The sequence below is a fragment of the Phocoena phocoena genome, chromosome 4 (assembly GCF_963924675.1).
Source record: "Phocoena phocoena chromosome 4, mPhoPho1.1, whole genome shotgun sequence".
Taxonomy (NCBI): domain Eukaryota; kingdom Metazoa; phylum Chordata; class Mammalia; order Artiodactyla; family Phocoenidae; genus Phocoena; species Phocoena phocoena.
In genome coordinates, this window is record NC_089222.1 from 32,846,964 (window position 1) to 32,919,052 (window position 72,089).

The window sequence follows — 72,089 nt, forward strand, 5'->3', positions numbered from 1 at the left end:
TTCTTCTTTTCCGATTTGGATTCCTTTTATTTCCTTTTCTTCTCTGATTGCTGTGGCTAAAACTTCCACAATTATGTTGAATAAGACTGGTGAGAGTGGGCAACCTTGTCTTGTTCCTGATCTTAGTGGAAATGCTTTCAGTTTTTTACCATTGAGGACGATGTTGGCTGTGGGTTTGTCATATATGGCCTTTATTATGTTGAGGAGACTTCCCTCTATGCCTACTTTCTGCAGAGTTTTTATCATAAATGGGTGTTGAATTTTGTCGAAAGCTTTCTCTGCATCTATTGAGATGATCATATGGTTTTTCTCCTTCAGTTTGTTAATATGGTTTATCACATTGATTGATTTGCATATATTGAAGAATCCTTGCATTCCTGGAATAAACCCCACTTGATCACGGTGTATGATCCTTTTAATGTGCTGTTGGATTCTGTCTGCTAGTATTTTGTTGAGGATTTTTGCATCTATGTTCATCAGTGATATTGGCCTGTAGTTTTCTTTCTTTGTGACATCCTTGTCTGGTTTTGGTATCAGGGTGATGGTGGCCTCATAGAATGAGTTTGGGAGTGTTCCTCCCTCTTCTATATTTTGGAAGAGTTTGAGAAGGATAGGTGTTAGCTCTTCTCTAAATGTTTGATAGAATTCGCCTGTGAAGCCATCTGGTCCTGGGCTTTTGTTTGTTGGAAAACTTTTAATCACAGTTTCAATTTCAGTGCTTGTGATTGGTCTGTTCATATTTTCTATTTCTTCCTGATTCAGTCTTGGCAGCTTGTGCATTTCTAGGAATTTGTCCATTTCTTCCAGGTTCTCCATTTTATTGGCATAGAGTTGCTCGTAGTAATCTGTCATGATCCTTTGTATTTCTGCAGTGTCAGTTGTTACTTTTCCTTTTTCATTTCTAATTCTATTAATTTGAGTCTTCTCCCTTTTTGTCTTTATGAGTCTGGCTAATGGTTTATCAATTTTGTTTATCTTCTCAAAGAACCACCTTTTAGTTTTATTGATCTTTGCTATCATTTCCTTCATTTCTTTTTCATTTATTTCTGATCTGATTTTTATGGTTTCTTTCCTTCTGCTAACTTGGGGTTTTTTTGTTCTTCTTTCTCTAATTGCTTTAGGTGCAAAGTTAGGTTGTTTATTCGAGATGTTTCCTGTTTCTTAAGGTAGGATTGTATTAGAGCAATATATTATAATCTAGGCAGCAGCTATTTGTACAAAGGCAGGCATGTTGTGTCATAAGTCTTAAGATGGGCGAATTTATCGCTTAGAGTAATAGATTTCAGGTAATTTCAGAATTAGAAGTTATAGGGATTGTCAGTGATCTTGGATTTTTGTATTATCATAATTCTTCTTTTTTGTGCATACTTTTATTACAGCATACTTATTTATATATCCTTTTAGTCCACATGTTTGTAATTTTGAACAGCTGTGAAGTCAGTCCATTGTCTTTTGCTCTGCTATTACTTGTTCAACCACACCACCTACTGTTGAACATTTAGATTGTTTCCAGTTGCAAAAGTAGTGCTGCTGGGGATATTTTGATATGTATTCTGTTGCTCTTTTTTTTTCTGTCTTCTCACAATAAAAGAAAATAGAAGTATAAGAAAAATGTTCTAATTGTATATCTTCAGAAGAGCAATACCAGAGAGCCTCAGCAATATTAACAAAAATATTATATTTCTTTTTATCATTAGGTACTGTTCCTTTTCTTATTAGTTCTAAGATTTATTATAGATGTTATAAATATATTTATTATAAACATCTCCAGCAGATCCAGTTTTTGTTACTGGCCAGTGTTCTTCCTCCTCTGTTTGTTTCTTTGCTGGAGACTGGAGTGGTGAGCCAGCTGTTGAAGAGACGCCAGCTCTGATTCATTCACAGCTGCCCTTCATGAAGTCTCAAGGGAGGAGGGATGGTGCTAACACAGCCACCATCTTCCTCATGACTTGCCCTCCTGCTATCTGGCGACAGCCACAAGTTGACAAGTGCTTACTCAGTATGTACAGTGGAGGCTGGCCCTCTGCCCAAGGTCATGGAGCACAGCGATGACATGCCAGGCTTGCTTCCTGCCACCAGATGGCTTAGAATCATCGGAAGCTGTCAAATGGAAAGTAGTAGAAGCATTAGTGAGGTTGTATTTTGTTTGCCAGGGCTGCCGTAACGAGGTCCCACCAAGTGTATGGCTTAAACAATCGGAAATGTATGGTCTCACAGTTCTGGAGGCTGGAAGTCCGAGATCTGGGTGTCGGCAGAGCTGCTTTCTTCTGAGAGCCCTGAGCCATACCTCTCCCGTAGCTTCTGGTGGTTTACTGGCAATCTATGGCAGTCCTCAGCTCGTAGACACACCACCGGATCTTTCCTATCATCCTCTCCTGACATTCTCCCTGTATATGTGTTTGTGTCCAAATTTCCCTTTTTTTATGAGCACACCGGTCATCAGGTCTCGCCCTAGTGACCTCGCTTTAAGTTGACTATCTCTGTAAAGACTATCTCCAAATAAAGTCACTTTCTGAGGTACTGACGGTTAGGACACCAACATATCTTTTTTTTTTTTTTTGAGGGGGGGACATAATTTAACGCGAAACAGAGGTCAAGAGGAATATGAGAAGTTTGGGAAGCTTTGGAGGAGGAGGTTGAATGCAGGGGACCTCGAAAGCCATTTGCAGTTGATTCACTGCTTTTTGACTAGTTCCTTGTCAGTCTGTTTCCTTGTTGACAACAGCAGCTGGGCCTTGTGGGACAGTGGTCATCAACACCCCTATAGGCAGGTTGGTCACTGCTATGAGAAGTGTGAACCTAAGTGACAAAACTAACTTAGAACAGAAGCTAGTGCTTTTTCAGAAAGGGTCATCAAGAAAACAGAGAGAACTTTTCTGTGAAGAAAAAGGAAGTGTAAGAAAAGCCCGTGCTTCCAAATTAAATCTGGAGTTGTCATTTGCTTACTTAAGTCACTTATCTTCTGTGAAGGAAGAGCATCTGGAAAGAGAATGGGTGCCCTTGCTGGAGAATTATATTTGACATCTCTAGCTTTAGCTTTGGTCTAAATTATGGTTCTTGACTTGAAAAATACTTTTAAAGCTCATGAGTAGTTGTTATGATTAAATTGACTCAACTATGTTAGCAGGCCACGATTTTTTCTTTAAAACTGCTTCCAGCTTTTAAGAAAATAATGTTTACACCATCCTGCTCTGTCATATCTTTTCATCGTAAACTTAGGGTGCCCTAGTTGGGTGACCTGGAAAACATGCTAACAGAAAGCTTTAGAAAGTTGGCTTTTTAAATTGACTGATCCTTGTGTCAGTATCATATTATATTGAACATATACTTTAAAAACTTTGCATAATTAGCAGCAGTAGTTACTTAAATAATTGCATTAACTTTTAGTCAAAGGTGGGGTAGAATTGCCATATAATCTTCCTCAAGGAATTCATATGTTGCAGTCAGAGAAATTGAGAAATTTTTCAGGATGCCTCTGGAATTCAGAATTAGCCAGAAAATTTTATTCTCCTTTTCAAATGGAAGAAATTCGGTCCATAGAACTTTATCGAGCCAGGTTGCCTTCCTTTGCATGAATTTGGATTTTTTTTTTTTTTTTTCTTTTTTGAAGAGAAAAGAGAAGTAGTATTTATGGAAGGAGGTTGGGGAAGACGTTCTTGGGAGATTTGTGGTAACAGGCCAGATACTTTTAATTTTTTTTTTTTTTTCCCTCCACTAAATACCATGTGCAGATCAAAAAAGAAAAGAAAGGCTCGGTTGAAGTTGCTAGTTAACTTGCAAATGAATGCATACTAAATACTCTGAAATCCACCAGCTGCTGGTCCCCTCTGAGTGTGCCCTCCGGAGCACGAGTCCTTCTGTCCAGGCCCCCAGTGGAGGGCCCTGGGCGGTGCTACAGTCTATTGTGCTAAAGCCGATACGGGTGAAGATTTGTGTTCTGTCCATCAGAGGAAGGCGGATCTGTCTGTGGATCCTGTCAATCGGCAGTGTGGGTTTAAACTAAATGTTGCCTTGGTACTTTGTTCCTTTGCTTACTGATGGTGCAGTCACAGGTGTCAGGACACAGCGGCAGGAGGCAAGGACTGTGTTTACTCACTTTGGTGTCCCTGGAATCCGGAAAAGTACCTGGATTTGGATAACTCATTTGTTGGATGTCACGGCAGTGAAGGAAAAAACCCCACCCATTATCCATATGCAAAGGAAAACACAGTTCAGAAGGTGAGATGTCTACAGGAGCTCTGAGGCAGCTAAAGGTCCATCACTAACTGAATCAGCCCTGCTGCTGCTGGTCATGGTTAGTCAGTGTCTGCTTCTGCTGCTGAAAAGGATGAGCCACCGTAAGTCAGCTATTCGGAGACAAAAAAGATTCAGTGACATTTATTTAAATAGAAATGATTCATTAGTGATGCATTTTTACCTTAGTAATGATTGAGTAGAAAAGTTAAGTGTTCTTGAATTAATGTGTTGTCACAACAGGGACTGGTCAAAATACATCAAATACATTTTTTTTTTTTTTTTTTTTTTTTTTTGTGGTACACGAGCCTCTCACTGTTGTGGCCTCTCCCGTTGCGGAGCACAGGCTCTGGATGCGCAGGCTCAGCGGCCATGGCTCACGGGCCCAGCCGCTCTGCGGCACGTGGGATCTTCCCAGACCGGGGCACGAACCAGTGTCCCCTACATCGGCAGGCGGACTCTCAACCACTGCACCACCAGGGAAGCCCCCATCAAATACATTTTTAAATTACTTTTTCAGTTCAGCAGAGAATGGTTTGCTGGAGAGTGACTGTGCCACCTTGGCTGGTGTGTGACTGACGTTACCGAGCTCTGTGTTTTGTGCTTGCAGCTGAAGCCTGGGACAGCTCATGCCTCCGAGAAGCTCAAAACACAGAACCCTAGAGAGAGAGAGGCAATTGTCCTGTTATGCCATATTTCATAATAAAGGCATCTACACAGTGCTGAGGGTGCAGTGATTCACTCTTCAGATGCCTGAGGGAGTCACTGAGTGCTTGAGCTGATCTTTGAAGGAGGAGTAAGATTTTTAGGAGTGGGTAGGGTAGGATTAAGGGGAAGGAAGGGTGTTCTAGGAGGAGGGATTAACATCTGCAAAGGTACAGGGGTAAGAGAAACTGGGACCATCTCCTGTATGGAGAGAGTCCAGAAAACTCGTTCCCTCTTCACTTATCACACTTACGCGGCGAAGGTTCAGTATACACAGATTGTGTTTTTTCGGGCCTCTAGTAAACCTCAATTGACCTATTTATTGACCTGTTTTGGTAAATTAAAAGTTTCAACTGCAACAACAGGGATGATTCCAGAATCTAGCCAAGCATCAGACCCGTGGGGGGGAACCATTTAAAAATACAGGTTCCCAGCACATTTGCCCCAGAAATTCTAATTCAGGGACAAATGTGCTGGAGCAGCCTAGGAGGACCCTAGGAGGATGACTGTTCACATTTCCCCTGGTGGCTTTATGATTCCTTAGCCACTCATTACATATTAACAGAAATAAAATTTTTATGAAAAGTAGGCCTATTTATCAAAATGAAAACTTAGAAGAATGACATTGTTTTACATTTTCGAAGCTTTCTTTGACGTCTGAGTTAACAGAAGACATTCAGTTTGTTGCGACGTCACACACTGTGTAGCAGCTGGAAAACTGCATTGTATACAACCGAGAGAATGAAAGTGAAAAAAGTAAATACTGCCTTAATATTACTGTGAAAATGGTTTTGACCTTGCAGATACCCCAGTAGACTCTTGGGGTCCCCCAGGCATACTGTGTCTTAAGGCCATCCAGCAGACCACCCATCACTCCCCTCGCCACCCCCCATCACACACACACACAAACAAGCTTCCCTGGGCACCTAGTTACCACCTTGACTCCTCAAAATAAGGAATCTGACAGATCACTACGGTGTTCTGTTCTATAAATTACTCTGTTTGAAGCAGACTTTAAATGAACATAAAGAAGGCAGCTAAGTATTTGTTGAATAAATGAATGTTAAATATTTATGCACTGTGTACCTTTAATCAGCTGATAAATTAAGATTAGATGCCTTTGCAGCCATTTAGAAAATCTGATTCTTTTCAAATAAATTAATATTTGGAAACTAAAAGGTCTAACTAAGGATAGCACTGGATCATGGTTATTGAGCTCTGAATCCAGAAACCTGTCTGAATTCCAGCCCCAGTACTTAAAACAGGGATCATGGGCAAATGACAGAAGCCCTCAGAGCCTCAGTTTCTTCATCTGAAAGTGAGAATAACAGCAGTAAAGGTTCATGATCCCTTATATTTATTTCCAAAATTCAGACACCTCTAAAAATGGAAATTTTCTTTGAAATTTCACCGAACAGGCAAACCTGACCTGAATTCCTTTGGTAGGAAAAACTCACCTGAATGGACTTGAAGCTCTTTTCATTTATTTTACCTGATCGGACTATTTATTTTCCTGCAGAAATTAGTATGTTTGATTATGGAGTACTTCGTAGACCTTGATTAGTCTGTGTATTATGAATGTTTCATAGTTAAGTCAGATAGGCATTGAATTCCGAAACACATCTGCCCCAAGGACTTCAGATGAGAGACTTAGGATAGGTCTTTCCACGTCAGGATTAAATGGGCTAATGTATACCTATAATGTCTAGAACATCGCCTAGTACCTAGCACCATATTAGGTTTCGTTAAATAAGTAGGGTGATATTTCCATACAGATTGCCAACAAACCCATGAAAGAATGCTCGACATCACTAATTATTAGAGAAATGCAGATCAAAACTATAATGAGCTATCACCTCACACCAGTCAGAATGGCCATCATCAAAAAATCTAGAAACAGCAAATGCTGGAGAGTGTGTGGAGAAAAGGGAACACTCTTGCACTGCTGTTGGGAATGTGAATTGGTTCAGCCACTATGGAGAACAGTATGGAGGTTCCTTAAAAAACGAAAAATAGAACTACCATACGACCCAGCAATCCCAGTACTGGGCATATACCCTGAGAGAACCATAATTCAAAAAGAGACATGTACCACGATGTTCGTTGCAGCTCTATTTACAATAGCCAGGACATGGAAGCAACCTAAGTGTCCATCAACAGATGAATGGATAAAGAAGATGTGGCACATATATACAATGGAATATTACTCGTCCATGAAAAGAAACGAAATTGAGTTATTTGTAGTGAGGTGGATGGACCCAGAGTCTGTCATACAGAGTGAAGTAAGTCAGAAAGAGAAAAACAAATACTGTATGCTAACACACATATATATGGACTCTAAAAAAAAGATTTAAAAAAAATGGGTATGAAGAATCTAGGGGCAGGACAGGAATAAAGAGACAGACGTAGAGAATGGACTTGAGGACGTGGGGAGGGGGAAGGGTAAGCTCAGACGAAGTCAGAGAGTGGCATGGACTTATATATTCACTACCAAATGTTAAATAGATATAGCTAGTGGGAAGCAGCCGCATAGCACAGGGAGATCAGCTCCGTGCTTTGTGACCGCCTAGAGGGGTGGGAGGGAGATGCAAGAGGGAGGAGATATGGGGATATATGTATATGTATAGCTGATTAACTTTTTTATAAAGCAGAGACTAACACACCATTGTAAAGCAATTATACTGCAATAAAGATGTTAAAAATAAAAAATAGGGTGATATTTCCAAATAAGTGTGGAAACCCCTGAATAGGAAAGAAAGCTCTTCTTATTTTACTAACATTTCCACATCAATGAAAGATGAGTTTTTGTTTTCTTTTCTCCTCTTGAGTTGGGCAATAGGAAAAAAAAAAAAAAAAAAAGGAAAAGTGCTATTTTCCTGCTTTGTATCAGCAAAAATAGTAACTTTGGTGGAAGTGTACCTTCCTTGTTATTTGGAAATTGAAGGCACTTTAGAATTTGTGATTCTGTTCGTTTTTATTGAGCACCTACTATGTGCCTGGCAAGCTGGATACTAGGGCTACATAAGGGAATAAGCCCAAGTCTGTCCGCAGTCACCCATAGTCTAATGGGAGAGAAATAGTTGAGAGCCAGTGGTCATGCCAAATACTCGGTTTTAAAAGAATTAACCCGGCAATGCCTTCTAATTTAGGATTGCCAAATAAAATACAGGACTCACAATTAGTTTGAGGTGCAGGTGAACAATGATTAACTCTTTAGTAGAATTATGTACCAAATATTGCATGGGACATACTTATACTAAATGCAGTATTTGTCCTACGCAATATTTGGGACATACTTAGAACCAAAAAATTATTTATCGTTTATCTGAAATTCACATTTAAGGACACTCTGTATTTTCATTTGCTAAATCTGGCAACCCTAACTACGGTCCTGGGCTGTTTTCAACCATATTGGCAAGCTCTGAGTAGGAAATAGATATTGCACTCATATTGGGTAATTGAGTTTTTAAAAGAAGACTATTTATAGAGGTATGGGCAGGGTTAAAGGACACTAAGGAGGACGAAACAGCCGGGGCTGGAAGCAGTTACTACCCCCAGGTCCCAGAGGGGCAAGAAGGAAAGAAACAGAGAGGGCCGCTGACAGGCGCCATGGCCATCCCAGGGTGAGATGCGTTCCACCAGCACAGACCCAGTAGGAAGGAAATTGGCAAAAAAAAAACAAAAACCAAACCCAATACTTTATTCTGCTCCCTCCCGACTTCACTCTGCTCCTGTCCTGCAATCTTGGGAGTGCCCCTGCCCTCACTAGAGGCCGGGAGGCCAGGGGGCCGGCACTCCATAGCCAGGTGGGTAGGGGATGGGCCTATGGAGGTAAGTTAATTCATTCCGATGTGTATCTGATTAAGATATCCTTGCATCAGAACACATCCTTTGCTACAACAGTGATAAGCCAGGGGGAAAGAAGGTGGGGAGGGACAGAAAGGAAAAACGAAAAGGAAGAACAGAGTGACAGTCTGCAATTTGAAGGTCAAGGAAAAGGTGAATCAGCACCATGAATGATTTTAATCAAAGGTAATTTTGTTTCCGCCAAATAGGTTCTTTTTCCCCTCTTTGGAGTAACCACCTCGATTTCCTGTATCAACTTAATGGCTAGAACCAGGGCACTTGGGCCCTCATATTATGCCGGCACGTGTACGACCCTGGAAGGCAGCACCGCCTTAACGTGTGGTCCTTGGTGCCTCCCTGGACTCGCCCCCTCCCGACCTTCATCCTCCATCAGGCAGCAGTCCCAGATGAGTCCAGGCCCCTGCGCTGCTCACCACGCTCTTGTCTCCATTCGCCCAGGGCCAGGCCTGTGGTGCTTGACCCAATCCTCCCACCAGACAGCTTTCAGTTTGCTGATGCAAATGGTTTGTAACATGGTGATACTAACTAGCCAGCTGGTGAAGGCTGAGGTAACAAGAATGTGTGAACCACTGGGCACGGCTGGGCTCCTTCCTCAGGGCTCTCCCAGCAAAGGCTAGGTCACCCCCCGGAGACGGGTTTTGGAATGGATGGGGCACTTTCAGGTTACGCCCAGGTGTCGACCAGGGTTGGCTGAAGATCAGTGTCGGCGCACTGGGTGTGGTCCTGCGCAGGGCTTCAAAGTGCGCTGCAGACCTTCTGCTCTCGTCTGTGCTGAGCGCTGAGTTCCCTCCTTTCTCTGGATTACAGTTTCCCAGGCAAGGCTTGCAGCAGACCCAGCAACAGCAGCAGACAGCCGCTCTGGTGCGGCAGCTCCAGAAGCAGCTTTCCAGTAAGTACCCTCCGTCAGGAACAGATGGCTCCCAGGACGTGAAAAACAAGCCAGTGAGCAAAACACAGGTGGCAGCTCCTCAAAAACTGTCTTCCTTGGTGCCGTTTTCATGTTCGTTTTAAGTCCAGGCCGTTCTCATTTTGTTGGTGTTGGTTTGAATGCTTCTTTTCCGGGAAAGGCCCAGTCTTTTCCTTGAGTTCAGCGAGGATGTTTTCCTGTTGCTTCTCTTTGAATCTGGGAATGTTTCTTTCCAGCTGGGGGCCCTGTGGAACGGCAGGTGCTTTTCTGATAAAGCTAGATGTCCCAGAGAGCAACTTGGCTGATACCCTCCAGTGTACGATGGAACAGGATAGGTGCCCCCCCTGCCCCCAAGACTTGGATATGGAGAGGCCAGCACCAGACCTATCCCCTGGTCACTAGGGCCATGGCTGCTCTTACCACGGCACCACCCTGCCCTTCCTGATAGCGACTAAGAGAAATCCAGACCTGTAACGTGGCAGGTGGCATCGCAGGACAGTGTTTCTCCCCAGTTAATCTTGCTGCCGTGCTGGCGTGCTACCTTTCTAGGGCGCATGCCGACAACCCATTTCATCGGACCTCATCCCAGTGCCAGCATCCAGTCGCCCTGTGCTGGAGTCACGGGATGGGCAAACTCTTTTAGAAGTGGGAGCGAGGCCCCTGTGATGCAAAGAATATTGGCCTGGAAGTCAGGAGACCTAAATTCTGCTGCCAACTCTGTCACCATTATCTGGGTCATGCAGTTTTTCATCCATACAGCAAGCAGGGAGACTAGCAATTTCTCGATTCTGTGCTCCTGAGGTACAGAGCGATGAGCAGCGAGTTCTGAAGGCAGTGGTGTGGCTCTGGTGGAAGATTGTAGGGAAAAGGGTCAGTTTATGACTGAGAGAGAGGGGCAGCTTGGCTCTAGTCTTAATTTCCTGCCTGCTGCTGTCCGTGTGTTTTCCTGGGCAGAGGGAACACCTCTCTTATGCCCTGTGTCTCTCCGAGGGCATAACCAAGGTCTGTTGTTGTTGTTCTTGTTGTTGTTTTCCTTTAAAAATACTTCCCTCAGTTAAGTCATGTCAGTCTTTTCCAAGCACTGTTCAATCGGTGTGGTTTAAATTTCACTGTGTTTCATCAGCTCCAGAGTTCACATTTTTAATTTTTTTATATTTGGCTGCACTGGGTCTTCACTGCTGCAGGCGGGGTTTCTCTAGCTGCGGCGAGCGGGGGCTACTCTTCGTTGTGGTGCACGGGCTCTAGGCGCGCAGGCTTCAGTAGTTGTGGCGCACGGGCTTAGTTGCTCCGCGGCATGTGGGATCTTCCCGGACCGGGGCTCAAACCCGTGTTCCCTGCACTGGCAGGCGGATTCTTAACCACTGTGCCACCAGGGAAGTCCCAAGAGTTCATATTTTTGCATGGCTAAAGAGAATATAATTTTAAGGTAGAGACAACATGTTATATTTTAATTTTTTTTTCTAGTGATTGGAGGTATGTACCTACGATTTTTATGGAGTAGCACCTATCTGGGGAGCATACTCTTGGTTCCTATTTCCAAGGGCTCACAGAATGCAGGTTTTTTTGTTGTTTTTTTTTTGCGGGGGGCGGGTTGCCATCATTTCTGGAGCACTTTCTTGGACCAGTGAATTTTTTGCCATCATTTCTGGAGCACTTTCTTGGACCATGGGTCCAGTCATGGACCCATGACTTTACATTTATTAATTCACTTGATTTCCTAAACCACCTCATGCGCCGAGGTGTTATTGCTATTCCCGTATTACAGATGAGGAAACAACTAAAGAACAGGGACATTTTCCCGTTTGCCCAAGGTTACTCGGCTAGCAGCTGGGACTAAAACTCAGACTGTCTCCTTCCAGAGCCCACCTCTTGACCACAACATATAGTCTGATGCCTGACATGAGCAGTGATGCCGGCCTCCTTTGTTGAATAAGGGCAACTAAGCTGAGCTGCCCACTGCACAGCTCCAGCCGGCTGCATTTCTGCCATAATCCGTGTGAATGGGGCCTTTGGATTTGAATAGTCCCACCAGAGTTGTGCAAGCAGTAGCTATTTCTAAGCCTGTGTCATTGTTTTGAACCTACTCACTGTTCTTTATTTGTCCAGGTGTGCACATAGACACACGTGCACAGGCAGACACTCGCGTCACACACACAGCCTCTCTCTCCCACGCATACACTCTTGCACGGTTCTCTCTGATGTATCTATCCATGGCCATTTGCAGAAAATTGCCCCTTTCAAGCTACTTCTCTCACCTACTATAACGTCAGTGTCAAAGTAGAATCTCTGATGTGCTTTTATGAAGTTTCCAGAACTTTTCATGTTTTATGATACTTACAGTCCTTTTTTATGTTAGTATTGAGACGTTTGTTAGCTCAGGGATACAGACTTTTGATGGGCCAATGACCTTCATCCCAAGGCCTCTTGCTGGCCGTTGTGGGACTCTGATGTAGAGGTGGCCCCTCTGCAGAATGAATCGAGCAAGTGGTATTAAGACCTTGGCCGCACAGGTGTCTGGGCTAGTGTTATACTTCCTGACCAGTCAGTCTGCTTTCAGTACCAGCCTCAGGAATAGAGGAACAGTGACAAGAGCGTGCCACCGATCTGTGGCATAATTTTGCGTCTGCAATTTTATTGGATTTTCTTTTTCTCATTAGGTAACCAGCCACAGCAAGGAGTGACGCCCTACGGGCATCCTTCACACTTCTGAGTCTGGAAGAGGACAAAGACATGAAGTTTTTTGTTTGCACTGAAAAATAGAAAATCACATTTAATGCATTAGTCACCTTTAGAAACGTCCCTTTGTTCTTTCATTTCTTTGGCGTTTTCCTATATTTTACGCTACATTTCATACAAAGGCGTTTAAACAAAATGTAAAGGAAAAGGTGTGGTTTGGTTTTGTTTCATTCAATTTGAAAGTAGGTTTAAAAATGTGGATCATGTGGGCCTACGCCAGGAAGAGTTTGGTAGCAGACCTTTTGAAATTGGTGCTTTTATTGAATCTCGTAGTTATAGAAAGAATGGATTATGGTGGATTTAAAATATTTATGGATTCATTAATGATGAAGTTCGGTTTTGGGGGTTTTTTTTTTGCACACTGTGCCGGACCAAACTACTGATTTGAAAGGCATGTCAGATCTTGACAGGAAAGCGACCCATTTATTCTGCGTTCACCTTTGGTGGCAAAGTGGACATTTATTTGCATCGCTCTAATTTGAAACGTTTGTAATTTCTTAAGCACTTTATGAACTTTGTTCTTATTTATGTAGGATTTTTCTTTGCTTTTGTTGTGGTCAAAAGGTGCTGAAACAGATTGTTGCTTAGTACTTAAACTTCTTAGACCAAGAACTTAAACCAAGGCTTCTGTGAGAGCCACCCTAAGGTACGTGGAAGCCTGTTAGAAGTAGCTGTACTACTAAATTTGTTTTCAGTGGCGAGATCATTGACCAGAGTCTTTGTGAAGGTACAACATGTAAATTCTAAAGGCCGGAACGAACCACAGTGGAATTGTTCCAATTATTTGCCAGATTTGGCAAAAATGACTCTGTCCAGTTTTGGTTCTCCTGAACCTTATGCCAACTTGAGAAAAAAAATCTCGCAGCTGGCCTGAGATTCCACAGTGCTCAAACTTGACATGGTTTCCAGAGAATCTGGCCCCCAAGTCCAGGGGGGCTCCGGTTTTCATAAGAGATGTATTTGCTGTTTATTTTGTATGGTAAGTATTTGCTATTTTGAATTTAACTATTAATGTTGGTGTCTGTCTTGGTTGTGTATTGCATATACTGTATTTATAAATTGGTGCAAAAAGCACAAGTAAAGTAAATTATACATCAAATTTATTATAAAGAAATAGTAACTATTTTAACTTTGTTCAAGTATGTGGTAATTTGCTCCTATTAGAGTGAAAAATACAGTAAATTATTATCAGTTTGTGTAACTTAAGAGTATTCCATATAATATTTTTTTAGATTTAGATGCATAAAATTTTGAATGTGAAAATTGCAGGGCATTTTAAAACATGTGGGGGATATTTTCCCATGTTCTGTGTTATTTTCTTTTGCCATATGAATTTACATGTAACGTAGTCGAGCATACTGTGAATAGATTTGTCTATAATGAGCAAACCATGTAGAACTACTTTTTTTAAATGTAGCTGGTACAACTTTAGTAGATCATTTCCTTTGCAAATCATTATATAAATAATTTATATCTTCCCAGGTGAGTTACTCATTGCAAAATTTGACTCATGCAAATGACCTCAAATACATGTCCGCTTACTTTGCTGTGGCAGCATCCATGTGAACTGCTTTGTACACTGTGAAACGATTTCGCTCCAGCCCGCTCATTTCATGTTTACTCTGGGTTGGAAAAGACTTTGCCAAAACATTAAAGACCATTCTTTTCACTAAATTAACATGTTCTATCTGCTTTCAGAAGATGAATCTTGACATTTCAGCTGGTTTTGTATATCAGGGTTTTTTTTTTGGTTTTTGGTTTTTTCCCTCTTGAGAGTCATACTTAGAGTTCATGAAGTTATTTTTTCTTCAGAGTAATCTGTCATATAATGACTGCCTTGGCAAAACAACTGAAATGTGAATGTCGTGCCTAGTGAGTACCAGTCATGTTCTGTCCTGATTGTTGTTTTACTTCTTCTCAAGAATTACTGGTGTTTAAAATGCCACCTTTCAGTTTGAACCATATATATTTGTAGCTCAATATTGCAAACAGAAGTAAGACTGTTTCAAGAATGAGTGTTATAATTGCATAGCATTTGTATGCACTTTATATTTTGCAGAAGTTAGTGAAATTAATTTATTAATCATTTTGCACTTGAAAGCTGTGGGACATAGCTTTTTGTTGCTGTCGGCTCCTTTTTTTTTCAGGTGGGAAAGCTAAGATATGGTAAGGCCCTATAATTCGACGATTCTACAGAGAGTTGAGGAAAAACCTAGAACTGGTTTTCCCCTGTGTCCTATACAGAGAGAAACTGGAATTTTCAATCTATTCTTATCATATTTCCTCCCATTTAATCCTCTCTCCTGAGAGTTTTCTTTTTCTTTTTTAGAATATGCATTGATTTGTCTTGAAATGCTCACAAAGGAAAGCCCTGTCCTTCGGCAGAACCTGGTAATTTGCTTGGTGAGACAAAGAGGAAATTATCTTAGGATAAGATGGAGACCCCAGTTCCCCTTAAAGACTTTGAAATAGAATGGAGTTGGACATAAGAAGCCCTTAGATATACCTGTTTACATAGTAGGCTTCTTCCTAATAGGGTTACATTTGTCCTCTGTTTTTTATTCCTCTTGGTCCGGAAGTAGAATGAGATCACTGTTAGAATGAGTAGCCCTTGACCGCTTATGGCCACAGGATACCAACATCAAAGAAAGAACGTAGGAATCGGGTCACCTCTTTAGGTGGGGCAAGCTGAAAGTTGGTGTGATGAAAACAAAATGAAGTGAGTCCCCCCCACCCTCTGTCTCAACTGATTGACAGGGAAAAATGTAGTTCTCGGTTTTGTGTGCTGAGCTATCTATCTGAGCAAGACCTATGGCATTTTCTTCTTTTTCATTTATTAAGTCTCCTATAAGTCTTCTTAAATAATAGGCAAATATTTGAATAGATGCTGGAGAAATTACACTGGAAAATCCTAGCCTCTAGAGTTAGAAAAGCTGAATCATATTGTCCCTTAAATTAATTCAGGTTGAATTAAGCATGTAATATAAATAAATTCAGTGAATTACAAAAAGCAACATTTTGTATAGGGTTGATCAAATTTTAACTACAGTGAAACTCCATTGTATGTATTCGGTCTAGATTTTCCCAAACATTTCCCTGTCACACAGGATTATCACCTTATAGAATAGACGCTCATAGAGCAATGATTCCTCCTAAGAAAATTTTTCCTTATAAACAAACAGTTCCAAACCAGGGGTGCCTGAGCTAGATTTTGAAGTTATAAAGAAGTTTGTGTATTTGAAAAGCTTTTTAATGGCTTTATTTGGGATAGATGTAATCAACCCCCTTTTCACATTTTATGATGTGCCGGTGTTGTTGCTTTCTTACAAGTGGAAATTCAGCCTGTGTTTATTTTTAAATGCAGTTATTAAAACATTTTTTTCTATTCCCCATCAATGAAAATTTTCAGTGTGCACAAAATGGTGAATCATAAAACAGTTCAGCGCTTATTTTCTGTGGGTTTTAGTAAAATATTTATAAACTGACCACAGTATTTATACATCAGGATGACAAATTTACATCGACCGCAAATTTAATCATCTTTTCCATTGTGTCTGTCCTCAGCGCCATGCTTGTAACATTGATTAATAGAAGGTGGACACTAGGCAAATGGTAATGAAAGAAAAAAAGTCCATTCTTTAATGAAGAATTCAGGTACATTATCCACTTATTTTATGGTCGATCGTTTTCTCTTAATGTTCATTGTTATTTGTTGGCAAAATAAAAGTGCCTTAAGTTAAAAGTTTGTTTTGAGATCCATTATAAAAAAAAATCAGTATCAGTTCATAATGCATTTATTTACAAGTCCTTTTTTTTGCATGTCTATTATAATATTGTAAGTGTATTCAAATTCATTTACATGCCTATGGCTGCCTTTGATTAAACTTCTTCCAAAAAGTAAATTCTGTCCAGATGTTGACTTTGTTCAGGTAGTTTTATTTTCTGTCAGATTACTTGGATGTAAGTTGTTGCGTAATCACTTCCAAGTGGATTCTTTGCTGTGCATCTGTATATCCCAGAATCTGAGGTTTGAGGATTCTGAATGACTAGGGTACCTTGTGGGTGAAAACGTTGAATTCCATGTGTCCTCCCTTCGTGTGCCCCTGAGAACAGGGAGTGGTCAGGCATCTCCCATGTGATTTCTGGCTTGGGGACTCCCAGGGCCACACAGCGGAGCTGAACGGCCACGCCTGTCCTCGTGAGGACGTTCCTGGGTAGGCGATTTGTAATTCGGGGAGGGTAGGCCACAACCATTACTGGAAGAGTAATCAGTGCATGGCCAATACTGTTTTGAGCCTTACAAACGTAGCTTCCTCTGTCATAAGCTGTTGCCTCTTTGATGACCAAGGTGCCATTTTCATGTAGTATGTATTTTCCACTGATCTGAGGCGTGTCTATTACGTAACCACTTGGCACAGTCCATTTGATACGTGGCTTAGGGCTTCCATCAGAGACACAGTGCAACGATAGAGTGTCTCCACTGATACTGTAAACTGTTCCTCGTGCATAAGTGACAATCACTGGCTTTTGGCCAATTTCTAATACAATTAATTTCTCAATATAGCCAACTTTATTTCTTGCTGTACACCGATATTTTCCTGTATCGTCCCGAGTCATTTTAGAAATGATAAAAGAGCCGTTACTTGCTATTAGATACTGAGAATTGTTTTGTCCATTGGGAAATTGTGTGCCATTTGGTAAAATCCAGATTATTTCAGGTGGTGGGTTTCCATCAACAGAGCAATTCAATGCTGTGGACTTTCCAAGCTGGGCAACGATTTTTTCATTATGTGGATTTCTGAACGTCGGTCTTCTCAGCATTTCCAGTACTTCTAACTGTACCACCAGCACACTCTCTCCTCCTTCATTCCGAGCCACACAGGTAAAATTGGCTGCATCTGAAAGCCTCACATTCCTAATTTCCAGCGTTCCATTTTTATGGACTGTGATTCTGCTTCCATAGTACGGAACTGTGAGGAAAATATTGTCTGGCATGATCCACATGATTTGAGGAGATGGTGTCCCTTCGGCTCTGCAGTCAAAGTGTTTTTTGGAATGCCTCACCGCCATGGCTTTAATGGTGGTTTTATCTGTGTACAGACCATTGATTAATGGAGGTTTGGAGACAACGTCCAGTTTGTACATTTTGGTGTCATCCCCACTGGGATTTCGTGCCACACATACGTACTCTCCGGAATCGAGCAGTTTCACTCTGTTGATAGACAAAGACCCATTGGCATGAAATGCGTACCTGTCCTTAGAGAATGAAATCATGTCATTGGAAGGCAGCAACCAAAATACTTTTGGCTTGGGTTCCCCAGTGACCTCACAGTCAAGGACGGCTGTGTCTCCAGCCTTGACTCTCGTGTTGGTCTTGTAACCCTGCCGGATCCGTGGGGCGGCTGTTATGACTGTTACGTGGACTTTCATTTCATCCTTCCCTAGAGTGTTCTGGGCATGGCAAGTGTAATCTCCTTCCTCTGCCATCCCAACTCTGTTGAAGTATAAGGTTCCATTGTCGAAGAGGGTGAACCTCCTGGTGCTGTGGCCACTGTCGTCGGCCTGCATGGCGTTATTTATCATTGTCCCATCAGGCAGACTCCAGGATATCTCGGGCACTGGTGAGCCGGAAGCCATGCAATCGACTTGGAAGTCTTTCCCGTGAAAAACTTGCTTTTTAAAATGTTGCTTGTGGTCAATTTTGGCAGGTTTCCGTCTTAGGCTGACGTGCATCAGGGTCAGATCGTCCCCCATCTTGTTTCTCGCCACACACAAGTAGTCTCCGCCGTCTTTTTCTGTTACTGATCCAATAAACAGGGATCCATTTGGGTAGACTTGGATGCGGCTGCCCATTCTGAGGAAAGGAGACGGATTGAGTATGCAGGTATTAACAAGGGGTGGGAGACTTATTTACACAGGATTAGCTTTATGGACATTTTCTTAAACTGTTGGAATGGAATTAAAATCACTGTCTTTTAAACTATTCTGAAAGATGAAATTAGCTGAACAGATACGGTTTAGTGCAGACAAGCACTATGTCTTAGATGGACTTCAAACGAATCTCCTCTGCATTTCAATTAAAAAGAATTTTCATGGTGACGAGAATATTAGAAATACCAGTTTCCTAGACCCATGACCGTCTTGACCACTTTACACATCAAATGATCATTTTGTGATATACATCAGTAAAGGACAACTTTCATACAAATTTACTTGCTCAGAAAAGATACCAGGTTTTCCTTTTTAAAGAGATATTAGTAATCAGTTATTTGGTTAGAAAATGAGTTTTACTTTTTTTTATAAAGAGAGGAAATGCCAAGGTAAGACCCATTAGAAGCTTACTAAAGCATCTGTCTCTGCAGGCAGCTGTACCGTGACTCTGGTCTCTGCATTACATTGAACTCCGTGAAGACCATTTTTCTCTCTGAAGCCACTACACAGCCTGCTATTACCACATTGAACCATCAGGTGGCAGATCTTTCCTGGTAAAACCAAATCTAGTTTTTCAAAAAGACCAGTGGAAACTAACTGCTAAAAACGCAATCAAAAACACCCATAGGTGGAAATCTCCGTACATGTTTTTCTTCCTAGTTCTTTGGCAACATGAGCTAAGCAGGTGGGTGAAATGAGAGAGAAAAGTGTGGACGACCTTTCATAGCATAACTGCTAAGCAAGTCAAACAGCCTCAAGTCATTTTTCACCTTCAAGAAAACATACCACAAGTAGGAAGAGTATTTGTTGTAGGACAACTTACAAGTGCTGATATTCTTTTTTTTTTTTTTCCCTCAAGCCTGGAGAGAACTTGTCTTGCATATAAACCAAAGGAAGGTCATCATAATGGATGCACTTAAAAAAAGGAATGGAAACTACAAGGGTCTTTGCATTCATTTTTTAATCTTTAGGTAGTTCCCCACTATACAGCCAAAAAAAAAAAAAAATACTTAGATAGACATAGTAACTTGCCCTTTTCACCATGCTACACTGCCACCTGCTATCATTCTTTCCTAATGCTTTCTAAGAGCTGTTTCTCAAACTCGGGTGCACATTAAAATCATTTGTATAAAATAGTGCTGTTGCCTGGGTCCCACCTCCAGAATTTCTGACTTAATTGGTGTGGAATGTGACCTTGGCCTCAGGACTCAGTTTTCCAAATGACTCTCATGGGCAGCAGAGTCTAAGAACCACTGCTCTAAATCTTGGTATTTAATGCAGTTCCCTCATTACCTGCATCAGAATTACATGGGGTCTAATTTAAGATGCATATTTCCTGGTTTCACTGTTCAGAGATTCTGATCCAATAGATCTAGCCAGGGATCCGGGAACCCACTCTTTGACAAACTTCCCGGGTGACTTTATGAACATTGAAGTTTGCGAAAGAGTCTCAAATTTGAGTGTGTGCTGTAATCATCTGGACAGCTTTTAAGAACACAGATTGCGTGTCAAAACACAGAATCGGAATCAAGTTCTCAGGCGATGCTAATGCTCTTGGTAGGAGGACAACCCTCTGAAAACCAATGACTCAAAATGACCTTTCCTCACCCCCAAATCTGATGCATCTGGAAGTTGTAATATATAAAAAGAGAACTGTAACTGTTTCCTTTTATAAACTGATATTTTTAAGGGAAAATTTACTTTTGAAAGTGGAAGTTTTCCCTGAGTAAAAGAAAGGGAATTCTTTAGGAAAATTAATGCACAGGCAAGCATGTGCAGTCTTTTAGAGCAGTGTTTCTTGGACCTTATTGCTCATGTGATTCACCTGGGGATCTTTTTAAAATGCAGATTCTGGTTCTGCCCATCTGGGATGGGGCCTGAGTTTCTGTTCTTGTAACAAGCCCCCAGGTCATGAGAAGCAAGGTTCCAAAGAAGAGGAAACACAATTCCGTCCTGAAACATAGGTCACGTAAGTCATATTTAAAGTCATGGAGGTAGACCAGTAGTGCTGTTAAGTCTGAGATGGTTAAAAAGAAATTCAGAAAAGGCAACGTTCACCTGACAACTAGGCTTTAAAAAAGTAAAATGTTTTGCTTATTTTGTTGATGGTGGAATAGACTTGGATGAGCATAGTTATGATGAAAATTTTAATTTTTAGAATCTAAAATAAATTCAGACTTACAAAGCCAAGAAGTGGCAACAGGAAGGACTTTTTTTTTTTTTTCAGCAGAAGTGCCCTTTTAATTTCTCTTGACATCTAAAGCATCTAAGTAAAGCGTATTCTTGCCTTTCTGAGTGGGTTAGTTGCAGAATAATCACTGAAGTGTTCAGTTAGCAAACAAGTTGTAGTTCATCATAAAAGAAAAGAATGACAGTACCTCTAGTGGACCTGTGATAGCATCTGTGATCTTACACACTCTGTTGCCTCTTCCAAAATATGAACAATCTTTCTGTGTTCTGTAAGTGCTTTCCCAAAACAAAATATAAACAGCCTACCTAATATCTTTGCTATCAAACTCTGAAAGATTTGTTGGACTACCTAGGGCGAGATTTTTGGTCGAGATTTATTCTAAGATGCTTAATGTGTTTTAGACATTCCTTTGGATTAACTTTTTAAGACATTCCCTTACATTTTTTCACACCTCTTCCATTCTTAAAAATTGACCTAATGCCCAGTAAACATTTTAGACATTGTTTTTACAACCTAAAATTAGAAATTTATCTGTTATTCCCATCACAAGTGTCATGCCTTCTACACTTCTTGCATTGGTTTCTGCATGGGTAGTAAAATTGTATTCAGAATTACACAGAATCATGAGCAGTCTCTGGGTAAATGAGAATCACCCCCATGTGCTGCAGGGTGATTAAACAGACATACCAATATTATTATATACAAAAACTGGTACACTACTGAAAATATTTGATGCTACAAATGGGTATACATATAGTAGATAACAAGCATAAACATGTGAGTTGTGAAGTTTACATTTCGTAACCCAGCATTCTTAAATTTTAAATCTAAATTTCAATTTAAAATTTAGGTAATCTTCATGACTTATTTGAAAATTAACATTTACTTTGGAGTTAAAGATCACAAATTAACTTCCTTAACTATATCCGTTACCAACTTATAGTTTGACACTAGAAAAAAATCTATTCTTTTAAGCATAAACTCATGTGTAATTTCTCTTGCATGGATATTTTCTATTAATAAAAATGGAGGCAGAGTCAAGATGGCCGCATGGGAAGATGCAGAGTTAGTGTTTCCCCACAACTATGGTACCAACTGGCCACTGGTAGGGGACTCTGACACCCAAGGAGACGGGAGGAACCCCAAAGTGAACCGGTAGGACATAGGGGGACTGAGAGGGGGAGGTGAAGTGGAGGCCAGACAGGATCAGTGACCCTGAGGCCGGGGAGATCAGGAGAGGCAGGCGGGAGGGCCCCTCTGGGCGGAGTGGGAGAGGAGCAGAGGGCGTTTGAGCCCAGAAAGCCTGCTGGGCTCCCAGGTGAGGTCCCCTGCCCTCTGAGAGCAGGGGTGTGGGGCATGCCTGGGCCCCTTCTGTTCCTTGAGCCTAAGTCCCACCCCCCCCAAGAGCCCCCAAGGCCTTTTCCAGCCCTGTCAGTGGTCCTGACCATTGGCCCCACCCACCACCCAAACCTCACCCTTGCTTAGACCCTGCCCTCCACAGCCAAGGCCTATTTCCAGCCTTTTTTTTTTTTTCCCCTCCTCTTTTTCACTATTGTGGTACTATTGTGCCTTCTGGTTGTTGATTCATCTATATTTTTATTTTTATATTCCTAACATACCTGTTAGTTTCCTAGTCTCATTTTTTACTTTGTTATTGTGGGGTTTTTTCTTTTTTTTTGCCACCCCAGGTGGCTTACAGGATCTTGGTTCATGAGCCTATGAGAGGGCCAAAGCTCCTGCAGTGGGAGCTGTGAGTTCGAACCACTGGACTAACAGAGAACCTCAGACCCCAGGGAATATTCATTGGAGTGAGTTCCTACAGAGTTCTTCATCTTAGCACCAAGACCCAGCTCTACACAGTAGCCTACAAAGCCCAGTGTTGGAAGCCTCAGGCCAAACAACCAGTAAGAGAGGAATACAATCCCACTCATAAAAAAAAAAACGAGATGGCAAAAAAAATATGTCACGGATGAAGGAGCAAGGCAAAAGCCTACAAGACCAAATAAATGAAGAGGAAATAGGCAATCTACCTGAAAAAGAATTCAGAGTAATGATAGTAAAGATGATCCAGAATCTTGGAAATAGAATGGAAGCACAGATTGAGAAAATACAAGAAATGTTGAACAAAGATCTAGAAGAACTAAAGAACAAATAAACAGAGATGAACAATGTAATAACTGAAATGAAAAATACACTAGAAGGAATCAATAACAGAATAACTGAGGCAGAAGAACGAATAAGTGAGCTGGAAAACAAAATAGTGGAAATAATGGCTGAGGAGCAGAATAAAGAAAAAAAGAATGAAAAGAATTGAAGACAATCTCAGAGACTTCTGGGACAACACAAAATGCACCAACATTCTCATTATAGGGGGTCCCAGAAGAGGAAAAGAAAGAGTCTGAGAAAACACTTGAAGAGATTATAGTTGAAAACTTCCCTAACATGGGAAAGGAGATAGTCACCCAAGTCCAGGAAGCACAGAGAATCCCATACAGGATAAACCCTAGGAAAAACACACCAAGACACATATTAATCAAACTAACAAAAATTAAAAGAAAAAATATTAAAAACAGCAAGGGAAAAACCAAACATAACATACAAAGGAATCCCTATAAGGTTATCAGCTGATTTTTCAGTGGAAACTCTGCAGGCCAGAAGGGAGTAGCAGGATGTACTTAAAAGTGATGAAAGAGAAAAACCTACAACCAAGATTACTCTACCCAGCAAGGATCTCTTTCAGATTCGATGGAGAAGTCAAAAGCTTTTCAGACAAACAACAGCTAAGAGAATTCAGCACCACCAAACCAGCTTTACAACAAATGCTATAGAAACTTCTTTAAGCAGGAGACACAAGACAAGAAAAAGACCCACAAAAACAAACCCAAAACAATTAAGCAAATGGTAATAGGAACATATATATCAATAATAACCTTGAATGTAAATGGACTAAATGCCCCAACCAAAAGACACAAACTGGCTGAATGGATACAAAAACAAGACCCACCTATATGCTGTCTACAAGAGACCCACGTCAGACCACTTCAGGGACACGTACAGACTGAAAGTGAAGGGATGGAATAAGATATTACATGCAAATGGAAATCAAAAGAAAGCTGGAGCAGCAATACTTGTATCAGATAAAATAGACTTTAAAATAAAGACTGTTACAAGAGATAAGGAGGGACACTACATAATGATCAAAGGATCACTCCAAGAAGAAGATATAACAATTATAAATGTTTATGCACCCAACATAGGAGCACCTCAATACATAAGGAAAATGCTAACAGCCATAAAAGGGGAAGTCGACAGTAACACAATAATAGTAGGGGACTTTAACACCCCATTTACACCAATGGACAGATCATCCAGACAGAAAATAAATAAGGAAACACAAGCTTTAAATGACACAAGAGGGCTCCCCTGGTGGTGCAGTGGTTGAGAGTCTGCCTGCCAATGCAGCGGACACGGGTTCGTGCCCTGGTCCAGGAGGATCCCGCATGCTGCAGAGCAGCTGGGCCCATGGGCTGTGGCCTGTGCTCCGCAGCGGAAGAGGCCACAGCGGTGAGAGGCCCACGTACTGGAAAGAAAAAAAAAATGACACAAGAGACCAGATAGGTCTAATTGATATTTATAGAACATTCCACCCAAAAATGGCAGAATACACTTTCTTCTCAAGTGCACATGGAACATTCTCCAGGACAGATCACATCTTGGGTCACAAATCAAGCCTTGGAAAATTTAAGAAAATTGAAATTGTATCAAGCATCTTTTCTGACCACAATGCTATGAGATTGGAAATCAATTACAGGAATAAAACATAAAAAACACAAACACATGGAGGCTAAACAATACATTACTAAGTAACCAAGAGGTCACTGAAGAAATCAAAGAGGAAATTAAAAAATACCTAGAGACAAGTGACAAGGAAAACACGATGATCCAAAACCTATGGGGTGCAGCAAAAGCAGTTTTAAGAGGGAAGTTTATAGCTATACAAGCCTACCTCAAGAAACAAGAAAAATCTCAACTAAATCTAACCTTATGCCTAAAGGAACTACAGAAAGAAGAACAAACAAAACCCAAAGTTAGCAGAAGGAAAGAAATCAAAGATCAGAGCAGAAATAAGGAAATAGAAACAAAGGGAACAATAGCAAAGATCAATAAAACTAAAATCTGGTTCTTTGAGAATATAAACAAAACTGATAAACCTTTAGCCAGACTCATCAAGAAAAAAAGGGAGAAAACTCAAATCAATAGAATTAGAAATGAAAAAGGAGAAATCACAACTGACACTGCAGAAATACAAAGCATTATAAGAGACCGCTACAAACAACGATATGCCAGTAAAATGGACAACCACAAAGAAATGGACAAATTCTTGGAAAGGTACAATTTTCCAAGACTGAACCAGGAAGGATTAGAAACTATAAACAGACCTATCACAAGTAATGAAATTGAAACTGTCATTTCAAATCTTCCAACAAACAAAAGTCCAGGACCAGTTGGCTTCACAGGCCAATTCTATCAAGCATTTAGAGAAGAGCTAACACTGATCCTTCACAAACTCTTCCAAAAAATTGCAGAGGGAGAAACACTCCCAAATTCATTCTACAAAGCCACCATCACCCTGACACCAAAATCAGAAAAAGATATCACAAAAAAAGACTGCAGGCCAATATCACTGATGAACATAAGTGCAAAAATCCTGAACAAAATGCTAGCAAACAGAATCCAACAGCACATTAAAAGGATCATACCCCATGATCAAGTGGGATTTATCCCAGGGATGCAAGCATTCTTCAATATATGCAAATTAATCAATGTGATACACCACATTAACCAATTAAGGGATAAAAACCATATGATCATCTTAATAGATGCAGAAAAAGCTTTTGACAAAATTCAACACCCATTTATCATAAAAACTCTCCGGAAAATGGGCATAGAGGGAAACTACCTCAACATAATGAAGACCATTTATGACAAACGCACAGCAAGCATCATACTCAACGGTGAAAAACTGAAAGCATTTCCACTAGGATCAGGAACAAAACAAGGATGTCCACTCTTGCCACTCTTATTCAACATAGTTTTGGAAGTCCTGGCCGCAGCAATCAGAGAAGAAAAAGAAATAAAAGGAATCCAAATCGGAAAAGAAGTAAATCTGTCACTGTTTTCTGATGACATGATACTATACATAGAAAATCCTAAAGATGCCACCAGAAAACTACCAGAGCTAATCAATGAATTTGGTAAAAGTAACAGGGTACAAAATTAATACACAGAAATCTCTGGCATTCCTATACAACAACAACGAAAAATCAGAAAGAGAAATTCAGCGAACACTCCCATTTACCATTGCAACAAAAAGGATAAAATACCTAGGAATAAACCTGCCTAAGGAGTACAAAAGACTTGTACTCAGAAAACTGTAAAACACTGATGAAAGAAATCAAAGATGATATAAACAGATGGAGAAATATACCACATTCTTGGATTGGGAGAATCAATATTGTGAAAATGAGTAAACTACCCAAAGCAATCTACAGATTCAGTGCAACCCCTATCAAACTACCAATGGCATTCTTCACAGAACGAAAAAATTTACAATTCGTATGGAAATACAAAAGACCCCGAATAGCCAAAGCAATCTTTAGAAAGAAAAACAGAGTGGGAGGAATCAGGCTCCCTGACTTCAAACTATACCAAAAAGCTACAGTAATCAAGACAGTATGGTGCTAGCACAAAAACATAAACGTAGGTCAATGGAACAGGATAGAAAGTCCAGAGATAAACCCACGCACCTATGGACCCCTAATCTATGACAAAGGAGGCAAGAATATACAATAGAGAAAAGAGAGCCTCTTCAATAAGTGGTGCTGGGAAAAGTGGACAGCTACATGTAAAAGAATGAAATTAGAATACTACCTAACACCATACACAAAAATAAACCCCAAATGGATTAAAGACTTAAATGTAAGACCAGACACTATAAAACTCTTAGAGAAAAACAGGAAAAACACTCTTTGACATAAACCATGGCAAGATCTTTTTTGACCCACCTGCTAGAGTAACAGAAATAACAAAAATAAACAAATGGGACTTAATTAAACTTAAAAGCTTTTGCACAGCAAAGGAAACCATAAACAAGACAAAAAGACAACCCTGAGAATGGGAGAAAATATTTGCAAATGAAACAATAAACAAAGGCTTAATCTTCAAAATACACAAACAGCTCATGGAGTTCAATATCAAAAAAACAATCCAGTTAAAAAATGGGCAGAAGACCTAAATAGACATTTCACCAAGGAAGACATACAGATGGCCAAGAGGCACGTGAAAAGATGCTCAACATCACTAATTATTAGAGAAATGCAAATCAAAACTACAAGGAGGTATCACCTCACACCAGTCAGAATGGCCATCATCAAAAAAATGTACAAACAAGAAATGCTGGAAAGGGTGTGGTGAAAAGGGGACCCTCCTGTACTGTTAGTGGGAATATAAATTGATAAAACCACTATGGAAAACAGTATGGAGGTTCCTTAAAAAACTAAAAATAGAACTACCATATGACCCAGCAATCCCACTACTGGGCATATACCCTGTGAAAACCATAATTCAAAAAGAGACAGGTACCACAATGTTCATTGCAACACTATTTACAATAGCCAGGACATGGAACCAACCTCGATGTCTATCGACAGATGAATGGATAAAGATGTGATAAATACATACAATGGAATATTACTCAGCCATAAAAAGAAACAAAACTGAGTTATTTGGAGTGAGGTGGATGGACCTAGAGTCTGTCATACAGAGTGAAGTAAGTCAGGAGGAGAAAAACAAATACCATATGCTAACACATATATATGGAATAAAAAAAAATGGTACTGATGAACCTAGTTGCAGGGCAAGAATAAAGAGACAGACATAGAAAATGGACTTGAGGACATGGGGTGGGAGCGTGAAGCTGGGGCGAAGTGAGAGCAACATTAACATATATTCACTACCGAACCTAAAATAGTTGGCTGGTGGGAAGCAGCAGCATAGCACAGGGCGATCGGCTTGGTGCTTTGTGATGCCTAGAGGGGTGGGATAGGGAGGGTGGGAGGGAGGCTTATGAAGGAGGGGATATGTGTATGCATGTGGCTCATTCGCTTTGTTGTGCAACAGAAACTAACACAGTAACGTGAAGCAGTTATACTCCAATAAGGATCTATTAAAAATAAACAAACATATAAAATGGAAATGTTCATCCCCATCTTTTCTGTCATATTATGAAACATCATTGTATGAAGTCATGTAAATGTCAAAAATTAATACTCAAACTTATTCTTCAAAGAGATTTAATCTGTATAGAAAACAGTTAAAAATCACTATTAATATGCCTGTAACAGGAGATATTAGAGAAAGTGTGTATGTGTATATATGTGTCCGACACCGTCAGAGTGATTGGAGGTCCTGAATACATTTCACTTTGTGAAGGCCTTAATGTTGTGACTTTGATAAAGTGCTTTGCAGTTTTAGGGTAGAATAAATTAAGTATAGGTTGCACTAAAATTGAAAATCCTTTACTAGGAGACTCTGAAGAGTGAAATAATGAAGTGCATCTCTCCAGAACTTGATTGCTTTACAACATTCCCTCTTATTTTTGGATAGAAAAATTATAAATACATTTACACAGGTATCATTTTAAAACTGTCACAAGTATGGAAGCAAATGAGATTTTTTAACTATATAAACTCAGGAAGAAGCTGGCCCTTAGAGTATGGCATGTAAGAAACTTGGTTTTTATATAATTTGTATTATTTTGTATCAGTCTCAAAATGATTAGGTTTTCTTTAGAGCGAGTTACTTTTCTGTGTAGAGTCTGTGTGCTCTCTAACACTGCTGCTACTCTCACTCTACCCCTTTTACCACTTCAGAAGTTGTACGGCTAAATAAGATAATCTCAACAGAAAGGTATGGTTTACCTGTGCCACTGGTCGACGACAGCCTTGGATGGTAGCCTCCAGATTATTTTCGGTTTCGGTTCCCCAGTGGCTGAGCAGTTCAGTAGTAATTTGTCCCCCAGATTCACCTCCATCCATTTCTGGGATGCAAATTCTATACTGGGGATAGTCTCTCGTTCTTCCACTGTAAGAATTACCACCCTTCTCTCTGAGCCCGTGGAGCTGGTAGCAATGCATTCATAAGTGCCCCGGTCTGAAGAGGCTATGTTTCTTATAAGCAGAGTTCCATTTGAAAATAAGAACTTGGAATTGATGAACTGTAATGGTTTCACTTCGGTGCCATCAGAGAGGACCCAGTGAACACCGGGCTGAGGAGTTCCTTTTGCAGTACAGGGCAGTTTCAAACTTTCACCCCAAGTCCCTGCAATAACTTGCCTCTTTTGTTCTAGAATAACAGGTGGGGCCGCAATAACTTGTATTTTAACCAGCAGTGCATCCTGGCCCACTGGGTTGCTGGCCACACATTTGTAAAAGCCCCTGTCATAAATGCTGAGATTGTGGATGACCAGCGTCCCGTCAGATGTCACCAGGGCCTGCCTGTTCCCCTCGGATGATTCAGAGACCACTGTTTTGTTTGCAAGAATCCAGGAAATTGTAGGGCTGGGCCTGCCTTCAGCTCTGCACTTCAGTTCCACTGTGCTTCCGGAATGGACTGTGATCTCCTTAGTATGTCTCTCCAGGATCCTGGGGGGATAGGAAACCACGGACAAGGTGACATGAAGGCGGTCTGTGCCAAATGGATTGGATGCTGAGCACAGGTACTGTCCACGGTCCTGAATGTCCACCCTCTGTATGGACAGGGTGCCATTGGGGAGCACCTGGAACCTGCTATTCTGTTTCCTTTTAGACAAATCAAGTCCTGATAAGAAGAAAGAAATTTATAGCCATAGGTCATCAAAGTTTAGATAGTAAACATAAATTGCTCACATGGAAGTCTCAAGAGGAACGCTATCTTTTTGTTAGGCTACTGGGAAAAAATATATTTAAAATTAAGACACCTAGTCTTCAGATTAGTAAAGTTATTTCTGGATTTTTTTTTAACTAATTTTAATGTAAAAGCCAGATGCTTCAACACAATGACCATTCACAATTTCTTTGGATCTGCTTTCAAAGCATTTCAAAAAAATGGTCTTAACATACGTTTTAAAACCTTCTAATGAGCAAAAAGCCATGCATATGTCAAATAAGGATATTGTTTGAGTCTTGGAGAAATCTGAGGTTGATGTTGATTATTTGGCTACATAACCCCAAAACATAACACAGTGTTTTCCTTGTTTTGTAACTAAAGAAGATGAAGCGCAAAGAAACAGTTTCAAATACCTGATGAGACTCTGGTCCAGTGGATAGTGGGCATGGGATTCCCAACAGCTTCACAAGGAAGAAAGGCATCTGAGTTAGCTGGAACAGTAAAACTTGCCGCTCTTCCTCCAACTATTCTGGGCCTTTCAAATATATTCCTAGATAAAGAATCAAAGGGAAGGAATTTGGAAGTTGTTATTTTTTGAATTGGTGTCTTATTGAAGCTACTTTTCTTTGCATTCTTCTGTATACCCCAATTTGAAGCATGAGTGGTGCCCTCAGGCAGATCTGGAGTGGGCAGTATGCTCACTACTGGCTTTTTGACCTTTTCAGCCATTTCTGGGTGTGACTTGTGCCAAAAATGGTTTTCTGACCAGGGAGAGGGAGTCAACTTAGAATTCTGTGATTTAGCTGTTATTATTGCTGGCATAGAAGTAGAACGTAACAGATTGGAGTAGATAAAGTGGGTGATTCCAATTGTGAACTTGGCATTTGGGTGAGTTTGGGGAGATGTTACTGCTAATTGCCGTGGATGAGCATTGTGCTTTGAGGATTCATGTGACTTGACCATTGTACTTGTCATCATCCTGAAAATGGGAGTTGCCATATTGTCAGCAACTGCACTTCGGTTACTCAAGGGAGGGGAGGTGGGAATTGGCATTGGAGTGGCACTGGCGCTCAGGAAGGGTGGCACAGTTGAGCGTCTAAGGATTGTGTTCCTAGTGGTGGTACTCTGGTGTCGTTTGCTGGACAAAGTGGTTTCAGAAGCAGCTGTGCTCTTCAAAGTCTGACTACTCTTCTGGGGTGGTTCTTCAAGCACATCTGTCAGATGAAATGTTCTTGGATGAAGACCAATTGTGCTTGGAATTTCTTTTATGTTTTCTAGAAGAGAATGAGTGAGAGCAGACACACTGGGTTTGGTTGAAGTTTCAGCTGCTGTTAGAACAGGAAGTGTCACAGTGGTGGGTGTAATGAAGCCAGAAATCTGGCTGGGAGAGTTATTTGGGTCATTCCTATTCTTTTGAGGCTCCTTTATTCTTTGTACTTTTCGTGCCCTGGGTCTGGCTATTTGGGCTTTGTTGATAATGATAGATGCAGGGGCAGTAGTAGTTGTCAGCATGGCTGTTTGCAGTGATATGAAATCTGTACTTGATTCTTTGCTTGAGCTACTAGGAGGTGTAGGGTAAACAGGTGGGAAGGGCAGCTCCTTCATTGTTGGGAGACTTATACGACTGTGTGTTCTAGTGGTACTGTGGTGAGTTGTAGCTGATGTTACGGATGGAATTTGCATCACACTTGCTGAGAGTGTTGTGAAGTGGAAGGGAGAAACTTTATCTGTGGGTAAAGCAGGAGATATTTTAGGAAGAACCAAGTCTGTGCTTTTTTGTGAACCAAATTTTTGCTGATTCTTTAGCTTTTCTTTTTGGATATGGTTATTTACAAAGATATGATGCCAGGGAATTTTCCTTCTTGAAAGTCTTGTAATGGCTATAGTAGTAGGCATAGGTGGCTTGATGGTGGGACCTGGAAGTGGTGATACAATCACTGAATCTCTTTTAGCTTCACTGGCTTTAGACATGCTTGGGTAACTAATATTTGTTGCATGAGTCATAACTGCACAAGTTGGAGTCACTTGGGTACTTTCAGCACTGAAATATTTTATTTTCGGTGTTGTTTTCTCAACATCTACATTTGGTTTTTTCTCAAATAGTAATGATGGATTGTGGACTAGAGTTGTAGATTCTTCTGCTATGACTCTGGCAATTTTAGCTTCAGGAAGGGTGATGGGGGAAGACCTTGGAAAAGGCAATGCTGCTGCAGCAGTGGTGAGTCTTTCTCTGGGAGAACAGGATGGGCATTCCACATTGCGCTCTGTGGCTAAAAATGCAGTGGTTCTTTCTACAGAAGAACCTCTGAGTGTTGGCCTCACAAAGTTGTATCCATGCTGTCGGAAAATTGGAGTTCGCCCCCTGCTCCAGATTTTCCTCCGTCTTCCAAAGTGTCTGGACAGTGGAGTGTTAATTGTACTATTTCTAGGAATGTGTAACTGAGAATTAGCACCAGTGTATGGGTCTGAAGGGAGCTTAGAGGTGTTAGGTTTTTGAGTAACGTGAGAATGGGAATGATGGCTCCAGGGTTCGCTGACTCCTATTACAGACGTCTGATGACTCTTCGTGGCATTTACTGATCCTAAAAATACATCAGCTTTACTGTTAGCACTGCCCAGAATTTTGATATGGACATCTTTGACTGTAGTAGCCCCCACTGTTACTGGGGGTGCACTTTGCAAATGCTCTCTTTTTCTCTCCATGTCGTCAGTATCCTGAAATTGACTTGCTTCAGGTAGTAGAGGAAAGATAGTAGATAAATTTCGGTTGGTTGTGTCTTGCATTTTGCTTGATGTGGTTGTGTTCATATTCTTTGACATGGCTTTAGTTTTAATAGTAGTAGATGGTTTGAAACCTCTTGGTTTTTCAGGCAGTAGTATCTGTGGACTCACAATTGGGGAGACTTGGGTGCCAGCAGTTATATTTGTCATAGGGCTATCAGATGATTTTCTGGAATCAGCAGTCACTGTCCTTGCCAGAACACTGGGAGCTTTAGTCGCCAGGACCATAAATTCCTCATCTGGAGGGAGCATGCCTGATGAGTCTACTTCCTCACCAGGTATTTCCAGGAGTTGGGTGACCAGTGGAGGTGGCTTTGTTATGGTATTTTCTCGCTTCTCAGGCATAATATTCTTTTTAGCTTTCTCCAGTAGTGCTGCCCAGTGTTGTGGGTCAATTCTCCGGGCAGAGGGAGGGAACTGCCTCCTGTGCTCTCCGAAACGTCGGTTGGTTGCATCTCCACGCCGCTGGGCTATTAACACCCCATGCTTAGGATTCTTACTTGTGATTGAGACTTGTTTTCCAGCCTCCGCCCTCACTGGAGCAGATGTGGAGAGTTGTGCAGCTGGTGGGTCCTTAAGCTGAGCAATGGCATTGGGCTCATCAAACCCAGATCCATCTGTTTCTACATTATGCTCCACTGGCTGTTGCCCTTTTATTTTGACTGAAACTTTGTTAATTAAAAAATCGATCCCTGATGGGTTGGCTGCTACACAACGATAATGACCCTGGTCTTTTTGAGTCGCCTGTAATATTCTTAATGTGCCATTGTTGAGAATTTGCTTATCTCTTGAGGACTGATGGAGCACAGTGTTTCCTGGAAGAACCCAGCTGACAGAGGCATCTGGGATACCCGTAGAATGGCATGGAAGGTCAAGTGTTTCACCAATGGAAACTATATGACGAGCTCCATTTTCCTGATAAGCTTCTATGTAGGGCTCTACCACCGTAATCCTATAGGTGAGAATATCTGCATCATCGTAATTGGTGCTTATGCAGTGGTATATGCCTGTGTCAAAACTATCAGCCATCTGGAGTTCTAGTTTTCCACTTTTGTCTATCAGGATTCGCCCATCCTCACTAACGTAAGGGGCTCTCACTTTACTTCCATCAGCTAGAAGCCACTCCAGTTGTGGGGGAGGGTCTCCTTGGCTGGGGCAATCTAGGTCAATGGTCCCACCGACCAAAACAGTGCGTTCCCGCTTAGTATTGTTATCCCTGGAAATCATGGTCCATTTGTGTTTCTCTGGCTTCTTCTCTGCCCTTGGTAAAGTGACTTGGGCATTGCTGGAGTACTGGATCTGCAGTGTACTGAGTGTGGTGGCAGTTCTGTTTAGCTGCAAGGAAATTTGGTCTTGCATTAACCAAGAGGGATCTGCTCTGAGATCAGCCTCGATGTTGGTAAAGATGTCTTCAGGCTTCAGTACCACCTGTTTATATTTGTAGCAGAGTTGTGGTGTTTCAGTGAGCAAGCGGCTCCTTTCTAGGATCAGAGGAGAGTCACTGTACAAAGCCAGCACTTTCCACACTGGCTGAATGTGACTGTAATCTATGTTACACACCAGAAATGTTGAAAATGATGCGTTTAGCATGATATAGTCATTTTCTGCAGTGAATGCAGTGGATGATGTTGTTGAGGGCTTTTGGATACTGCAGATCATGTTAGCTTCATTTCCAGACTGGTCTGTCATATTCAAAGTCAGGGAGCCGAAGGGTGCCATGAAATCTTGGGGAGAGATGGACACAGAAACACTATCTTCCAGAATAGTCAGGCTCTTCAATTTCAGGGAGGGGTCAATGGTTGGCTTGGCACACAGGAAAGCTGCAGCTGGGACCACAACTAAGGGCCTGCCTTTAGAGGTCCTGGGGTTCATGCAACGTGGACATTGCTGAGGACTGGAGGGACTTCTGTCTCTTTTGCATTTTATTATATCTAGAAAAAATGACAATTGAATTACTGCCAGTTGTGGCTTCTTTATGAATTAACATTTAAACATTTTGAATAAGTAGCTTTTGCTAGAATTTAAAACAACAATTTAGAAATTTTAGTGTTTCGTCCTTTTTTTTTTTTTTTTTGTCTTTGGATTGATTTCTGAAAACAAATTGTCTGTATACCCTGCTACAATATCATATCCATAGGCACAAGGATTTGTCTGTCTTGTTCACTGCTATATTTCCCATGCCTATAAAGTACCTGATATATATATTTGGTACTCAGTAAATATTAGTTGAATAAATAGTTTCCTTATCTAGGGAAACAAAATGCTATGCTTGTTTGTCGCTTTTTATTAACTTATTTATTATTTAGTTCTGTTTCCCCATTTTAATGTTTTAAGACTCAGAGACCTTCACTGTCCTTTAAATGATAACCTGTTTGATAAATTACCATTTATAAGCCCTTGGATATCATTAAGAACCCAAGCTTCTGTCCATTACCAAAAAGAACAATGAGTGAATTACAAGGTATCTTGGTGTGGTCTAGCTTGGCCGCAGTAGGAATGGAGACAACAAGATGGTTGCAGGAGATAATGAAGTTGGTAGAACCAATCAATAAGAGGTGAGGATGTGGTTGAACAGAGAGGGTGATTAAGAAGAAGAGTGAAGGAAGACACAGTATGACTTTGGTAACTGAGGTAGACTCAATGGAGGAGGATCAAGTTTAATGGGGAAAGAGGAACATTGTGCCCAAGCAACGGAGCAGCCCATTAAAGGACTGATATTTTGGTGAAGTCAGAAGCCTGAAAAATCTTATAGCTCTTGGACCACCCTAAGCCTTTGCGAATCATAGAAATCTCCTCTTTCAGGTATTCAGATATCACGTACCTGGTCATTTAAAAATACAGCTCTGGTGAGCCTATTTAAAATGGCTGGTCACTGCAATACTTGGTAAGAGGTATGGAGTTTTACCTCCTACAAAATACAGCCAGGGACTTCCATGCTGTTCCATATCATGCATTAGACACAGCATTTAAAAGAAGCATTGTACTTCTTAGAAGATATCACGTGACAGAGTGGCCAGACAGGGTCAAATCACCTTCCCATGTGTGCATGATTCCTCTCAAAGGCTTGAGAAAATCTCTTTGACCAATGACTCCAAACCCTTCAGTGTGTACTTCAATGTTACAGGCAATGCCACATATATCTGGCTACTCAGCATTCTTCAGCAAAATTTAAAGTCCCAACTTACACAGAGGAGGTAGCTGGCAAGCCTGCAAACCTCTTTGAGCACTCATAAGAGGCTCTTCTCAACCACCCACTTACCAACAGCTGTTACCTTTTACCTACTTCCCAGTACCCTGGGCTCAAACCCTGCTATAGCAAAAAACATGGGAGACTTCTGGCTTAATTAAACCTTGTCACAGAATTATGATCCCACCTTGGTTTGATTATTGCTTGGCCCTGGACATCAGTTATTTTACCTCAGTTGCAAATCTGATCATGTCATTTACATTCTCTCCACCACACTCAGTTCCATTCAAACAGAAACACTTTCCATTCCTCAACTCTGCCATGCCCTATCAAGCTCAGGCATATGTTGTTCCTAAATCATAAAGGGCAGAGCAGAGAGGGCAGACAGCAGAAGGAAGAAGAACTACAATCCTGCAGCCTGTGGTAAAAAACCACATTCACAGAAAGACAGACAAAATGAAAAGGCAGAGGGCTATGTACCAGAGAACAAAATAAAACCCTAGAAAAACAACTAAATGAAGTGGAGATAGGCCACCTTCCAGAAAAAGAATTCAGAATGATAGTGAAGATGATCCAGGACCTCGGATAAAGGATGGAGGCAAAGATTGGAAGATGCAAGAAATGATTAACAAAGACCTAGAAGAATTAAAAAACAAACAAACAGAGATGAACAATACAATAACTGAAATGAAAAAAACACTAGAAGGAATCAATAGCAGAATAACTGAGGCAGAGGAATGGATAAGTGACCTGGAAGACAGAATGGTGAAAATCACTGCCGTGACACAGAATAAAGAAAATGAAAAGAAATGAAGACAGCCTAAGAGACCCCAGGACAACATTAAACACAACAACAATTCACATTATAGGGGTCCCAGAAGGAGAAGAGAGAGAGAAAGGACCTGAGAAAATATTTGAAGAGATTATAGTCGAAAACTTCCCTAACATAGGAAAGGAAATAGCCACCCAAGTCCAGGAAGGGCAGAGAGTCCCATACAGGATAAACCCAAGGAGAAACAGGCCAAGAAACATAGTAATCTAAAGACAAAGAAAAATTATTGAAAGCAGCAAGGGAAAAATGACAAATAATATACAAGGGAACTCCCATAAGGTTAACAGCTGATTTCTCAGCAGAAACTCTACAAGCCAGAAGGGAGTGGTATGATATACTTAAAGTGATGAAAGAGAAGAACCTACAACCAAGATTACTCTACCCGGCAAGGATCTCATTCAGATTCAATGGAGAAATCAAAAGCTTTACAGACAAGCAAAATCTAAGAGAATTCAGCACCACCAAACCAGCTCTACAACAAATGCTAAAGGAACTTCTCTAAGTGGGAAACACAAGAGAAGAAAAGAACCTACAAAAACAAACCCAAAACAATTAAGAAAATGGTAATAGGAACATACATATCGCTAATTACCTTAAAGGTGAATGGATTAAATGCTCCAACCAAAAGACACAGGCTTGCTGAATGGATACAAAAACAAGACCCATATATATGCTGTCTACAAGAGACCCACTTCATACCTAGGGACACATACAGACTGAAAGCGAGGGGATGGAAAAAGATATTCCATGAAAATGTAAATCAAAAGAAAGCTGGAGTAGCAATACCCATATTAGATAAAATAGTCTTTAAAATAAAGAATGTTACAAGAGACAAGAAAGGACACTACATAATGATCAAGGGATCAATCCAAGAAGAAGATATAACAATTATAAATATATATGCACCCAACATAGGAGCACCTCAATACATAAGGCAATTGCTAACAGCTCTAAAAGAGGAAATCAACAGTAACACAATAATAGTGGGGGACTTTAACACCTCACTTACACCAATCAACAGATTATCCAAATAGAAAATTAATAAAGAAACACAGCTTTAAATGACACAATAGACCAGATAGATTTAATTGATATTTATAAGACACTCCATCCAAAAACAGCAGATTACACTTTCCTCTCAAGTGCGCATGGAACATTCTCCAGGACAGATCACATCTTGGGTCACAAGTCTAGCCTCAGTTAATTTAAGCAAACTGAAATCATATCAAGCATCTTCTCTGACCACAACGCTATAAGATTAGAAATCAATTTCAGGAGGAAAAAAATGTAAAAAACACAAACACATGGAGCCTAACAATATGTTACTAAATAACCAAGAGATCACTGAAGAAATCAAAGAGGAAATCAAAAAATACCTAGAGACAAATGACAATGAAAACACGATGATCCAAAACCTATGGGATGCAGCAAAAGCAGTTCTAAGAGGGAAGTTTATAGCTATACATGCCTACCTCAAGAAACAAGAAAAATCTCAAACAATCTAACCTTAAACCTAAAGGAACTAGAAAAAGAAGAACAAACACAAGCCATTGTTAGCAGAAGGAAAGAAATCATAAAGATCAGAGCAGAAGTAAATGAAATGGAAACAAAGAAAACAAAAGCAAAGATCAGTAAAACTAAAAGCTGGTTCTTTGAGAAGATAAACAAAATTGATAAACCATTAGCCAGACTCATCAAGAGGGAGATGACTCAAATCAATAGAATTAGAAATGAAAAAGGAGAAGTTACAACAGACACTGCAGAAATACAAAGCATCCTAAGAGACTACTACAAGCAACTCTATGCCAATAAAATGGACAACCTGGAAGAAATGGACAAATTCTTAGAAACATATAACCTTCCAAGACTGAACCAGGAATAAATAGAAAATATGAACAGACCAATCACAAGTAATGAAGTTGAAACTGTGATTAAAAATCTTCCAACAAAAGGTCAGGACCAGATGGCTTCACAGGTGAATTCTATCAAACATTTAGAGAAGAGCTAACACCCATCCTTCTCAAACTCTTCCAAAAAATTGCAGAGGAAGGAACACTCCCAAATTCATTCTATGAGGCCACCATCACCCTAATACCAAAACCAGACAAAGATACTACAAAAAAAGAAAATTACAGACCAAAATCACTGATGAATATGGATGCAAAAATCCTTAACAAAATACTAGCAAACAGAATCCAACAACACATTAAAAGGATCATACACCATGATCAAGTGGGATTCATCCCAGGGACGCAAGGATTCTTCAATATATGCAAATCAATCGATGTGATACACCATATTAACAAACTGAAGAATAAAAACCATATGATCATCTCAAAAGATGCAGAAAAATCTTTTGACAAAATTCAACATCCATTTATGATAAAAGCTCTCCAGAAAGTGGACACAGAGGGTCCTACCTCAACATAATAAAGGCCATATACAACAAACCCACAGCAAACCTCATTCTCAATGGTGAAAAACTGAAAGCATTTCGTCTAAGATCAGGAACAAGACAAGGATGTCCACTCTCACAACTATTATTCAACATAGTTTTGGAAGTCCTAGCCACGGCTGGACTATCACCTCACACCAGTTAGAATGGGCATCATCAGAAAATCTATAAACAACAAATGCTGGAGAGGGTGTGGAGAAAAGGGAACCCTCTTGCACTGTTGGTGGGAATGTAAATTGATACAGCCATTATGGAGAACAGTATGGAGATTCCTTAAAAAACTAAAAATATAATTACCATATGACCCAGCAATCCCACTACTGGGCATATACCCAGAGAAAACCATAATTCAAAAAGACACATGCACCCCAATGTTCATTCCAGCACTATTTACAATAGCCAGGTCATGGAAGCAACCTAAATGCCCATCGACAGATAAGTGGATAAAGAAGATGTGGTACATATATACAATGGAATATTACTCAGCCGTAAAAGGAACAAAATTGGGTCATTTGTAGAGACATGGATGGATCTAGAGAATGTCATACAGAGTGAAGTAAGTCAGAAAGAGAAAAACAAATACCATACATTAACACATATATGTGGAACCTAGAAAAATGGTACAGATGAAGCAGTTTGCAGGGCAGAAATTGAGACAGAGATGTAGAGAACTAACGTATAGACACCAAGGGGGGAAAGTGGTGGGGGGGTGGGTGTGATGAATTGGGAGATTGGGATTGACATGTATACACTGATGTGTATAAAATTGATGACTGACATGTATACACTGATGTGTATAAAATTGATGACTAGTAAGAACCTGCTGTATAAAAAAAAAAAATTAAATTCAAAAATTAAAAAAACCAACACTAGTAAATTAAAAAAGATCAGAGCAGATATAAATGAAATAGAGATGAAGAAAATAGAAAAGATCAATGGAACAAAGTCAGTTCTTTGAAAAGATAGACAAAATTGATAAATCTTTAGCCAGACTCATCAAGAAAAAAAGGGAGAGGACTCAAATCAATAAAATTAGAAATGAAAAGCGAGAAGTTACAATGGACACCACAGAAATGCAAAGGCTCCTAAAAGACTACTATCAATACAAGCAACTATATGCCAATAAAATGGACAACCTAGAAGAAATGGACAAATTCTTAGAAAGATACAATCTCCCAAGACTGACCAGGAAGAAATAGAAAATATGAACAGACCAATCACAACTACTAAAATTAAAACTGTAATTTTAAATCTCCCAACAAACAAAAGTCCATAACCAGATGGCTTCACAGGCAAATTCTATCAAACATTTAGAGAAGAGTTAACACCTATCCTTTTCAAACTCTTCCCAAAAATCGCATAGGATCGGAAACTCCCAAACTCATTCTATGAGGCCCCCATCACCCTGAATCATACAAGGATACCACAAAAAAAAAGAAAAAGAAAATTACAGACCAATATCACTGATGAACATAGATGGAAGAATCCTCAACAAAATACTAGCAAACCAAATCCTACAATACATTAAAAGGATCATACACCACTATCAAGTGGGATATATCCCAGGGATGCAAGGATTTTTTTCAATGTCTGCAAATCAATCAGTGTGATACATCACATTAACAAATTGAAGAATAAAAACCATATGATCATCTCAATAGATTCAGAAAAAGCTTTTGACAAAATTGAGCACTGATTTATGGGGAAAACTCTTTAGAAAGTGGGCATAGAGGAAACATAACATAATAAAGGCCATATATAACAAACCTACAGCCAACATCATACTCAATGGTGAAAAGCTGAAAGCATTTTCTCTAAGATCAGGAAGAAGACAAGGATGTCCACTCTCGCCACATTTATTTAACATAGTTTTGGAAGTCCTAGCCACAGCAATCAGAGAAGAAAAATAAATAAAAGGAATCCAAATTGGAAAAGTTAAAACTGTCACTGTTTGCTGATGACTTGATACTATACATAGAAAATCCTAAAGCTGCTACCAGAAAACACTAGAGCTCATCAATGAATTCTGTAAAGTTGCAGGATACAAAATTAATACTCAGAAATCTGTTGCACTTCTATACACTAACAATGAAAAATCAGAGAGAAAAATTAAGAAACAATCAGATTTATGATCACATCAAGAAGAATAAAATACCTAGGGATAAACCTACCTAAGGAGGCAAAAGAACTATACTCCAAAAACTATAAGATGCTGATGAAAGAAATGGAAGATGGCACAAACAGTTGGAAAAATATACCGTGTTCTTGGATTGGAAGAATCAATACAGTAGTTCCCCTACACACGAATGAGTTCCATTCCAAGAGCGTGTTCATAAATCCAGTTTGTAAGTCCAACGAAGTTAGCCTAGGTACCCAACTGACACAATTATCTATATAGTACTGTACTGTAATAGGTTTATAATACTTTTCACACAAATAATACATAAAACACAAAAAATAAAACATATTTAACCTTACAGTACAGTACCTTGAAAAGCACAATAGTGTAGTACAACAGCTGGCATACAGGGGCTGGCATTGAGTGAATAGGCAAGAAGAGTTACTGACTGGAGGAGGAAGAGGAGGTGGGAGACGGTAGAGCTGAAGGATCGTCAGCAATAGTATAGAGGGCAAGCTGCAATTTCACTCATGCTTGACATTGACGGCTCTGGTTCCTTGCTGGATTCAATTCTATCTACCCTATTGAAAAAAAATGATCCAGTGATGTCTGGGTAGTAGCTCTTTTTTTCTCATCATAGATGATAATGGTAGCACTGGATTACATCCTGAATGGCTGCTGCAACCTTCGTGTACCATTCTACATTCAGATCCTGTGTCTCAAAAACTAACAGTGCCTCCTCAAATAAATAAAATCCCCTTGCCATCTCCTACACTGTGAATCTCTTTGGTTCTTCAGTTACTTCTTCTTCCTCTTGTCTCTCTTCATCCTTCCTCTGGTCCTCCAATTCCATCAGGCCTTCAATGCACGTTCGAATCTTTGAAAGTTCACAACTTGAAGTTTCGTATGTAGGGGACTTACTGTATTGTCAAAATGACTATACTACCCAAGCCAATCTATGGATTCAATGCAATCCCTATTAAATTACAAGCCCTATTAAATTATCAATGGCATTTTTCACAGAACTAGAAAAAAAGTTTAAAGTTTGTATGGAGACACAAAAGACTCCAAATAGCCAAAGCCATCTTGAGGAAGAAAAACAGCTGGAGGAATCAGGATCCCTGACTTCAGACTATACTGCAAAGCCACAGTCATCAAAACAGTATGGTACTGGCACAGAACATAAAAATATACATCAATGGAACAGGATAGAAAGCCCAGAAATAAACCTATGCACCTGTGGTCAATTAATCTATAACAAAGGAGGCAAGACTATACAATGGAGAAAAGACAGTCTCTTCAATAAATGGTTCTGGAAAAACTGGACAGGTACATGTAAAAGAATGAAATTAGAACACTCTCTAACACCATACACAAAAATGAAGTGGATTAAAGACCTAAACATAAGACTGGGTACTATAACACTCAATAGAGGAAAACATAGGCAGAACACTCTTTGACATAAATTGCAGCAATATCTTTTTGGATCCATCTCCTAGAGTAATGAAAATAAAAACAAAAATAAACAAATGGGACCTAATTACACTCAAAAGCTTTTGCACAGCAAAGGAAACCATAAACAAAAAGACAACCCACAGAATGAGAGAAAATATTTGCAAATGATGAGACTGATAAGGGGTTAATCTTTACAAAATTTACAAACAGCTCATGTAGCTCAATATCAAAAAAACAAACCCAATAAAACAAAAGATGGGCAGAAGACCTAAATAGACATTTCCCCAAAGAAGACATATAGATGGCCAAGAGGCACATGGAAAGATGCTCAATATCGTTAATTATTAGAGAAATGCAAAGCAAAACTACAATGAGAGTGCTGTACACTTGAAACTATAAAACTACCTCATACCAGTCAGAATGGCCATCATCAAAAAGTCTACAAACAATAAATGCCAGAGAGGGTGTGGAGAAAAGGGAACACTCCTACATTGTTGGTGGGAATATAAATTGGTACAGTCACTATGGAAAACAGTATGGAGGTTCCTTAAGAAACTAAAAATAGAGCTACCATATGATCCAGCAATCCCACTCCCAGGCATATATCCAGAGAAAACTGTGGTTAGAAAGGATACATGTAGCCCAATGTTCATTACAATAGGCAAGACATGGAAGCAACCTAAATATCCATTGACAGATGAGTGGATAAAGAATATGTGGTACATATATACAGTGGAATAATACTCAGCCATTGAAAAGAATGAAATAATGCCATTTGCAGCAAGATGGACATACATGGAGAGTATAATACTAAGTGAAGTAAGTCAGAGAGAGAAAGACAAATATGTTATCATTTATATGCAGAATCTCAAAAAATGATACAAATGAACTTATTTACAAAACAGAAACAGACTCACAGACATAGAAAACAAACTTATGGTTACCAAAGCTGAAAGGTGGGGTGGAGAGATAAATTGGGAGTTTGGGATTGACATATACATACTACTGTCATAACCAACAAGGACCTACTGTGTAGCACAGGGAACTATGCTGAATATTCTGTAATAACCTAAATGGGAAAAGAATTTGAAAAAGAATAGGTATATGTATACATATAACTGAATCACTTTGCTGTACACTTGAAACTAACACAACATTGTAAAACAACTATAGCCCAATTTAAAAAAAAAGACCATAGGTGGCTGGTGGACTCATTTGTATTCACCATCCAAATGGCTATTTGATAAAATCTTAACAAAAACTGAGTACTATGTTCTAGGCACTTTCTAGGGGTTAGAGATAGATAAATTAGACATAGGAAAGGCAACACCCCTTCCTGGTAGGGATGAGTGCTGAGCAGTTTGTGGCTGGAAGCCCATCAGGCAGAAAAGTGCTCCAGACAGGGAAGGAGCAGGTATGAGGTGGTAAAACAGTGTGCAGTGTGTCTGGGATGAGAGCTGGAAAGGAAGGAGATGAGGCTGAGACCCAGCAAGGAACGTGCTGGGAAGACCTGACATGATGGGCCAACGAGCTTGGGCTTTGTTCTCTAGGCCAGGGTCAGAAAACTATTTATGTAAAGGACCAGACAGAGTGAAGATTTGATGTTTTGTGGACCAGAGGTCTCTGACAAAATGGCTCGACTATGCTACCATAGCACCAAAGCAGCTGTAGATGATATGTAAAGAACTGGGCATGACTGTGTTCCAATAAAACTCTACTTACGAAAGCTTGTACAGGGATGGAATTGGCCTATGGGCTCTAGTTTGGCAATTCCCGGGCTCTATTAGGTCATTTAAAAAATTCTTTAGTATGTAAAATAACTGGATAGCTAACAGTCAGTGGCATACTCCACCTGATGAAATGTTAGCTGCTAACCATATATATTAGCCTGATTTTATTACCAGAGCATGTAACTAGCAAAATGGCAAGTAGGTTTAACACTTTGTAGGAACTGAGCACAGAATCACTTCTTCCTGTGGGCAAAATCTTATTTCTTCTTTCACTTCTACCTTTCTCAGATGAGTTTCCCCATTTGCTCACCATCCTCTCCCTGTAGTCCAGCTAGCAACTGCATGAAAATCCAGAAGTTCTTTCTCATTCCTCATTCTCCTTTATTTCTCCATAGCATTAGAAAGTATTGGGAAAACCCCGCTCAGTCCGTACTGCCTGTTAGGTATCTGTGAAGCTACTTTCAGGTGTGGTCACCTCATAATTCAATTTCTCATTCTCCAGACATGAAACACCAATGAACACTTCCTAGTTGGGTTCCCATTTCACCCCCTTCCCCGGGTCCATCCTCTCCACTGCTAACAGATTGGCCATCCCTAAAAAGCATTTCATTGGGAAACCCTGCATTCAAATCTTCCACTATAAAATCTCCCTTTTGTCAATAGGATAAAATAAAAAAATTAGTCTGGCATTCAGCACTCCCCACAGTTGGGTTCAAAAACGTCTATAAATAATAAATGCTAGAGAGGGTGAAGAGAAAAGGGAACCCTCCTACACTGTTGTAATTGGTGCAGCCAGTATGGAAAACATACTGGAGATTCCTTAAAAAAACTTAAAACAGTTACCATATGATCCAGCAATCCCACTCCTGGGCATATATCTGGAGAAAACTCTAATTCAAAAAGGTACGTGTACCCCAATGTTCATAGCAGCACTTCTTACAATAGCCAAGACATGTCCGTTGACAGATGAATGGATAAAGAAGATGTGGTAAATATATATACACAATGGAATATTATTCAGCCCTAAGAAAGAATGAAATAATACCATTTGCAACAACATGGATGGACCTAGAGATTATACTAAGCAAAGTAACTCAGAGAAAGACAAATACCATATGGTATCACTTATATGTGGATAATCTAAAATATGACACAAATACAAAACAGAAACAGACCCACAGACTTAGAAAACAAACTTATGGTTACCAAAGGGGAAAGGGGGTATATAAATTAGGTGTTTGGGATTAACAGATACAATACTACATATAAAATAAACAACAATGTCCTACCGTATAGCACAAGGAGCAATATTCAATATCTTGTAATAAACTCTAATAGAAAAGAATATGAAAAAGGATATATATATAACTGAATTAATTTGCTGTACACCAGAAACTAACACAACAATTCAAATCAACTCTACTTCAATTTAAAAAAAACCAAAATACCTTGCCAGTCTCTACTGACTCCATGCCAGGCAAATTGGGCTGTTCACTGCCCTCTTCATGAGACTTATTCTATCTGGTTTTATGTACAAAGCAGTTTCTCCATCCCAAATACATTATAGAAAAAGGTCTGGACTTTTCAGTTTCTACTTTTCTACTTTCTAGCTGTGTGAGCTGGGTGGCAATGAAAATCACAATAATACTTCACGTGTGTTGAGTGCTTACTTTGTGTCATAGGTTGTGCTAAGCACTTTATATGTATTTTAATTATTTTTTCCAATTATTATTATCCCTATGTTACAGGTGAGAAAACTGATGCATAAAAGAGTCTAAATGACTAGCTTAAGATACCCAGCTTTTCTAAGCCTCAGTTTCTTCATCTGTAAATTGAGGATTACTGTGAGGATTAAATAGAAAGCACCGAGCACAATGTCAAACACAAACTGAGCATATGTTACCTTTCTGCTCGCTCCCTATTATTCCTTCCTGTCCTTTCGGTATACCTTTTGTGTCCCAGCACAATTTTCCTCCATTTTAGTCAAGGCAGAAGTAACTTACTGACTCTGGCTCCTACAGAACTAAATCTTCTATATAAACATTTTGATGTTTTTCACCCATAGCCTTATTATCTTTTTATGTGTTCCTCGTACTTACCTACAGGACTGCAAACTCTTGAAGAGCAAAGGTGATGTCTGTTGGCCTAAAGTAGTTCACTTTTTGACTAATTATACTGACTGACTACATATATATACATACATATATACATACGATTGTGTATCTATATATATATACACACTATATATATATACACACACACTATATATATATATATATATATATATATTTCACCACAGCAACTTCAAATTTTCCCACTTTTCTCAAGCTTCCGACCTTGACCCTTTCCTAGCACCCTCCTCAGTCACCTCTCCTACAACGTCACGAAGAAGGAAAAGCCATCAGATAAGAACTTTCTTACTCTCCTCCACTACACCCAGGAACTTGCCTCTGTGCCAATCTAGTCCTTTCCCTCCTACCTCCTAAGGGAAATCCCTCCCCTATGGCTGGGTCTCTTGCCCTACAGTCATCTCAGGGGACTTGCTCCACTGATGATCTGCTCCTTCTGCAATGTTGCTACCTTCTGCTCAACAATCTCGTCTCACCTTAAACGTGCTCAGGTCTCTCTGATGCTCGGAGTCCTGAACGATGGCACATTTCCAGCTGGCGGCCACCATTCCTACCTCACCTCAAGCCAAACCTCTCCAGAGTCAATTGTGGCCCTGCCTCCCCCTCCCCCCTGCACAGCAATCCAGCTCTCATCGATCTTTCCAAAGCAACCAACCACCCATTTGACGCCAAAATCAATGGACTCCTTTCAGTCATTACTTAAGGACTTGATTAACTGAAATGATTCATCAGGTTTTAACGATAGTGCAATTAGTTGTCTGTCCATTTTCCCCAACAAGAATGTAAGCTCCATGGAGGCAGGGACCTTCATCAGTTCTGTTCACTTTGGGATCCCTGTGTTGTCTCTGGCCTCTTGTACATAATAAGTTTACAATAACTAAGTGACTGAATGGATCTTGCCCTCTTCTTGGTAAATTCTACTTTCCCCATCAAAGCATGTTTTACACTCTGATTGTCTGCTTATCTGTATCCCACCAGCAGTGTAGTTAGAGCAGAGACAGTGCTCTTGGTAGTTGCATCACTGGGCACAGGGCTTGAATAGAACTCCAAAACATACGTATTGATCGAATGACTGAAGGGAAGATAAGAAGAGGGAAGGGCTTTTATGCCTTGTGGTAAGTAGGGAAGAGAGTAACACACAATACATTCTTATTTCCCAATCTTGCTAAAAGCCAGGAGTGATGATTGGATAGTTGACCTGAATTAATGAAAGATTATTCATTAATGAACTAAGAGAGTTCATTCTCATTGAATTATTATTGAGCTTTCATTTTCTTTCCAGCTAAATTACCTTGGCACTCCCTACTTACTGGGGAAACACCTCCAGGCAGATTAGATATCATCTCACACCAGTCAGAATGGCCATCATCAAAAAATCTAGAAACAATAAATGCTGGAGAGGGTGTGGAGAAAAGGGAACACTCTTGCACTGCTGGTGGGAATGTGAATTGGTACAGCCACTATGGAGAACAGTATGGAGGTTCCTTAAAAAACTACAAATAGAACTACCATATGACCCAGCAACCCCACTACTGGACATATACCCTGAGAAAACCATAATTCAAAAAGAGTCATGTACCAAAATGTTCATTGCAGCTCTATTTACAATAGCCCAGAGATGGAAACAACCTAAGTGTCCATCATCGGATGAATGGATAAAGATGTGGCACATATATACAATGGAATATTACTCAGCCATAAAAAGAAACGAAATTGAGCTATTTGTAGTGAGGTGGATGGACCTAGAGTCTGTCATACAGAGTGAAGTAAGTCAGAAAGAGAAAGACAAATACCCTATGCTAACACATATATATGGAATTTAAGGGAAAAAATGTCATGAAGAACCTAGGGGTAAGACAGGAATAAAGACACAGACCTACTAGAGAACGGACTTGAGGATATGGGGAGGGGGAAGGGTAAGCTGTGGCAAAGTGAGAGAGTGGCATGGACACATATACACCACCAAACGTAAAATAGATAGCTAGTGGGAAGCAGCCGCATAGCACAGGGAGATTAGCTCGGTGCTTTGTGACCACCTAGAGGGGTGGGAGGGAGGGAGACGCAAGAGGGAAGAGATATGGGAACATATGTATATGTATAACTGACTCACTTTGTTATAAAGCGGAAACTAACACAACATTGTAAAGCAATTATACTCCAATAAAGAAAAAAAAAAAAAAGAAAGAAACAGTCCAGGTACCTGGCTTCTCCTGTATCCAGTCAGACAACCATTTCAAATGACAATCACAGGTCCAGGGATTCCCATGAAGATAAAGGCTTTCCAGATCAGGCATATAGGTGACCATCTCTTGAGGGATGGAGCTCAGAAAGTTATCAGACAAGTATAGGTACTTAATGAAAGATGTTTTAAATATCCGGAGGTAGCACAAGGAGACAAATGTATCTGGATGAAGCTTAGTGAGCTGGTTCCCTTCCAAGTGCACCAGTCGGAGAGAGGTGAGTCCATAAAAAACCTCTGGGTTTATAAACTCGATATTGTTGTGGTCCATATGCAACCGTGTCAAGCTCCTGAGACCATAGAAAGTGTCCTTCTGAAGTTTTCGAACTTTGTTATAGCTCATTTTTAAGACCTAAGAGTAAAAAGAACACACTTATTTTGTCAAAGGAATTATCACAAAAAGGAAAATCATATCCATAGTAAAACATACGTTAAGATTAATCCAATGCAGTGTGTGTACCTTGTTTGGATCCTAATCCAAACAAACGAGTTGCAAATCAAGTATGAGAACATCAGGGAAATTAGAATATTCATGAACAGTTTATGATATTGAGGAATTACTGCTATAATTTTAAGGTATAATACTGATGTTATGGTTCATTTTAAAAGATTCCATAACTTTGACATATGTATTGAAGGACTTATAGATGAAACATTATGATATCTCAGATTTGTTTCAAAACAATGCAATGAAGTAGAAAAGTAGTGGGTGGAGGTACAGGTGAAACAAGATCTGTTATGTGTTGATAACTACTGAAGCTGGGTGATGCTGCATTGGGGCTCATTATATTATTCTATTTTTGTATATGGTATACTTTTTAAAAAACGTATTATGGAAATTTTCAACCATATACAAAAGTATCTTGACATTTCAAGTAAACTTAAGATTTCTTGAACCTGAACTTTTCATAAGAAATATGATTTTATCTTTCACATTTAAAATGCATTTGGACTTCCCCGGTGGCGCAGTGGTTAAGAATCCGCCTGCCAATGCAGGGGACATGGGTTCGATTCCTGGTCCGGGAAGATCCCACATGCTGCGGAGCAACTAAGCCCATGTGCCACAACTACTGAACCTGTGCTCTAGAGCCCGTGAGCCACAACTACTGAAGCCCATGCACCTAGAGCCCATGCTCCACAGTAAGAGAAGCCACCACAATGAGAAGCCTGTGCACTGCAACAAAGACCCAACGCAGCCAAAAATAAATAAATAAATAAATTTAAAAATAAATAAATAAAATGGCTTTACTGAGATATAATTCACATGCCATAAAAATCCACCTTTTTATTTTTTTAAAAGATTTTTTTTTATGTGGACCATTTTTAAAGTCTTCATTGAATTTGTTACAATATTGCTTCTGTTTTTTGTCTTGGTTTTTTGGCCACAAGGCATGTGGGCTCTTAGCTCCCTGACCAGGGATCAAACCCGCACCACCCCCTGCACTGCAAGGTCAAGTCTTAACCACTGGACCGCCAGGGAAGTCCCCAAAATCCACCTTTTTAAACCGTACAATTCAGTGGCTTTTAGTATATTCACAAGGTTGTGCAACCATCTCCACTATCTAATTTTAGGACATTTTCATCACCCCAAAATAAAAACTGATACCCATTAGCAGTCATTCCCCCCCTCCTCCTAGCCCTAGAAAACCACTAATTTACTTTGTTTCTGTGGATTTGCCTATTGTCAACATTTTAAACAATGGATGATACAATATGTGGTCTTTTGTGTCTGGCTTTTTCCAATTAGCATAATATTTCCAAGACCCTCCCCTGTTGTAGCACATATCGGTCCTTCATGCCTTCTTATTACTGAGTTGTATTCCACTGTATACACGTAATATATTTCGTGTATCCATTTATGAGTCAATGGACATTTGGGTGCTTTTTATTTTTTAGCTATTATGAGTAATATGATTTTTAATTGATTTTGAATTGAAATTAAAAGTTTTTCAATATTTCAGTAGTGTGTGTGTATTCTCCAATTCCTTCTCCAGTTACCAACTGAACACACCCCCTTCTCCCAAAAAGAAAAGAAAAAGAAATGCTAGCAAAAACAATGATTTATCATCATATTATCCTAATTTGACCTAATCTGTCATCTCTGTTGAGAATGTTTTTCTGGAATGCCAAGTTCCCTAATAAGCAAAGAAAATTGAAATTGACAACATGGAACAGCTTTGCCCCAAATATTATCAAACTCAATGTTCATCAATATCTATGGAAAACCTGGTCAAGAAAACAAATATGTGTGAATTCCATGAATGAAATGTATTCCATCTAATCCTCTGAAGATACATATTCCAAATAAAGCCTGATTAAGCCAAACCAACAGAATCACATACCTAGACTTAAATCTATGGTTTTACAGAGGCTTAGTGTGATGTAAAAAGGCTCACACTGCACACTGGCATTTTATCTTTTCTAAGGATAGAACTGACTTTTTTTTATTGCACTGTATCTCTTCTATGAGGAGCTTTGGGAAACACTTTTTTTTCTAATTTAAAATCAGATGTGGTTGTACTTTCCCTGAACAGTAGTTTTATTTTTTAATTTACTGAAAAATTGAGTTAGCTTCTCAAAAGCCTCAAGTCCTACTTACAGCAGACATACTGATCTTTATGCCTGCAGTTCCCTGCATTCCCTTTGTTCTTGTTCCTAAGATTTCTTCTACCTTTTGCTTTCTTTCCTACTGGGGTGGTAATTCTTACAATATTCGATGCATTCTTGGAAGTCCCCGTAACTGTAAAAAAGTGTTTGAATAAGGCAGTGCATAAGTAAAGTGAAACTTAAAAGTATATCGCTCTATAGAAAGCTAACTTCTATGTAAAGACAGCAATTATTTTTAGAAACTACATTCAATTCCCAGATGAACATGACTAGAAGTGGCCTTTTAGGATTAAATTTTAAAGGTTTAGCAATCCTTGGGCATTGATAATTTTTTTCTTTCTATGAGCCTGAGGTATGAGAAAATCAGAATTTTCTTATTCTAATTTCCACATACAGCTGCATTTAAAAAGAAATCAGTTATTTGACATTTTCCCTTGATGTCTACATCTAATTTACAGAGTGTTGATTTTGGGGGTTCTCTAGGAACAGGTAGCTTTTGGAGGCACATCTCACCGCATTAACCTGCCCCTTCCCCACATCAGTCTCACCTGCAAGGCCTGCAAATCTGAGAAGGTCTTAGGAGGGATTGTGTGAATGCCATTGCTGTGTAGCATTAGTAACTCCAACTTGTTTAGGCCAGAAAAATCCGTTTCTGTCAATCTCACCAAACTGTTGTACCTGAAATAAAAACATCATTCTAGGCATAAGCGAAGTCAACTAAAGTTCAAATGTCAAAGCAAAACCCAACAAACACACACATAGAACTGAATTTCACTCCCCGCCCCCTTTTTATTTCTTGTGCTCTAAGGAGATAATCCAATGCTTGAAATATTGTTGAAATTCATCAGATGCCACAGAAGGTCAGCCCCTCCAACCCAGCCCTTGCGGTCTCAGTTACAATTATCCTACTCAGATTCCCGGAAAATGCCACATCCCTTCCCATTTTCAAACCTTTGTACATATGCTGTTCCTGCAGGTTGGAATGCCTTTGACTCTAGCCCTATTTGTGAACACTGTTAAGACCCAGCCCATTCTCTAATAACATGGCCCCCTTGTTCTCCCAGGTGTAATTCATCATTATGAAGTAATGGTTAAGAAACCTGGGCTCTGAAGCCAAATGTTTTGGGTATGAGTATAAACTCAGGTGCCTGGGAGTAGAGCTGACCCTGGGTTAAATCAGTAACCTTTCTGTGCCTCAGTTTCCTTGTCTATAAAATGCAAATAATAGAACCTACTTCAAACGGGTTATGAGGATTAAATGAATGCATACATGAAGAGTTCTTAGCTCAATGCCAGGACACAGTGTTAGCTATTATTATTAGTGATTGTTCCCAAGGCACTTTGTATGCTCTATTATAGTTCTTATTAAATTGTACTAACTATACAACTGTCTTCTCCCTTTAACTATGGTTTCTAGAAATGAATAATATATCTTGTTCATCATTGTATCCCTGGTACCACCATTGTGTTTGGCCCATAGTAGGCGCCCACTAATGTCAAATAAACAATGTTAAGTCTGCTTGTATGTGCATTCACACACACAGTTTTTCATCAACTTTTAAAATACAGTTGCCTTTTAGCAGATTTAATTTACGCATTTTTAAAGCCTTTTAAATAAGTCGGTTTCTATGGAGAAAAAATCCAAGGGCCTTAAAAAACGATCTAGTTGAGTTTTCATATATATCTTTTGTGTATAAGAGGACGCCTCCAGTTGTCCTGTTACCTCTTACTGATATATCATAACGCTAATTCTTAACAAGAGCTATATTATTATCTAGCAAAAATGTAGCCAGAATGCAGCTTTTCTATAATCATGGGCCTCTCAGCCTACCATGAGTGACTATGGGCCTCTCAGCCTACCACGAGTGACTATGGGTTCTAGAAGAACTTTCTCTTAGTAAAAGTTTAACAGAAAAAAAATTTTTATTGCCCCAGCAAGCATAAGATCCTCATGTACTCCTTTCAGAAGAGAAATACTGTTAAAAAGAATTGTGGTTAATCTCCCAAAGTCACAAGTGTTTTGAGGACAAGTCAGCAGTGTAATCAATCCCTCCTTGAGAAGGAAGCAAGACAAGGGCCCCTGCGTACCCTAGATTGATACGTTCCACGTTGGGCGGGATGCTGTGTGGGATGGAGGTCAGGTACCGAAACGTGCAGTGCACCTCTGTAGGCACGTAACAGGCACAGCGGCGAGGACAGGCCCTGCCCCCGGGGAAGACCACCAGGCAGACTGCAGCGAAGGAGACCAGTAAGCTGGTGCTTCCCCTGCTTTTCACCTTCATCCTGAAAAAACATCATACCTCCGAGTTATAAATATGGTTTGAGAAAAGTTCCAGTAGACCACACACAGTAACTGGTAATCTGGGAGACCTTCCTAAAAGGTCGTAAGGGGCCAATTTCATTCACAACTTTTATGGTAAAGCTTACTCTTTACAAAGCCATAGTGTGTGCTGGCCTCATATGGATCCTTGTGATCAAGCAGGATATTTATTGTTGTGAAATTCCTTTACCGCTTTTCACTTCTTAATGAAAAGCAGCAATCCCTATTACTTAGAGATTCATTAAAAAAGGAAAGTGGAAACCATAATGGAGATATTGTGACAACTGAAGTACATAAGGCTTAGTTTCCTGTTTATGCTTTAGTTTTTTAGACTTTAAAAAAACTGATTATAAAACTAATACATGTGCAACACAAAATTTAGAAGCTGTAAATAAGAAAAAAGAAAATAAAATCAGTCATACTTCCCACCACCCAGATAAAATCAATAACATTTTGCCACACTCCTTCCAGCATTTTACATATTGGGTTGGATGTTACTGCATATATATGATCAGATGAAATTTCATAACACATTTTTATCATTGAACATGTTTGTTTTTTCATTTTATCAAACCTTCTTCAAAAACATTTTTAAGAGCCGTAATAATCCACTGAAAGGACGAATAAATCTCTTTCCAACATGTCCTCAAGTCCTTGACAAAAAAGACACATTGTACATGTCACTGCCAAACGATGACCGAGAGTAATCGTAACTGACCAGCTGAGAGGGCTTGAGCCTTGCACCTGCGCCGCAGTGGGCCACACTGACCCCTCGCAGGCATTATGCTGTCTGCTTTTGCTCTGCTTAGAACATCCCTCTGCCTCTTTTCTTGGTCCCTTCTCCTCGTCCTCACGTCTGCCATGGGGGTGGGGGAGCATAACCAGGGAAGAAATATGCTCAGCTTGTTGGAAAAATGGTATCTGTTACCCACATGTGGGTGAAGCCCAAGGATCCAAACCTAGCTTTTGCCTGAAATTCAGAATAAACAAAGATTGTAATAACGTCTTTATTATGCTTCTCTAAGAAAAGTGACCTTCATAGAATGGTTTTAGATTCTACCAGCAACCATCCTTTAGCTATAAACCACATTTAAAATAACATGAATGCTGAATCGCTTGTATCTCCATATAGAAAGATGATGGAATTATTAGAATATTGCCCAAATTAAAATTTACTATAGGATTAATCACATGACAAATTTTGTCATTGTAACCCTCTGGTTACAAACATTTAAAATAAATGTCATATGATTGGAGACAGCATTTCCACCTTCTTATCATTAGGTAAGCAAAGAAAGAAAGAATAGGATGCAGGCAGTTCTCTCATCCAGCTAGAAAAATAGAAGTTACGGGTATGCCCACTTGAGGGTTACTGAAAAGAGAATCAAAAGTCTAAAAGAACACGTGGATAGTGGATTCCCACAGACTTAAACCTGAAAATGTGTATAATGAAATAGATAGAAATTGACAATACCTGAGCTCTTCCGTCCTGATCCTAAATCCTCTCCTGACATAGGCAGAGACTGAAAATCTTCCCAAGAAATGGAAGATCATATCCAAACCTGAGTAAGGAAAAGTTCTCTGCTCCAAAGTGAAGCCAGTGGCTTGGTCTTTCTGGCTTGCAGCTCAGGGGTATTACTCTGGAGAGAGACCTGGAGGCACCCCCCGTGCCGCAGCTAGATAACCGGAGCTCACATGAATCAGCAGCGTGCCTTTATAACTGTTGCTACAGAAACAGAAAGCAAAGTGGAGGTTTTAAAATGTCCTTTCTCCTCCCTCAACGGTGTGCTTAAATTCCCCCTAAAATTGTCATTTAAATATATGTATTAATATCACTCCCTTTTGCCCCCAAGTCCCAGGAGCTTCTCCTCCCTTATCCTTTTTGGGCAAATCTGTCAGAAGTTCCCACAATAAGGGTCTCCACCTACTGGTGAATCTTTGCTCAGAGTTTGTCTTTTGCTTGGCATCAGTCACCGAAGAAGCGACCTTCTCATTTTTGCTGTAATCCTCCCCCCTCTTCGGCGCGTGCTCTGCTGGCCCTGCCCTGGCTCGGGCCCCAGGACTAGCTGCATTCCCACGCCAAGCCCCCTCTCTGCTGCCCCTGGCCCGGGCATAGGTCCTGTCCCCTTCCCCGGGAAGGACTGCCAGAGCCGCTCACCTCTCAGCGCAGGTGACCAATGGGCTCCCGCTGCCGGCGTGTGCTGGGCTCAGCTGCCCGGAACGCAGGGACCGCCCAGAGCTGAGGGAGGGAAGGCGAGGCGGGGCGACGTTGATTTATGTGTCTGGGGACAGCGCCGAGGCTCCATCGCACGCGGATTATAAACGACCACTAGACTCATCTTCATTTTTCAGAAGGCGCGGATGTCTGCTCGCCTTCTGTCTTATTTCCTCCTCTTTCTCCGATTCCCTGTTATTTCTCGGGCGCGTTCTGGCTGGTGGGCAGGTCAGTTTCAGCCGCGGGGCCTTTACTCCCACGTTTACCTCCTCCACCTGTTGACAGGTGGTGGGTAAATCTTTTGGTTTAAGGGCTTGCTTGAATCACCACGAGCTGTTCTCAATTCTGAGGTTCATCAAAGTTCTGTCTGAAGGCTGAGAGGTAGCCATGATAACCTATGATACCTGCAGTTTGAATTTTCTGTTTGACCCAACTGGAGAAATCTCTCCGGGGTTACCAGAGCGCTGGGTTTAAATACTTTTTTTTTTTCTTATTTTCTTTTTTTTTTCTGTTTGAGTTGCATCTCCCTCTCTCATCTCCACCCCCGCCATCCATGAAGATAGCCTCCAGAATCGCCCCTAGCACCTCAGACCTCATTTAATAGTGCCTGCATTGGAGACAGGGCCCCCAATATCTTGACTCATAAACACTTAGTGTAACTAAAATGACCCTTTTCACTTTAGTTACACTGCATTTAAACTTTTGATGAAAATTTGATATGAACGTTTCTGAGCAGTGATTCTCAGGTTGTGGTTCCGGGCTCAGCAGCATCGGCATTATACTGGACCTTGTTAAAGAACACAAACTCTCAGGCTCCATCCCAGACCCACAGAATCAGAAACTGCAGGGATGAGGCCTGGCGTCTGTGTGTTAACAAGCCTTCCAGACGATTCCCATGCAGCAAATTTTGAGGATTGCTGGTTTAAGGAAATAACTTCTTATAATGACAATGGGGTTTACCCTGTGGCAATACTACTATAAGCATTTTACAAATATTGACTCATTTAAACCTCACCCAAAACACCAAAAAACCTAAAAGGAAAATGTTTGTGTCGTTTTCATTTTACAGGTTAGGCACATAAAGGTAAGTGACTCACCACAGGTCATTGCCAGCTTGTAAGTAGAGAAGCCGAAGTTGATTCAAACCCAGGCACCTGGCTCTCCAGCCTGAGTGTTTCGCCACAAAGCTGCAGCTGCCTCACTCAGCCAAACATCAGGAATGTCCCATATCCAGTAGCTAAACATTCAAGTGATTTATAGTTAGTAATAAGTGAGTCAGTGACCATGGTCGAATTCTAGAATCAGGGACTCAGAAGTAACTCTAGAAGTACGTGTGATGAGAACACGGTCTTTAGTTCTGCAGAGCTGACATGGTTCTTTAAGTTAAAAATTCACATGTGATCTCTAGACTTAGAAGCTTGCTTGGGAAACACGGCATATTTGTGGATTCTTCGCATCCACAGTTTTTCTTCCAAAGCTCCTTGGTGATCAACCTCATGGCTTCATACTCTTGTCAATTTCTAACCAAGGTCTGGACTCCCAGACCCTTGCTAGGATGAATCACAGAAGGATGACCGTAGCATGTTATGCTCCTTTTTTTCCCCAGGATGGTTACATGGGGTCATTTCTTTTGCTGTCAGTTTCAAAAAGAACTCCTGTTAGGAATGTTTGCTTAAGGGTTTTAATGAGAGAGATTTCTAGAACTGCTTTGTGTCAGAGTTCTCTCTGTATTTTCTACTTTTTATTTAATCTGCCAGAATTATTAGAAACTCGAAAGGCATGTTGGGACTAATTCTAGTTCAACTTGCCCTATTTAATAATAATAAAAGGAATAATAATTACTGCTGTTGTAGTCAGAGCATATATGTGCCAGGAGCTTTATATGTGTTGCTTAATTCTCGGACATATTCTTATGAGGCAGGCATTAAAATTATACCCATTTTCAGGTGATACTCTGAAATAATTAAGAGCCAGAATACAATACTGAGTTAATTTTAAACCTCTAAGGCCCCTGTTCTTAAGCCCTACCTTTCCCAGCCTCCTCCACTTCTGTTTACATTTACACTGTTGCAAAATTCGGAGGCTCCACAGCATATCAAGGATTAAAGTTTGACCGGTCTCCTTTCTAACCATACTTAATAAGGCAATTTGTTTCTATAGATTCTTACAGTGTACAAATCACTTTCGTGTTTGAATATGGCTTCATTTAATGTTTACAAGAAATAAGTAACACTCAATGATAATAATTCTATTTTATAGAAGAAGCTGAGGTTGACTATGTATATGAATTGCCAAACTCACATCTGGAGTTAACCTGAACTCCTAACCCTGTGCTTCCTGGACTATAAACTCTGTTTCACCTACGCCTTCAGGACGGTTTGCCATTTTAATTACCTCTCACTATAGTTTACCTAATATTTTTCTTTAAATCACTCCTCCCTTCTTTTTTCTAAGTCTTTCCCTAAACAGTATCAGTAAATTCACAGGTTTGATATTTTTTTCTAGTAAACATGACAATAAATATACATCTTTTTGGGCTTCCCTGGTGGCGCAGTGGTTGAGAGTCCGCCTGCCGATGCAGGGGTCACGGGTTCGTGCCCTGGTCCGGGAAGATCCCACATGCCGCAGAGCGGCTGGGCCCGTGAGCCATGGCCGCTGAGCCTGCGCGTCCGGAGCCTGTGCTCTGCAACGGGAGAGGCCACAACAGTGACAGACCTGCGTACTGCAATAAAAAAAAAAAAAAATATATATATATATATATATATATATATATATATACATCTTTTTTACCCTTTACATCACACCTGGGAATTTACATCTCCCCCATCTCTGTCATTGACATGGCTCGTTACCCTTTTTGGTGTTCATTTCACTCCTAAGTCAGAGCAATAAACACCGATAAATCCAGTCTAAGATTTTACATCATATATCACCTGACAATCATAACAACTCAGGTTTTGTTGTTGTTTTTTGGCCACTCCCTGTGGCTCGCAAGATCTCAGTTCCCCGACCAGGGATTGAACCCCAGGCCATGGCAGTGAAAGTCTGGAATCCTAACCGTTAGGCCACCAAGTGAACTGCTGAGCTCATGTATTTTGAAACTCATTCATATGCATATCAACGATAAACAAATACTAAAATCGTTACATATCTATTAATCAGGACCGATCATTACTAGCTCCCAGCCCCACAATTTTCTTATTAATTGATTAACCAAACAATCAAGTCACCCGCTTAGTGAATACAACAGCAGTGAAGCAGACCTAAAATCCTGACCACTTTTGTTTGTTTTTGAAGTTACAGCCTACTGGCGCAAGTGATAAGTGCCATGCAGAGAAATAGTGCAGAAAAAGGATATCAAAATCAGTCAGTATCAGCCCTGATCCAATAAAATTGCATCTCAGCCAACGGAAGTCAAGCTGCAGACCCTAAGGCACTTATTTTTCAATGAACAATTAATATTCCACACTCTTAATCCTTCAGTCATTCAGAATGCTATGTATAGGTACAACTTTGGAAGATTTAGAGACATTTTGAAGCCGATGCATAGTTCCCTTATGAGTTCATAGGCTCCAGATTATAGGAAATAGACAAACTACTTAGGAGGCAATTTTAACAGTACAGCCTCAAAATGACAAGCTAAGTTAGTGGTTTGGAGAGTAAAGAAAGATGCTAGGTAGAAGAGGCATGTAGGAACCAGAATTGTTAAAAATGTATTTGGGGAATAAAGGAGAAGTAAAAGAGAAATGATGCATGAATCTTAACATTTCTCGTCAATGACTTCCAAGGATCCTGGGAAAAATAGGGCTGAAGCAGATAAAAGTGAGAACCCCACATAGATGCAGACCTGAGAAAAGATCAAGGCAGAAGCAGCGCTATAATAACCAAGTATCCACAGCTGTCAAGACTTCGAGATGTCTAGAGGATACCCTTGCTGACTGTAACATTGTACACTGGTCCCTGTAAATGCTACATGTTGCTTTTCTAACAGGTACTGTATCAAAGGCCATCATTGGTGGATATTTACAGAATTCGTCATGATTTCTTAAGCATGGGCAGGAGATACATCTAAGGATTCTCAGATCTATGAGATGAAATCTCAGAGGTTGTCCAAAGGTGAATGTCCTATGTGTGAAAAGGGGATGGTACAATGTGGTAGTAGTACAATGTTGGTAGAATTTCATGAGCGTTTTCTAAGAGCAAACACAGTGTGAGCTGGTACACAGAGAAAACTCAAGGGCACTACAGTCAACCACACTAACAACCCTAGAAGTTGATTTTCGAGGAGGAACAACTTTGAGGTGGTTTCTGAGGTCAGCCACTGGGAAGAGGAGTGAGGAATCCAAAACTATAATTAGGGGTAGATCATACACAATGTTTGGTTAAGCTGTTGGCCACTGTATGAAGCTTTCCATAACACTGAGGTATTCTGAGGTACTGAGTTTTGGAGTAGGGATCCTTTTGTTGTCCTGACACACATGGTAGGAATTTTGGAAGGGGTGAGTTCTAGAGAATCACATCCTTGTCAGATGATGCCTTGAAAAATTATTTTTTTTAAGCCAACAACTATACTACTTACATTCTTGGTTTTTTTCCTTAAATAGAACTTTATTGGAGTATAATTGCTTCACAATACTATGTTAGTTTCTATTGTACACCAAAGTCAATCAGCCATATGCATACATATGTCCCCATAACCCCTCCCTCTTGCATCTGCTTCCCTCCCACCCTCCCTATCCCACCCCTCTAGGTCATCACAAAGCACCGAGCTTTTATCTCCCTGTGCTATGCTGCTGCTTCCCACTAGTCATTTTACATTCCGTAGTGTATATATGTCGATGCTACTCTCACTTCACCCCAGCTTCCCCCTCTCACCCTGTGTCCTCAAGTCCATTCTCTATGTCTACATCTTTATTCCTGCCCTGCAACTAGGTTCTTCATGACCTTTTTTTTTTTTTAGATTCCATATATATGTGTTAGCATACGGTATTTGTTTTTCTCTCTCTGACTTACTTCACTCTGTATGACAGACTGTAGGTCCATCCACCTCACTCCAAATAACTCAGTTTCGTTTCTTTTTATGGCTGAGTAATATTCCATTGTATATATGTGCCACATCTTCTCTATCCATTCATCTGTCGATGGACATTTAGGTTGGTTCCATGTCCTGGCTATTTTGTAAATTATACTACTTACATTCTTATCTCTCCCTTCTACTGTTCTCTTAGCTCAGTTTGAGTCTTTGACTTAATTCTGTTTTATTAGAAACTTGCCCTTTCTTCACAGATAACAAATGCAATACTTTCCAGATCTAGTCTCTTTGATGATAGGGAAAATTAATAAAGCCATATGCGTGTGTATACACACACACACACGGCTGCATTTTCAAGTACTTTAGAGCATTAAACATAGATAGGATAAGTGGAGTTTCTTAGCAGTGCAGTGTCTTAGAATATTAGGATTTGTTTTACATATATCATAATCACAAAAAAATAGAAGTTTTCCTTTTTATTCTTCATTGTTATTTTAAGTCACTGAACATAGTGTAAAATATATTAGACATTCTCTTGGAATAAGCTAGAGACATGTTAGGACATTATGAAAGAACAAAGATTTATGTGGCAAGATTCAATAAAGATTCCAAAGACCACAATCATCACAGAGAAATTACTCTGTTTTTTCACTTCTCCTAATAGAGGTTGTAATTAACACACTCTGAGAACAGCCATGGAACAATGCAGAGGAAAGTCTATGGTTTTAGAGCAGGGTCAGAAAACTTTATCTGCAAAGGGCAAGTAGTGAATATGTTAGGTTTTATGGGTTATAGGATTTCTATCACAACTACTCAATCCTATCATTGTAGTGAAAGCAACCACAGACAATATATAAATGAATGAGCATGGCTGTGTTCCAATAAAATTTTATTTATAACCACTGAAATTTAAATTTCATATAATTTTAATATATATAATAATATATCGGCTTAGGACCTGTGCAGAAGGGGAGAGGCAGCACGTGGAAAGGGGCACCTCCGGAGTGCAGAGTTCTGGAGTTTGGAGATGTACAGTTCCCCTGCAATTGACTTATATAGTATGAGGAATGGTTACCTGGATGACCTGAAGAAGCCCACAGATAACTGAAATACACCAGAAATACATCTACATGTGGAACAACTCCTACAGAACACCTACTGAACGCTGGCAGAAGACCTCAGACCTCCCAAAAGGCAAGAAACCACCCCCCCACGTACCTGGGTAGGGCAAAAGAAAAAAGAAAAAGCAGAGACCAAAAAATAGGGACGGAACCTGCACCACTGGGAGGGCGCTGTGAAGGAAGAAAGGTTTCCACACACTAAGAGCCCCTTCGCGGGTGGAGACTGCGGGTGGCGGAGGGGGAGAGCACAGCCACAGGGGTGCGGATGGCAAAGTGGAGAGATTCCTGCACAGAGGGTCAAGGCCGACCGGCACTCACCAGCCCGAGAGGCTTGTCTGCTCACCTGCCTGGGCGCGCGGGGCTGGGACCTGAGGCTCGGGCTTCGGTCGGATCCCAAGGAGAGGACTGGGGTTGGCGGCATGAACGCAGCCTGAAGTGGTTAGTGCGCCACACCTATCAGGAAGGGAGTCAGGGAAAAGTCTGGACCTGCCGAAGAGGCAAGAGACTTTTTCTTACCTCTTTGTTTCCTGGTGTGCGAGGAGAGGGGATTAAGAGCGCTGCTTAAAGGAGCGCCAGAGACGGGCGCAAGTTGCAGCTAAAAGCGCGGAACCCAGAGACGCGCATGAGATGCTAAGGCTGCTGCTGCCGCCACCAAGAAGCCTGTGTGCGAGCACAGGTCACTGTCCACACCCCCCTTCCGGGGAGCCTGTGCAGCCTGCCACTGGCAGGGTCCCGGGATCCAGGGACAACTTCCCCGGGAGAACGCACGGCACGCCTCAGGCTGTTGCAATGTCATGCTGCCCTTGGCCGCCGCAGGCCCGCCCCGCACTCCATGCCCCTCCCTCCACCCGGCCTGAGTGAGCCAGAGCCCCCGAATCAGTGGCTCCTTTAACCCCGTCCTGTCTGAGCGAAGAACAGACGCCCTCCGGCAACCTACACGCAGAGGCGGGGCCAAATCCAAAACGGAACCCAGGGAGCTGTGCGAACCAAGAAGTGAAAGGGAAATCTCTCCCAGCAGCCTCAGAAGCAGCGGATTAAAGCTCCACAATCAACTTGATACACCCTGCATCTGTGGAATACCTGAACAGACAACTAATCATCCCAAATTGAGGAGGTGGACTTTGAGAGCAAGATTTATGATATTTTCCCCTTTTCCTCTTTTTGTGAGTGTGTATGTGTATGCTTCTGTGGGAGATTTTGTCTGTATAGCTTTGCTTCCACCATTTGTCCTAGGGTTCTCTCCATCCGTTTTTTATTGTTGTTGTTTTGATTTTAATTTTTTTCTTAATAATTATTTTTTATTCTAATAACTTTATTATATTTTATCTTACTTTATTTTCTTTCTTTCTTTTTTTCCTTCCTTCCCTCCTTCCTTCCTCCCTCTCTGCCTCCCTCCCTCCTTTCTTGCTTGCTTTTGTTCTTTCTCTCTTTCTTCTTCTACTAATTCTTTCTTTCAACTTTCTCTCTTTTATTCTGAGCCGTGTGCATGAAAGGCTCTTGGTGCTGCAGCGAGCAGTCAGTGCTGTGCCTCTGAGGTGGGAGAGCCAACTTCAGGACACTGGTCTACAAGAGACCTCCCAGCTCCACATAATATCAAACGGCAAAAATCTCCCAGACATCTCCATCTCAACACCAGCACCCAGCTTCACTCAACGACCAGCAAGCTACAGTGCTGGACATCCTATGCCAAACAACTAGCAAGACAGGAACACAACCCCACCCATTAGCAGAGAGGCAGCCTAAAGTCATGCTAAGCTCACAGACACTCCAAAACACATCACCGGACAGGCCCTGCACACCAGAAGGACAAGATACAGCCCCAACCACCAGAACACAGGCATCAGTCCCCTCCACCAGGAAGCCCACACAGGCCACTGAACCAACCTCACCCACTGGGGGCAGACAATAAAAATAACGGGAACTATGAACGTGAAGCCTGCAAAAAGGAGACCCCAAACACAGTACGATAAGCAAAATGAGAAGACAGAAAAACACACAGCAGATGAAGGACCAAAATAAACACCCACCAGACCTAATAAATGAAGAGGAAATAGGCAGTCTACCTGAAAAAGAATTCAGAATAATGATAGTAAAGATGATACAAAATCTTGGAAATAGAACAAACAAAATGCAAGAAACATTTAACAAGGAACTAGAAGAACTAAAGATGAAACAAACAATGATGAACAACACAATAAATGAAATGAAAAATACTCTAGAAGGGATCAATAGCAGAATAACTGAGGCAGAAGAACGGATAAGTGACCTGGAAGATAAAATAGTGGAAATAACTACTGCAGAGCAGAATAAAGAAAGAAGAATGAAAAGAACTGAGAACAGTCTCAGAGACTTCTGGGACAACATTAAACGCACCAACATTCGAATTATAGGGATCCCAAAAGAAGAAGAGAAAAAGAAAGGGATTGAGAAAATATTTGAAGAGATTATAGTTGAAAACTTCCCTAATATGGGAAAGGAAATAGTTAATCAAGTCCAGGATGCACAGAGAGTCCCATACAGGATAAATCCAAGGAGAAATATGACAAAACACATATTAATCAAACTGTCAAAAATTAAATACAAGAAAACATATTAAAAGCAGCAAGGGAAAAACAACCAATAACACACAAGGGAATCCCCATAAGGTTAACAGCTGATCTTTCAGCAGAAACTCTGCAAGCCAGAAGGAACTGGCAGGACATATTTAAAGTGATGAAGGAGAAAAACCTGCAACCAAGATTACTCTAGCCAGCAAGGATCTCATCCAGATTTGATGGAGAAATTAAAAACAGACAAGCAAAAGCTCAGAGAGTTCAACACCACCAAACCAGCTTTACAACAAATGCTAAAGGAACTTCTGTACGCAAGAAACACAAGACAAGGAAAAGACCTACAATAATGAACCCAAAACAATTAAGAAAATGGGAATAGGAACATACATCTCGATAATTACCTTAAATGTAAATGGACTAAATGCTCCCACCAAAAGAAACAGATTGGCTGAATGGATACAAAAACAAGACCCATATATATGGTATCTACAAGAGACCCACTTCAGACCTAGAGACACATACAGACTGAAAGTAAGGGGATGGAAAAAGATATTCCATGCAAATGGAAACCAAAAGAAAGCTGGAGTAGCAATGCTCATATCAGACAAAATAGACTTTAAAATAAAGACTATTACAAGAGACAAAGAAGGACACTACATAATGATCAAGGGATCAATCCAAGAAGAAGATATAACAATAGTAAATATTTATGCACCCAACATAGAAGCATCTTAATACATAAGGCAAATACTAACAGCCATAAAAGGGGAACTCGACAGTAACACATTCATAGTAGGGGACTTTAACACCCCACTTACACCAATGGACAGATAATCCAAAATGAAAATAAATAAGGAAACACAAGCTTTAAATGATACATTAAACAACATGGACTTAACTGATATTTACAGGACATTCCATTCAAAAACAACAGAATACACATTTTTCTCAAGTGCTCATGGAACATTCTCCAGGATAGATCATATCTTGGGTCACAAATCAAGCCTTGGTAAATTTCAGAAAACTGAAATTCTATCAAGTATCTTTTCCGACCACAAGGCTATAAGACTAGATATCAATTACAGGAAAATATCTATAAAAAATACAAACACAGGGAGGCAAAACAATACTTAATAATGAAGTGATCACTGAAGACATCAAAGAGGAAATAAAAACATACCTAGAAACAAATGACAATGGAGACACGATGACCCAAAAGCAATGGGATGCAGCAAGAGCAGTTCTGAGAGGGAAGTTTATAGCAATACAATCCTACCTTAAGAAACAGGAAACATCTCGAATAAACAACCTAACCTTGCACCTAAAGCAATTAGAGAAAGAAGAACAAAAAAACCACAGAGTTAGCTGAAGGAAAGAAATCATAAACATCAGATCAGAAATAAATGAAAAAGAAATGAAGGAAACGATAGCAAAGATCAATAAAACTAAAAGCTGATTCTTTTAGAAGATAAACAAAATTGATAAACCATTAGCCAGACTCATCAAGGAAAAAAAGGGAGAAGATTCAAATCAATAGAATTAGAAATGAAAGAGGAGAAGTAACAACTGACACTACAGAAATACAAAAGATCATGAGAGATTACTACAAGCAACTCTATGCCAATAAAATGGACAACCTGGAAGAAATGGACAAATTCTTAGAAAGGCACAACCTGCCAAGACTGAATCAGGAAGAAATAGAAAACATGAACAGACCATTACACCCACTGAAATTGAAATTGTGATTAAAAATCTTCCAACAAACAAAAGCCCAGGACCAGATGGCTTCACAGGCGAATTCTATCAAACATTTAGAGAAGAGCTAACACCTATCCTTCTCAAACTCTTCCAAAATATAGCAGAGGGAGGAGCACTCCCAAACTCATTCTACAAGGCCACCATCACCCTGATGCCAAAACCAGGTAAGGATGTCACAAAGAAAGAAAACTACAGGCCAATATCACTGATGAACATAGATGCAAAAATCCTCAACAAAATACTAGCAGACAGAATCCAACAGCACATTAAAAGGATCGTACACCATGATCAAGTGGGGTTTATTCCAGGAATGCAAGGATTCTTCAGTATATGCAAATCAATCAACGTGATAAACCATATTAACAAAGTGAAGGAGAAAAACCATATGATCATCTCAATAGATGCAGAGAAAGCTTTCGACAAAATTCAACACCCATTTATGATAAAAACCCTGCAGAAAGTAGGCATAGAGGGAACTTTCCACAACATAATAAAGGCCATATATGACAAGCCCACAGCAAACATCATCCTCAATGGTGAAAAACTGAAAGCATTTCCACTAAGATCAGGAACAAGACAAGGTTGCCCACTCTCACCACTCTTATTCAACATAATTTTGGAAGTTTTAGCCCCAGCAATCAGAGAAGAAAAGGAAATAAAAGGAATCCAAATCGGAAAAGAAGAAGTAAAGCCATCACTGTTTGCAGATGACATGATACTATACATAGAGAATCCTAAAGATGCTACCAGAAAACTACTAGAGCTAATCAATGAATTTGGTCAAGTAGCAGGATACAAAATTAATGCACAGAAATCTCTGGCATTCCTATACACTAATGATGAAAAATCTGAAAGTGAAATCAAGAAAACACTCCCATTTACCATGGCAACAAAAAGAATACAATATCTAGGAATAAACCTACCTAAGGAGACAAAAGACTTGTATGTAGAAAATTATAAGACACTGATGAAAGAAATTAAAGATGATACAAATAGATGCAGAGATATACCATGTTCTTGGATTGAAAGAATCAACATTGTGAAAATGACTCTACTACCCAAAGCAATCTACAGATTCAATGCAATCCCTATCAAACTACCACTGGTATTTTTCACAGAACTAGAAAAAAAATTTCACAATTTGTATGGAAACACAGAACACCCCGAAAAGCCAAAGCAATCTTGAGAAAGAAAAATGGAGCTGGCAGAATCAGGCTCCCTGACTTCAGGCTATACTACAAATCTACAGTAATTAAGACAGTATTGTACTGGCACAAAAACAGATATATAGATCAATGGAACAGGATAGAGAGCCCAGAGATAAACCCAGGCACATATGGCCACCTAATCTTTGATAAAGGAGGCAGGAATGTATAGTGGAGAAAGGACAGCCTCTTCAATAAGTGGTGCTGTGTAAACTGGACAGGTACATGTAAAAGTATGAGATTAAATCACTCCCTAACACCATATACAAAAATAAGCTCAAAATGGATTAAAGACCTAAATGTAAGGCCAGTAACTATCAAACTCTTAGAGGAAAAAAAGGCAGAACACTCTATGACATAAATCACAGCAAGGTCCTTTTTGACCCACCTCCTAGAGAAATGGAAATAAAAACAAAAATAAACAAATGGGACCTAATGAAACTTCAAAGCTTTTGCACAGCAAAGGAAACCATAAACAAGACCAGAAGACAACCCTCAGAATGGGAGAAAATATTTGCAAATGAAGCAACTGACAAAGGATTAATCTCCAAAATTTATAAGCAGCTCATGCAGCTCCATAACAAAAAACAAAGAACCCAATCCAAAAATGGGCAGAAGACCTAAATAGACATTTCTCCAAAGAAGATATACAGACTTTCAGCAAACACATGAAGGAATGCTCAGCTTCATTAATCATTAGAGAATTGCAAATCAAAACTACAATGAGATATCATCTCACACCAGTCAGAATGGCCATCATCAAAAAATCTAGAAACAATAAATGCTGGAGAAGGTGTGGAGAAAAGGGAACACTCTTGCCCTGCTGGTGGGAATGTGAATTGGTACAGCCACTATGGAGAACAGTATGGAGGTTCCTTAAAAAACTACAAATAGAACTACCATATGACCCAGCAATCCCACTACTGGGCATATACCCTGAGAAAACCATAATTCGAAAAGAGTCATGTACCAAAATGTTCATTGCAGCTCTATTTACAATAGCCCACAGATGGAAACAACCTAAGTGTCCATCATCACATGAATGGATAAAGAAGATGTGGCACATATATACAATGGAATATTACTCAGCCATAAAAAGAAACAAAATTGAGCTATTTGTAATGAGGTGGATAGACCTAGAGTCTGTCATACAGAGTGTAGTAAGTCAGAAAGAGAAACACATATATATGGAGTTTAACAAAAAACAGAAAAAATGTCATGAAGAACCTAGGGGTAAGACAGGAATAAAGACAGAGACCTACTAGAGAATGGACTTGAGGATACGGGGAGGGGGAAGGGTAAGCTGTGACAAAGTGAAAGAGAGGCATGGACATATATACACTACCAAATGTAAGGTAAATAGCTAGTGGGAAGCAGCCGCATAGCACAGGGAGATCAGCTCGGTGCTATGTGACCGCTGGAGGGGTGGGATAGGGAGGGTGGGAGGGAGGGAGACCCAAGAGGGAAGAGATATGGGAACATATGTATATGTATAACTGATTCACTTTGTTATAAAGCAGAAACTAACACACCATTGTAAAGCAATTATACTCTAATAAAGATGTAAGAAAAAAATATATCAGAATATTATTATTTTGATTTTGTTTCGATCATTTACAACTATAAAAAAAGAATTCCTAACTTACACACCATACAAAAAAAGGCAGGGGACTGGATCTGACCATAGTTTGCCTACTTCTGCTTTAGAGCTAAGCATTCCCACTGGGTTCTTTGTGGTGGAGACGTGATCTGAACACCTGCATTCAGTGTCACATGTGATCTAACATATCAAATACAAAATGGAAGGGTTTGAGGGTTTTCTTTCACTTCAAAGTCTAGGAAGTCTAGGATTGAATGGCCAAACATGCTTTAAGAGATTTATCTTCAGCAGTCAAAAGTCACTTTCTGGATGTATCATAACTCTTTTGTAATTTGGAGTTTCTTCATGCAACATTCTGTGATAATCTTGCCAGAATACAGCAGTGACATATGCCAGCATTGTCAAGATTTTGACATAGTCCTTAAATGAGGCCTAACTAAACAGATAATTTAAAACTCTGCAGTTCACAAGTAAATGCCCCTTTTCTTCTTGGAATTCTATATTTAGGAAAGGGAGAATTTACTTCTGACCATTGTAAGAAGACTTAATCAAATTCCAGTGCCCCATAAGAAGAAACCATTTTGTATTTGAAAAGGACAAATCCTAAAAAATAAAAGGACAGCCCAGGTCCATCCTTAGGGACTTCAAAAGAGTGTGATATGGGAGGAAAAGTTTAAGTAATAGAATGAAGTCATAGAGTCAGCTTTGGATGACATAAAATAAAGCCCTTTCATATTAAATTAAATTGATATACACTCAGGAAACATTAGCCTAAACCAAAAATATCAAGGGAAAGACTAATCAAATATTCAAAAAGCAGTATTTAATTTGCTATAATCTCCTAACACCTGAGCTCTCAGGCAAATACTCTTTACAATTTAATATGTCTTATTTTTGCGCTAAATCTGATTTAAGTTAGTAAAGTCATGTCTGCAAATATAGAGCAGCAAGAATTTTCCACATCATGTACTCCAGAACAAAGAAATCCTAGTTGCAGCAGTTCTAAGAGTTGAAAGAGCTGAAGTTGAAAGAGTTCACATAGATGAACTTTTCTTTTCCTATATAAAAATTAAATACAATGCTGGAAGCAGAGTAGGATGTTGGTCATTCATAAGCTTGGATAGATTCACTGCAAGTCTTGATGGGGAAAATAGCTAGAAACTGGGTGACTCCTGCACATTTCTGGTTAATGTGAAAACAAAGTTTAAATGTCTTAATTAATTTTTATTTTCTACTCTTTTATAGTTTTAGCCCTGTCCCTCAAAGGAATATAACTGAGTAGTCTACTTACCACTCACTATTTAAAGTTAAATTCTCCACTTAATAGATATAATATAGTATAAGAAACTCCTGGCTAACACAGAACAGTTCACCAGTTAGCACAGTGTTTAAACATGTCCTCTGCTAAAGTAAAAGCATAGAACAGACCTTTCCTTGTTAGGACCAAGAGTTTTTGTTTTTGTTTTGTTTTGTTTTTTGCAGTACGCGGGCCTCTCACTGCCGTGGCCTCTCCCGTTGTGGAGCACAGACTCCGGACACGTAGGCTCAGTGGCCATGGCTCACGGGCCCAGCCGCTCCGCGGCATGTGGGATCCTCCCGGACCGGGGCACGAACCCATGTCCCCTGCATCGGCAGGCGGACTCTCAACCACTGCGCCACCAGGGAAGCACAATGGTTAAGAATCCGCCTGCCAATGCAGGGGACACTGGTTCGAGCCCTAGTCAGGGAAGATCCCACATGCCACAGAGCAACTAAGTCCGTGCACCACATCTACTGAGCCTGCACTGTAGAGCCCATGAGCCACATCTACTGAGTCCGTGTGCCACAACTACTGAAGCCTGCATGCCTAGAGCCTGTGCTCCACAACAAGAGAAGCCACCACAATGAGAAGCCCGTGCACTGCAACAAAGAGTAGCCCCCGCTCTCTGCAACTAGAGAAAAGCCCGCATACGGCAACGAGACCCAATGCAGCCAAAAATAAAATAAATAAAAATTTTTAAAAATTGTTTTTAATTTAACAATGTCAGGGAATACAGAAAACACATCTATGGAGTGACTTCAGAGTTTGGAAAGAGGTCCATTTACCTATAAATTATTATATGGGATGTAACTTGAATCCTCCTCTTCAATGCCATCATTACCTGCATCAGCGATGCATGATGCACCATGCACTCTACAGAAAGGGTTGCATCATGAAGAAGCACAGTCTTTGCTTTGAGGAGTTAATAATCTAATGAAGAGAACAAGATAAGTGGTCAATCATCACCTTTATCACAGTTACCTATAGAGGAGTACATACATAAACGGCCATGTGTGGAGGTGGCCATATGTTTATTGTTGCTTTGGTTTTTAAAAATAATACCTGTTCAGGGAAGTAGCCAAGATGGTAGGGTAGGAAGACCCTGAGCTCACCTCCTTCCATAGGCACAGCAAAATTACAACTATTTACAGAGCAATTATTGATAAGAAAGACCTAAACACTAGCAGAAAAGATCTTCTACAATTAAAGATGTAAAGAAGAAACAATAACAAGATGGGTAGGAAGACTGCAGAGATGCAGTATAGTCAAAACTCATACCTCCAGGTGGGTGGATGCATAAATGGGAGGATAATTATAATTGCAGAGGTGCTCCTCAAGGAATGAGGGGTCCAAGTCCCACACTGGTCTCCCCACTTTGGGGTTTCCTGCCCTGGGAAGATGAGCACCAGAACATTTGGCTTTGAAGGCCAGCAGGGCTTATTTTGGGGAGAGCCAGAGGGCTGTAAGAAACAGAAACTCCAGTCTTAAAGGGGACATACAAAATCTCCCTCACTCTGAAACCCAGGGAAGAAGCAATAGTTTGAAAGAAGCCTGGGTTAGACCCATTTGCTGATCTTGGAGAGTCTCCCAGAGAGCCAGGAGGCAACTGGAGCTCACTTTGGTGGACATAGCTGCTGATAGCAGCCATTGTGAGGAGCCCATTCTATCATGAAGGCAATGGTGCTTGCAAGTGCCATTTTGGAGTTTTCCCTTGAGCTTATTAGCACCGGGACCTGACCCCACCTGGTGTCAGAACAAGTACTTGGATGCCTAAGGTCAGCAGCTAGCTGGGCAGGGACACAGCCCCACCCACCAGCAGACCAGCTGCACTAGGACTCCCTGAGCCCCTAGCTGCCACTGGGACGTGACCCATCTACAGAGGGCCCAGGACCCAGCCGTGCCCAACAACACACCGGCACTGGCCCCAGGACCACCTGGGCCCTGGCCCCACCCAACA

The 72,089-nt window shown here is 40.3% G+C and overlaps 1 protein-coding gene across 1 annotated transcript; it reads right to left on the bottom strand.

The window, feature by feature from the left end:
* Nucleotides 1-15,389: 15,389 nt before the first annotated feature.
* On the bottom strand, nucleotides 15,390-53,311 carry IGSF10 (immunoglobulin superfamily member 10). Its single transcript, XM_065876657.1, has 6 exons — nucleotides 53,118-53,311; nucleotides 51,578-51,707; nucleotides 48,384-48,774; nucleotides 29,909-34,207; nucleotides 28,550-29,447; nucleotides 15,390-18,302 (listed from the first exon to the last, which is right to left on the bottom strand). Exons 1-6 carry the CDS (start codon nucleotides 53,309-53,311, stop codon nucleotides 16,394-16,396), a joined length of 7,821 nt encoding a protein of 2,606 aa, XP_065732729.1. The 3' UTR covers nucleotides 15,390-16,393.
* Between the last annotated feature and the right edge of the window lie 18,778 nt (nucleotides 53,312-72,089).

Coding starts and splice junctions, on each gene's coding strand:
- IGSF10 (XM_065876657.1), bottom strand. CDS start 53,311: ATGAAGGTGAAAAGCAGGGGAAGCACCAGCTTACTGGTCTCCTTCGCT. Junction 48,775..51,577: donor CAGATTTGCAGGCCTTGCAG/GTGAGACTGATG, acceptor TTTTACTCTTAG/GTCTTAAAAATGAGCTATAA. Junction 18,303..28,549: donor GTCGTCGACCAGTGGCACAG/GTAAACCATACC, acceptor TCCTTTCCTCAG/AATGGGCAGCCGCATCCAAG.